The sequence below is a fragment of the Humulus lupulus genome, chromosome 2 (genome assembly GCF_963169125.1).
Source record: "Humulus lupulus chromosome 2, drHumLupu1.1, whole genome shotgun sequence".
Taxonomy (NCBI): domain Eukaryota; kingdom Viridiplantae; phylum Streptophyta; class Magnoliopsida; order Rosales; family Cannabaceae; genus Humulus; species Humulus lupulus.
In genome coordinates, this window is record NC_084794.1 from 245,756,198 (window position 1) to 245,828,286 (window position 72,089).

Consider the following 72,089-nt stretch of genomic DNA (forward strand, 5'->3'; position numbering starts at 1 on the left):
AATTTATTAGAGCTTAATGTTATAGGTCCATGGTCCCTGAAATGGCTCAAACAATCACTGTCAAAGGCAAATACAAAAAATAGGCAAAAAGGACTTATGTGATAAGTAAAATATTTTTCTATGTATCAAACATAATTATTGTTTAATTAATTAATTATTTGATTTAACAAAAATATAATTAATTTTGAATTAATTTATTTTTGGGATTTTTGGTATTTAAATAATAATAAAAATTGGGAAAAATCACATGCCTGCACAGGCATGTGGTACACGTGTGGCACAGGGCACAGGCACTGTGCTACACGCATAAGAGATGGACTTAGTCTCTTGGTTCCACAATTTTAGTTATTTAAATATTAAATAAATAATGAGATATTTTAATATGATTAAAATATTATTATTTAAACAAAAATCTGATAACTGATCAGTTATTTTGAATTTATGTAAAATAACAAATATTTTAATATATTGGATATTATTAAATATTGGATATCAGTTTTCACAGAACGTAATTTTTCAGGGATAGAAAAATATCTAGGATTCTCTCAAAGAAAAGAGAACAGTGACAAAAACAAATGTCATTGTTCTTCACAAAACCTAGGTCCAAACTTTATCAGATTTCATGTGTTGAGAACGTCTGATAAATAGTTATTGCCTATTATTTGTATAGCGAGCCCACACTCGTTCTTTGTGTGCCTGAGAACATTTTGGAAGATCTTGGTGTGAGATCTCAAGGATTCAGCCATACGAAAAGATAGCAGCAAGGAAGGACCTGAGGTAATTTTTCTATTATTGTCCTTGATTCAATATATATATGAGTGTGAAGAAGTAGATCTAGAAATCTTATGGGATTAATCTGACAATTTGATTGTTGTTCCGCTGCGCATAATCTCTGATTTGATCAATAAAAACCAACATATAGTACATGTTTGGATATTATGGGGTAACAAGTAGTGATTTAATGTTTGTTTAAGTGTGTTCAGGATTAAATGGAGATTTATAAGAATACTCGAGGAATTAGCGGGATATGACAAATGACGGAATTACCCTTGGAGGCATTAAAGGATTTAGAATGGACTTAAGGGTATTTTGTGGACTTAGGTGGCTGAGGATAAGCTTAAGCTAATCAAATGGGACATACTTCTGGAACTAAGGCAAGACAGAAAATAGAAACTCTCTCTCACGGTTCCCTCTTCCTCTCTTTGGTGCTTAGAAGCTGATGGAACTTTGAGGATTCTAGACTAAAGAATTGAAGGATTATACTTGCTGTGCTTGGGGGAATCAATTCAAGGGAGGAGATATCACAGAGGTAAGGGTTGAAATTGATTTGTTTTTATTGAATTCTGCTGTGAATTGGAAGTATGCATGAGAGTTGAATTTTTGGTTTGATTTTGAGTGTTTGATGAGGATAAGGAATTGTTTCTGAATTGTTATGATGCCTAGGCTGATGTATAGGAAATCTAGGCTCAATTCTGGGTTTAATTGATGTTTAGGGTATGAATTAATGGTTTAGGCTCGGGGAAAAATGCAGAAAAGTGATGGGATTTCTAGGTTTGGGGGCTCGGGCCGCAGCCCTGTTCTTCAGGCGCCGTGGCCTGTGTGTTCGAAGAGGCTGGAGAAGCCTCTGAGTTTCCCAGGCGTCACGGTGCAGGCATGGTGCATCGCGATCTATGTCCTTCAGCAGAGAGAGCTTTACTCACTAACCTGTAGGCGCGCCGTGACTCAAAATAGAGAAAAAGGGCAATTGAAGGTTTTTAGCCCGAGAACCCAAATGTTAAGGCTTGGGAAGGATCCTACTACCCAATTTAGTAGAATTCAAGGTTCCGGAAGCTAATATAATATTTCAAAGTCATTATTTTGTTCAAGGCTTGATGGATTTTTATTATTGGATGCGTTGTGACTAGGTTTACGTCAAAGCTCAGATTAGGGGACTGTGCTCGGGATCACATTGACTTATCAGCTTGAGACACAGGTAAGAAAAGTGTTGTACCTGTAGAGTAGGGCATGGCCCTATTGTTTGTGTTTCAGGGCGTGGCCTTATTGTTTATGCTTAATATATGTGTGAATATCTATGAATGTTATGTATGTTTATGAATGAACGGCGAGGGCCGGGAACGGTGAAGGTCGAGAATTGTGAAGGCCGGGAATGGTGAAGGCTGAGAATGGCAAGAAGCCTGGTACGGCAAGGGGCCGGGGTCTGTGTTGAGCACGCTGAGTGCAGGACCCTAGGGTGAGACCCTCCAAGGGTGTTGTATCCACCCGCTCGGTGAAGAATACGAACCTAGAGCCTGGTAAATCACTTGGGTTGGTGTAGGCCGATACATGTTTAGTCTATTGACTGTTTTGCTGTATATTGTGGACTTATATATGTGAATTGTTAGCTGGGCTTCGGCTCACGGGTGCTCTATGGTGCAGGTAAGGGTAAAGAAAATGTCGATCAACCATGAGTATGGGGAGTGTGGAGCGATAGGTACATGTTCAGCCTACTTGGTTGCCATGGCCAGGGTTATCTTGAGAAATGTTGTAATGACCCAACTACTCTAGACTTTTGGACCATTAACGAAAACTATACATAAACACTAATTCTTAATAACACTTACAAGTGATAAGATCATAACTTTATTAAAACTAAAAAAAACAAAGGTCAAACTTACATAAAATTTAAGTTAGGATATGGGATCCCATTGTTTTAAAACCAAAACATGACATAATGATAATTAAAAAGAAATTACATAATAAAATGCGGAAAAATACATATAAAAACCATAAGAACAAAAAACTACATCCTCGAATCGAAACTCTCGGCTCTTTGAATCCATTCCGCCTCAATACACATTCCCCAAGCTGCCAAGAACCTTACCCGCCACTAAAACTATTTTCCTGCACATATAAACAAAAAGGAGTGAGCCTAATGCCCAGCAAGGAAAATCTAACATATAGCCATATACATAAAAATTCATAATGCAACATAAAAAACATACCATAACACTTATGTCACATACATACTATAATGGCCATTATTACTTGGGGTCCCATAAACTAAGCAAGTCATATGCCCATTAGATTAGTGGGGGTCTTGCTAGCTAAGCAGGTCATATGCCCATAATCTATTTGGGGCTTGTTAGTCATATAGGTCATATGCCCAAGTCTACAATCATACTTAACATAACATAAAATCATAAGATAACATATAAAAGCATATAACACATAAATCCTATCCTATTTTCCTTACCAAAATAACCGGGATATGAGAACTGATTTGGGACCTTGGAACACTCCTAAAAACCATTTATAATATGGTGAGTATATTGAAGAAAAGGGATGAAAGTGAAGAAGGAACTATGCTATCAAAATATACTTACCAAAAACCTTGTGCTTAAGAACTTGGATTTCCTAACCAAGAATAAGAATAAGGTTAGAATGAGTAGAAGACTATGAGAATTTTAAAGAACATAATACAGAAATGGACTAGAGTTTGGGATACCTTGAGTACTTCTATGATCAATCTAAACCTTGAACCGAAATGTGAATAAACCTTACTTTCCCAAGTGTTTGATAAGCTTATAGTGATCAAGCTTATAATTCCCAACCCAAGTGTTTACACTCTCACACTCACCTAGCAACTTGCAGCCTCTGAACTTAGAGTAATAGATGAATAAATGGCTGGGTACTAGTTCCTATTTATAGAGTTTAGGAATGAAAAGATCTTCATTTAACTTGAATAACAATAATGGCTTTTTAAGTGAAAATAATTTGAATTATCGTTCAGCAGAGGCTGAAGACTCGTTCAAAAAGATGCTGGACTTATCAAGAGGTTGAAGGTTTGAATGGAGAACGATTTTGAAAACTTTCAAAATATGCTGAGAGAGGCTATATATCGCCCCTGTAGGCGATATATTGCCTGGGCCAGTATGCCCGAGGCAATCGTGCAACGTTTCGTGTTTTTCGTATCTTCGTGCTGCGATATATCGCCCCATATAGCTCCGATATATCGGCATACGCTAAATATTTAAACATGAAATTACACATTTTTAGCTTAATTTAAAATGAGTAAAAAGCCTTGACTAAGCCCTCTAACGTTTTCAAAGCTGCTGACTGACCTTAGAGTATTCAAATTTTAACCTTAATAAATTTAATCATTAATAAACTTATACATAACATGTGCTATTATCTTATTGGTTCTTATCTAAACCTTATAGTATAATAAATATTACCCTCAATATTAGTCATATTAATCAAACCTTAGGTTAAAATTAATATTCTTAAATTATAGGTTAAACTTAGAAAATCTACAAGTACTACTATGAATGTCCAAATAAATCCCGGTCTGAACCAAAAATCCATAGTCATAAAAGATAATACTATTATTACTATAATACTACTATCTAACTAGCTAAGTAAAGTTCTTGGACTCTACAAATGTACTGTAATGGGTTGTTTTGTCACTTATGTCGACCGTATGTATATTTTGAGTTGTAATACATTTTTTAAACAATGTTTTGACATCCCAACTGTATAACTTTTTATGATTTCAATAAATGTCCAAATCTTTATAATTAATGCCATTAAATTAGTTTTATTTCAATTTAGTCACACTTTTAACCTAAAACCTCGATTAGCGAGCTAATGACACATTTTTAACTCACATAGTAACGACTCTAAAGAAGTAGGGCGTGACAATGTCCGATTGACCTATAATTGAATATTTCCTTTACCTTAATTTTTTTTGATTGAATTGCATTGGTTAGAAGTAAAAATGTTAGATTAGATCGGATAATCACCCAACTAGAAATATTAAAGTATTAATGTATGAAAAACGAACCTCAAATATACTAAGATTTTTTAAACTACACTATAGTCACATATAAAAAAGAAGAGTCACCACAATAAATAATATTAGATTCGACCACGTATTCGATTGGCACATTCTTCTACCAAACCTAACTTAATTAGTGTTGATAATTATCTGTTTTTTTTTTTGTTTATTAAGAGCAACTTTCCATATTGAAGAGGATTCTCTCTCCTATAAATAAAAATGATATACCTTTAATAGATGGATTCAAAAGCTTAGGGTCTGATTGGTTCGCGATTAGAAAACTATATTTTCAAAAATTGTGTTTCTGAAATAAAAATTTGAATTTATAGTTGAAAACATGATTTTGAAAATGTGATTGGTTCAGTATTTAAAAACAGTTTTTGAGTTTTAAAAAATTGAATATGTGATTGGTAGGAAATCTGAAAATATAAAAAAGTGATATATTTGTAGTATTTTATGATACAATGATTTGGAATATGAGAAAACATGATTTTCTTGTTTTTTATTTTAGAACACAAAATTATAATATTGATTTTTATTTTCAAAATCATCTTACGAATCAGTTATTTTTGTAGGTTCTACTGTTTTCAAATTTTTAAGATGATAAAATGAGATTATGATAGAATTTTGTAAGAATTTGGATTTATTTTGTTAGAATTTTGATTTTATCAATATTTCAATTCTATTTTATTTATCACCTAATTAGTGACTGGGAAAATGTATCTAATGCTTATTTATTTATTACTAATTAATATATGCTTAATTTTTTTTGTAATAATAATAAAAACAAGCCCCCAACTTATTTATATTTGACCGTGTATATATATATATACTTTAACCACACAGAAGAACAAGGGAAGAAAAAAATGTCGAAGTGCATACTGTAGTAGTGCAGTGCACAATTTTAAGAAAACTAGAAAACTAGAAAACGTGAAATTTGTGTTTTCTATCTCCTAGTATAAAATGTAATTTAGTTTTTGAATTTAGTTTTTCAAAATGAGTAACCAATCAATTATTATTATGGGCCCACAACTTTTATGTTTTTGGATTTATAAAATTGTATCCAAACCTCCTACCAATTAGAGCCTTAGAATCCCAGCAAAATAATGCAGTATTGGATATAGTCAGCATAGCAAATCCCAGATCAGCTTAATTAGAGGAATTTAAAATCAAAGCCATATTTTTTGTATTGTACCTTTAGGATATTTAATTATTTTTGTTCCTATTTTTCTGCTCATTATGAGCGTACGTGAGCTTGTATATATATACTAGATACAAACAACATATAGTATATGCACGTTTACTTAGTTTTATTTATAAAATTTATTAATTATTTTAAATTAAATTTATATTAATATCATATAAATTTTAAATAAATATCATATTTTAATTAAATAATTTATTTATTTTTGTTTAAGTTTATGTTTGTTTTAGTTTTTTAATTTGAGAATGACAACAAGAGATTATATATTATATGTTTAATATAATATTAACTATCATACGTGGATTTTAAATTTAAGTTTCTTGTTAGATTTAAAAAAAAACAATTTTTTGCTAATTGACAGTAGATTATATTATATGTTTAATATAATATTATTCTAATAAGTGAGTTTAAGTTTAAATAAATTTTATTTAAGTTATAAAATGTATGATTTTATTATTTTTAAATAATTATTATTGTAAAATATCTTATTTTAATTTTTTTAATGATTTATTATTTTAAAATAATTATCATTGTAAAATATCTTAAAAGTATCCTATTTTAATTTGTTTAATTATTTATTATTTTTAAATAATTATCATTGTAAAATATCTCAAAAATATCTTATTTTAATTATTTATTTTATTTTATTTAAGTTTAAGTATTTACAAACTACGGTTAAATATAAGAATATTCCGTTAAAGTTAACATTAAAAAAATAAAAAACCGTTAAAACCAAGAATTTCCGTTATCTACACACTTATTAAATAGAAGAGATATATACAATTCATATGAATAAAATATATCAATCATCATTCATATTTTTCACATGGTAACAGAGCTTTGAACGATTTCTTTTCGCTAATTGCCCATCATGTCTGACGATGCCGACACCACCATGATCTCAAACACCACCATCACCTCCAACCCCACCAAAGCAGAACCTTATACAAATCACCACTCTGATAGCCCATCCACTGTTCTCGTCTCTCCTCTCTTAATAGGGGACAACTATGAATCTTGGAGCCATGCTATCACCATGGCACTTTGAGGCAAAAACAAGCTGGGTTTTGTTGATGGATCTTTTTCTATTCCAAAAGAAAAAAGTGATATTCCCCACTGGGAACGCTGCAATGATTTGGTAGGGAGTTGGATTCTCATTTCCATCTCTTCGGACATTCGTCCGAGTATTTTATACACTGATACTGCAGCACAGATTTGGATTGATCTAAAGGAGCATTTTTCTCAATCCAACGCACCTAAAATCTATCAATTAAAAATCTCCACTACTGCCTTGAAGCAAGAAGGCACGTCTCTTGTTGACGGTAAGAACTCGTCAACTAAGTTAGATCAAGAACTTGGTGAATTGTAAAAGAAGAGCACTTAAATCGATTGAACTTCAAGCAAACTTTCTTATGATTTCAAGAACACAAAACGTAAATGCTAGAATTTTAGAACAGAAAATAGAGAGAACGTAGGATATGTGTTTTCATTAGCAATGACTGGTTACAAAACTCTCAGTATTCGACCCCCTTCTCAGATGAAGAGAGGTCATATTTATAGTAGAGCACTATTGGCTCACTGTACATGGTGGTTCTTGGGGAACACGACCCTGCATATGCAGTTTGCAGATGGTAGTGGTGCCAGGAGTGTGGTGGTCGGCTCCAGTACACGCAAAGGGGCTGCGGGAGAACCTCAATTTTAGTACTTGGTTGTACCTCTACTATCCATCTAGTATCAATGTCAGAGGCTGATTGGGAAGGACCACGTCAGGTACCTTGCGCGTACGACCACCACTTGTCTGTCGTGGAGATTAGGGTAAAACATCTGGGGTTTTCAAGGCCGTACCCCCGTACATATTTCGTACCTGTGGTGAACAAGGTTCATTACTTGTCTGCGCATTCCACACATGTACGTGCTCTTTTAGTCATACATGGGTTTTCATCCTCGCAAGGCACCCTATTCCTCTGAGCTTCAAGTATTGAAGTCCCCATATGTTGTTAGGGGGGCACGATCCCAAGACGTCTGGGAGGCAAGACCCTCTCAAGATGCTACATGCGAGGCGAAGAAGGCGGATGTCCTCGCGAGACGCTAGTGCGAGACGGTGTGGGTGAGGGGCCTTACGAGACGATGCATGTGAGGTGCAGTAGGAGGATGCCCTCACGAGACGCTAGAGCAAGGCGGTGTGTGCAAGGGGCCTTGCGAGACGCTGCGTGCAAGGCATAGCAGGAGGATGCCCTCGCGAGACACTAGCACAAGGCGGTGTGTGTGAGGGGCCTCGCGAGACATGCGTGCAAGACGCAGCAAACGGATGCCCTTGCGAGATGCTAGCGTGAGGCGGTGTGCGAGGGGCCTCGTGAGACGCTGCATGCGAGGTGCAGCAGACGGATGCCCTCGTGAGGTGGTGTCGCGAAGTAGAGGCCTGGGGCGCGAGACGGGGTCTGTGGCACGAGGCTATGCCTCTCTTGGTATCGTTGAGGGGCCTTTAGCGCAATGGGAAAGGTCGGGCTTGGCCGTTTCCATCTCGAGTCTACATTTTGGAGGGCACAAGGCTGGGGCCTCGTGCAACTGGAATTTTGGCATCCACACTTGCCCCCCAGTTTACGGGAAGGCCTTTAGGCGCTCTGGTAGACTTCTTAGCATGACCCCTTCAAACCACTTGTGACATTAGTGTGTTTCTTTGCTCTGGTGGTTTGAAGTAACACATTTTGTAGTGGTGATCCTCATGATTTTTTGAGGGTAAATGTGAGCCTATCATTTGGCTTTGTGGATCCCAATGCAGGTGTTTGACTTCATTCTTGACCATAGATCATATATTGGATTCAATGGCTAGGATGAGTTTGAGCCTCCTATAAATAGGTCTTCTTCTTCAAGACAATCACTACACTTACTTCTCTTAGCTTGGTTATGCTTTTGTCTTCAAAGCTTCCAAGAGGTGAGTGGTTCTATCCCTCACAATGGCACTTTGTCTTTCTTATCTTTTCTCTCTTTTTATTTATTTATTTATCTTTTTGTAAATATTTACATATGTACTTGGAGACTAAAAATGGTGTCTTTCTATCTCCTGTATTTTTATAGGTGCGTACTTTTGACCCTTGATACTTTTGTAGCTGTGATGGTGCGCAACTTCATCCACTCAAAGCATGCATTCACCCTTCTCTTGTTTAATGTGTCTAAATTATAGTTATTTGGGAAGGGCTGCCTCGGTTGGAGCTCCTCGTGAGCTGACTTATGTATATGCACCCATTAGCACACATACCCTCCATTGCACCTCGTAGTTGGTCATTTTGAGCGCTTGTGTCTAGAGGTTTTGAGCTTATTCCTTTGTGTCTTGTAGTACACTTTCCACATACACTTGCACCTATATTACCAACAAGGTTCAACTTTATGGCATTTGAGGGGTCGTCTAGTGTTCCTTCGGGGGTCGAGTTTGTAGACTTATCCTCAGACTCGGGCTCCCCCGAAAACAACCCTTACCAAAGATACGACGCCTTAAGAAGGGCCCGTCTACGTCACTTAGTACGCATGGATGAGCTTAGGCAAAATATTTGGGTTGTTGAATGCGAGATGGGCTCGATTTTGAGGGGTGATGGAGCCCAATTTTCCTTTGATTTTGACGCCTACCTTGTCAGCCTTAGAGTGAGCCTTCTTGACCTACAAAAGGAGCTGATGTTCATGGAGGGCAACCTCCCTCCTAAACCCTCACCTCCGCGTCCTCCTAACAGTCCTGAGGTTGCTTCTGGTTCTCCTCAGCCCTTTCTCTTTAGTCCACCCTTGTTTGATGCTCCCACACCCGATGTCTCGATGGAAAACTCCTACAAAAAGAAGAAAATGGAGGGTAAAGTGCTTGGTTTTGTCCTCACCATTTTCCTTTGATTTTGCAGACATGTTCAAGAGAATGAGGCCAAATATTGCTCCCGAGAAGTCAGACTCCGGTCCTCTACTGGCGTCCACCATTGTTTCCAAAGTGTCGGAAAACAGATTGTTGGAGTTGTTCGAGAAATACCATATTAGTAAGGAGAACAAACTGTGTGTATCGTCCAACAAATGCCGGGCTGATAACCCCCCCCTAGGGCTACATCGCTTTGAGCAAACATATTTTGAAGGCAGGTGAGACCATTCCCCTACACCTGTTCTTCATCATGATCTTGAACCACTTTGACCTTGCTCCACTCCAGCTGGCACCCAACAACTGGTTGACCTTGAGCTGCCTGTATATGGCGTTCATGAAGCTTAATGTTCACGCTCCCATGGCCCACGAGGTGCATTTCATGTACAATCTCATGCCCACTCCAAAATTGAAGGGCTTCTACTTTTTACAGAAAGCCAACTTTCAGGTCTCCTTGATCGAAGGATCCGTTTCTAACCCGAGTTCGTGGAAGTAGGACTTTTTCTTTGTTAAAGGTCCCCTTTCTGTCCGTGAACATTTCTGCTCCTTTCCAAGTAAGTACTTCAAGTCTTTTCTTTTACATTGAGCTTGCTATTGTGGACCTTATACTCATATTGATAACTGTGTTGATTTTTCAGAGAGTTTTAGTATCCCCGATGTTCCTGAGCCGGTAGATGTCTTCCTTGATGCATACCCTTCAACGAAAATGGCTGCCCATCTTTTTACTGTGGCCAACCTCAACTATTATGGTCTATCCAGGGTTTCAGAGCCCGACTTGCTATGACACATTTCTGAGCGAAAGAAGAAGGCAACTCCAGCAGAACCATACTCAGACGAGGGTGATGTTGAATGGGTGCTTGAGGAGACTACACTTGAATCAAAATGTCTAGCCCGACTATCTTCAGCTTCCAGGGGATGCCCTTCTTTTGCTCCTATGAACCGCGACACGACTTCTCATTCCCGCAGTCCACAGTCCATGCAAGGGAACTTCATTCTGCCTGCTTACGATGAATATGACAATCTCCCTCATGCCCCCGCTAGTCATGGCGATTCCAGGTACCCTTCGTCTGATGCTCATGTGCCTCCTCCTCGCTCGGTGAGTGGGTCATCAATCTCTGCTCACTCGGGCACTCCTGACTTGGAGGTGACGCCCTTGGTGAGTGATACATATACCCCTTATGTGCGAAGGTATACCCAAGTTGCCGAGGGTATCCCCAAGACCGAGTGGAGAGGTCTCTAGAATTTTACCATGGTAGAGCTTGGGGAGACCCTTATGCACTCCACTACTTGGGTGAGTTCATACGCCTTACATTGGTCTTTCTTGTATTTTGGGTTCCTTGTTTGCTCACTTTTTGCTTCCTTGCAGGCTTCTCTGATGGCTCAGTGCTTTGTAGACTCGGCACAAGACTTATCTTCATCCAATGCTGAAAGGGATCGTCTAGCGGTCAGAGTTTAGGAGCTTGAGGGACAACTTGCTGATGTCAACCTTAAGCTGGAGAAAGCCCTGGCGAAGGCCTCTTCGTCATCCAAAAAGAAGAAGAAGGCAGAAGCTCAGGCTGAGGTGTTGCGGGAGGGGATCACCCTCTTGGAGGCTGATTTGGCAGAGGTTGAGTACAAGTCTGTAGAGCACACCCCTTATGGAATGTGGAGGCAGAATCCTGGGTTAGACTTCTCCTCCTTTGGTGATCATGCTGTGGCGAAGGTGGCCGAATGGAATGCTCGTGGTGGGAGGCCTTGAGATTTAATTTTTACAGCTTTTATCATCCCATTTCGATCTAGTTGTATAATTTATTCAAACCTTATTATGCCATAGAGGTTTCTCTAGGTTCTTTGCTTTTTCCTTCAGAAACTTTTTTATATATATATATGTGATCTTTTGCTGTTGTTTCTTTATGCTTGAGGTCCTTTTGAGCCCGCTCCTGTATCCAGGAGCAAAAAGGGTTCGACATGTGTCTCTTTTTTCTAATAACTTGTTGATGTTTTATTTGGACTGGTAGTAATAGTCTCTTCGGTGCACCTCGATTGTATTTGTAAGGACATGTTTACTCTTTGGGTTCTAGCTATCCTTTTATATATTTTCGCCCACGCTTGTTATTTTTTTGCGAGAAGCATCCTTCTCGTCATTTTTGTATAGTACTATTTTTGCAAGGGTCTCCTTTGGGACAGTTTTTGGCTGGACGGCTTGACTACCGCTCCAAACTTATTGACGAACGTTCCCCTTGAAGCCCAAATCCTCATGGAGGTAATTACCTTTTCTAGGAGGTTGTTTCTGCCTATCTGACAAGTTCTAATCATCCACAAGGGTAGTTTTTCCTCATAAATTTAGGGAATACCTTTGTCTTGTTACCTCTTCATTCAGGGGTGTTAAGCCCTAATTAAAACTCAAATTCTTTGTAATCTCATTTCATTATTAATAAAAGAATAGAAATTATTTTTTGACTTGGTCAATCACTTTACTCACATGTTTTATTTTCATGATTATTTGTTTAATATAAACTTCTATTAAATGCCGAGCATATAGCTAATCTTATTTATAGTGACGTAATCAGAGTTGACTATAAATATGATTATATGTTCAAAATAAGTTAGTCCTAAGATTAGTCAGTGCACAAGATTTACACTGACTTGCCAATCTACGATATGATCTACTTACACATTACAATGTTATGTTCTTTCCAGAACATTAACAAAGTAGATAAGAACAGATGTATTTGTTACATTGGACATGATCGATATTGACAGTTGATAAGATAAGTAAACATACCGTTATTATCTATTCTAGTCATATCATATAATTGACCATAGGTCAATTCAATCTCAATTCTGAGTGGTTAGTGTTCTAATTGATTGTATTATTTGAGTTCTTTGACTTGTTCCTTATCAGCTTACCCTATGGACTAGCCCATACTTAAAAATTGGATTATTTGATGTGTTTGAATAATTGGATAGATTTTCATGTTTTTATGAAGCATATTGATTTTATGTGATTATTAGCAGTTTTAGGTTATTTTGAAGTATTTTGTATGCTATTAATTTTTATATATGCTTTATTTTGTATAAAACATGTTAAAAATTAATTAGAAAATAGTTTTGGTTTGAAAAATTGCTCAATTTTTTTTTTGGAAAAATTTGGCCTAGCTGCCTATGCACGTGCACACGCCCGCGCACCACCCGTGCGCACGCTTGCACGCCACCCGCGCACCAGCGCGGTGAATAGTACCCACATGTACTATTCATCCAATTTTTTTTTAAATTAAAGAAAAAAAAATTTGTGGAAATAAATTATTTATAATCAAAACCAAAAATATCTTTTTTGTTTTATCATTTAAAATTGTTTTTTTAAAATAAGATATTTTTGGTAGTTGATATTTAAATAATTATATATTTTCTACAAAGATTCAAATTCAAATTTAAAAATAGACTAACAACTTAATTTTAAATCTTTTAATATATTAAAATATTAGAATTAAGATATCAGATATTTATGATATTTTCTTTTAAATTCTTGATATTTTTATTAAATCTTTATTTGAAAATATAAATATCTTTTTATTTCATAGTTTTTAATATTTAAATTATTTGAAATTTGAATATTGTTCGTTAGATATTTTTATGGATATTTGAATTTGATTAACTGTTTTAAGATATTTTAGGGTTGCTATTACTATTAATATATATTTTTTAAAATGGTTCAAATATATGCTTATAGTTGTAACAACACAATATATTTTTGAAAAACAATTTAGATATTGATTTTAAAATTGGTTAAATTTTGAAAAATATCATTTTATTTTTCAGCCAATTAATAAAATATTTTTTTTAATAAATGAGATTTAAATTAACTTTGTTTAATTGTTGATAAATCCTGTTATCCCCAAAATTTGAAAACGATGACGTGGCAATAGAAGTGACAAATGACAAGGAATGGCTGGGTGATCTGGCTTAGGAGTGATCCGGTAGACCGGTAAAGATTTTTGACTGACCAGTCAAGTGTCATGACCGACGAGTCATGTGCTTGACCGACCAGTCAAGTGTCATGACCGACCAGTCATGCGCTTGTCCGACCAGTCAAGTGTCATGACCGACCAGTCATGCGCTTGTCCGACCAGTCATGTACTTGTCCGACCAGTCATGTAATTGTCCGACCAGTTAGGTGCTTGTCCGACCAGTCAAGTGTTTGGCCGACCGGACATGTGTTTGGCCGACCAGTCACTTGTCTTGGCCGACCAGTGAGGATGTGGCCGACCAGTGAAGTGTTTTGGCCCTTCAGTTTTCCTTCTAGGTGTGACGTGGACCGACTAAATAGAACATGCTATGCAAAAGATCCCAGTAACAGTTTCACCAAGAATCGGTCATACCTGCGCGGGAATCTCTCATTTTATCCCGAAGAAGTAGTGTATTGTTGTATTTTGAATATTGTTATTAATTAAATATAGTGAGAATAACAAAATTTCCCGATTATGGGGGATTTTATTTGTACGATCCTGAGCCTATAAATACAAGGCTCATGGCATCATAAAAAGGATTCGATTCTAATTTTCTGAGAGAATATTTGTATCTGGAGGGAAATATTGTATTCATTTCATCAGCACTAAAGAAACTCAGTTGACTCAGGTTCATCTGATCTTGAGTGTAGATCTATAATCGTAACTCTAAGTGGAGGGGCTGAACCACTATAAAAATTGTCTGTGTCATATATTTCTCTTGAAGGTTTTTTGTCGTTTTGACGTCTACACGTCGTTGGTCAAAAACACGGTCAACAAATCCTATTTAAATTAAATTAATATATTTTTTCAAATTAATCTAAAACCAAGTTGATTGTTGATAAATGAAATTTAAATTAACTATTGTTAATTGTTGATAAATTTCATTTAAATTGACTTATTTTTTGTAAAAATTTAATTAATTTAATTTTTTTTGATAAATTCTAGATAATTAATTGTGGTATTTTTGCAAATGAAATAAATTGTGGCATTTTTGCATAAATTCATAGAATTGCTCATATAGTAACATGATTAGGCCCATCCAATTATAACATGTATGTTTGCACTATATGTGGTATTTTTGCAATTGGGCTTAGATGCATATGGTGGCCCATATGTTTGTTAGATATATGGATTTTGCTAAATAAAATATTCATAAAATGATAGGTTTTATTTGGGCCCATTAGAAAATGTAAAGTTTAAATTCCTCTCTTGTGGGTGATTTCACTTGTGAAGGCCCATTTACTTTGCATGACTATAGCGGGCCTAATCAATTAATAATAATTAATAAAACGAAGGTTTAAATTCCTGTCTTTTGGACCTTGTATGGAAGATAGGGGGCCTTAGTAGTGGGAACGACATATTGGACCCAACTCTCCTCCATACAAGTCCAATTGTTAAGGCCCATTTACCTAAGTTGGACTTAATTGTATATGTTCATTATATTAGTTAAACCTAAATATTGATTAGCAACAAATTAATTCTAAATTAATTGAATTTGTTTCAATGTGACACTTTAGAATTAATAGGAAATTATAGGACTTTGGTTTTAAAAAATTAATATGTTTAATTTTTTTTTTGAAAACCATAGTCATTAATTTTCTAAAAATAAATAATAATAATACTATTTTTAATTTTATAGTGAGCTTATTTTAAGATTTTATTCAATCTCCACTGTTGGTTTGACATAGTTAATAGCTTAATGGGGCCTCGAGGAGCTTTGATTCGTCCCCCTACGGAAGGTGTTCATTAGTTATTTTGACAAGGTTACATCTCGAAAGATAGATAATTATAGGTCAAATTCGACTAGACTCACCCCTACGGTGACTACTAGGACTAAATCTATAATTATCGAAACTGTGGGTCTAGCTCATAAAATAAGAGATTTTGTTTTCTTATTTTGATCGAATAGTAGGTTGTTAATAATGGTGTTCATTATTAAATGAGTTTACAACTCTATTTAACTAGTGGTATTTTTTGACTCTCGCCAACCGGGACAAGGATATCATAGATTAGTTAAAAACCTAAAGAAATAGAGATATGATTGTTTTTGGTATTTTTTCTCATATCTTACATATTTTGGTATATGTTGTGCTATTTCTTGAAATTTGTGTGAATGGAAGTTTTATTGAGCAAATGTGATTGATTTCTATTTTATTGGTAATTTGTAGTTTTAAGTTAAATAGTGTCTACTCCCATCCTTTCTTAACTTTCAATGGAGAAACTCACTGAGAAAACTTCCTCAAATGGAAGCAGAATATCAACATAGAGTTGATTTATGACAACTCCGAATTCGTCATGATTGAGGAATCCCTAGAACGAGCACCGTGTCCGCACGTTCATGATGGCACCGTCAATGCTCAGATGGCACCGTGTCTTCACGTTCGTGATTAACTCAACTATGATCTGACGCATCTCATGAACGAGCTTCAGATTTTTTATCCTATCATGGGTGGACCTAGTAAAGGAGGAGAAAATAAGACTACTGATGTTGCTGCTGATCTAGCTAAGGCCGAAGCTAACCTAACTTCGTCTTCGAAAGCTGGAAACAAGAGGAAAGAATGGACAAAACAACAACCCCAAGCCTGCAAAGGCTGCAAAGATGAGTGCACAACCACGTGCACAGACGCCTAACGGGAAGAACAAGAAAAACAAGAAAGGTAAAGATAAGTGCTTTCACTTCAAAGAGAAGGGGCATTGGAAACGAGATTGCCCTAAGTTTCTAGCAGCGAAAAACAAAGGTAATGATTATAGTTCATTTATCTTAGAAACGTGTGTTTTAGAGAATGATAAATCTGTTTGGATTATTAATTCTGGATCTACTAACCATGTTTGCAACTCCTTACAACTTCTTGAATCGTGGGAGGAAGTGAACGAAGGTGGCTTAAAGCTTAGAGTTGGGAACAGAGCGTTCGTTAAGGTCCAAATTAGAGGAATAACTCGTCTAAAGTTCGAAAATAAATACTTAATTTTAAAAGATGAATTTTTTATTCCGGATTTTAGCAGATATTTAATTTCAGTTTCCATGTTGCAATTAGAATAATTTGTTATGACTTTCACAAGTTCTAATATATCTATTTTCTTCAATGGATCACAATTGTGTATTGCATGTTTGGAAAACGGGCTTTATAATCTGCGACCTAACGAACCCCTCGCTCTTAACAATGATTTATTCAAAGTAGCTAAACCTAGGACCAATAAACGTCAAAAGACCGATAACGGTAATATGACGTATTTATGGCACTTAAGACTAGGTCACATTGGCTATAATAGGATTCAAAGACTTACAAAGGATGGACCTTTGAGGGAACTCACCTTAGGTGAATTACCTGTCTGTGAATCTTGTCTAGAAGGCAAACTGACCAAGCGTCCATTCTCTGCAAAGGGTGATAGGGCCAATGAACCACTTGGACTTGTTCATTCAGATGTTTGTGCACCTTTGAATGTACAAGCCAGGGGTGGTTTTGAGTATTTTGTCACTTTCATTTATGATTACTCTCGATACTCATGTCTTTACCTAATGCATAGGAAATCAGAAACATTTTCAAAGTTTCAGGAATTCCTAGCAATGGCTTAGAACCAATTAGGTAAAACGTTAAAGATCTTGCGATCTGATAGGGGTGGGGAATATTTGGATATGCAGTTCCAAGATCATTTAACTGAACTTAGGATTTTATCACAACTTACTGCCCTAGGTACTCTGCAAAAAAAAATGGTGTAGCGGAACGCCGGAACATAACTTTATTGGAAATGGTTAGATGCATGCTTAGTTACTCAACTCTACCAACTTCGTTCTGGGGACATGCAATGAAAACTGGGAATGACATTCTTAATGTCATGCTGTCAAAATGAATGCCCAAAACACCTTTAGAACGCTGGAATGGTCATGAACCTAGTTTACGCCATTATAGAATTTGAGGGTGTCCCGTCCACATCCTGAGTAAAAAGGAAGGAAAGCTAGAACCGCGAACTGAAGTTTGCATGTTTGTTGGCAATCCTAATGGTACTTGGGGTGGAATTTTCTATAGTCATTCAGGAAAGAAAGTATTTACTTCTACGAATGCTACTTTTCTGGATAATGACTATGTCCAAAACTTCAAACCTCCCAACAAAGTAGTTTTTGAGGAGATGGTTAAAGAATTGACTCCAACCAGTGTTCCATCGTCATCAACACAAGTTGATGATGAAATTACCACACTTCATGTCCAACCGACACAAGTCGATTTAAATGAAGAAAGTACCACTGTTCCTGAGCAAATAGTCACAGAGCCTCGTCGTAGTGGGAGGGTTTCTAGGAACCCAGTTCACTATGGTTTGGATGGTGAAACCAATATGGTTGTTGGTGACACTAGTGATGATGATCCATTGTCTTTCAAACAGGCAATGGCTAGCCCTGAAAAGGAACTATGGCTCGAAGCAATGAGACAGGAAATGGAGTCCATGTACTCAAATTCCGTCTGGGAACTTGTGGAAGCACCTAGTGACTTTAGGGCCATTGGGTGCAAGTCGATCTTCAAGAAGAAATGAGGTGTTGAAGGAAATATCGAGACTTATAAAGCTCGATTAGTGGCAAAAGGTTATACCCAAATAAAAGGCGTGGACTATGAGGAAACTTTTAGTCCGGTAGCCATGCTCAAGTCCATTCGCATCATCCTATCCATAGCAGCAGCTCTCAACTATTAGATCTGGCAAATGGACGTCAAGATAGCTTTTCTTAATGGAAAGCTTGGCGAAATCATTTATATGGACCAGCCAGATGGATTTAAAGTAGCTGGACAAGAAGGAAAAGTTTGCAAGTTGAATAAGTCCATCTATGGACTGAAGCAAGCTTCTTGTTCCTGGAATCTTAGGTTTGATGAAATAATCAAAACCTATGGCTTTGAACAAAATATTGACGAGCTCTGTGTTTACCAACTGAAGGCAAATCAAATAGTGGTACTCCTAGTTTTTTATGTAGATGATATCTTACTCATTTGAAACAATGTTAAGAAATTATCAGATATGAAGAATTGGCTGAGCACTCAATTCTAGATGAAGGATTTGGGTGAAGCAAGTTAAATTCTAGGTATCTAGATCATCAGGGATAAAAAGAACAGACTCTTAGCTCTATCTCAAGGAGCTTACATTGATAAAGTGCTTGAACGTTTCTCAATGACAAATTCCAAGAAAGGGCGTCTACTGTCCCGCCATGGAATTCATCTTTCAAAGAAGTAGTCTCCCCAGACTCTTGAAGAGGAAGATGCAATGAGAAAAGTTCCTTATGCATCTGCAGTTGGAAGTCTGATGTATGCCATGTTGTGTACTAGACCAGATATCTGCTATGCAGTGGGAGTAGTGAGCAGGTATCAGTTAATCCCAGGACCGGAACATTGGATAGCAGTTAAGCATATCCTGAAGTATTTGAGATGGACTAGGGATTATATGTTAGTCTACAAGGGTGGTGTTCTGAACCCTGTAGGCTACATCGATTCATATTTTCAGACTGATGTCAATGACAGAAAATCTACTTCTGGAATGGTGTTTACTGTTGGGGGTGGAGCTGTGATTTGGAGAAGCGTAAAACAGTCTGCAATCTCAGATTCCACCATGGAGGCTGAGTACATATCCGCGTTAGAAGCAGCTAAGGAAATAGTCTGGCTAAAAAAGTTCTATTCAAATCTTAGTGTTCTTCTAGAAATGGATAAACTGCTTGTGTTCTTTTGTGACAATACATGAGCGATAGCCAACTCGAAAGAACCTCGAAGTCACAAGAGGAGTAAGCATATAGAAAGGAAGTATCGCATTATTTGAGAATATGTGGCCAGGGGAGATGTGAAGGTTATGAAGAGTGCATCTGAAGACAACTTGCAGATCCGTTTACAAAGACACTACCAGAAGCTACATTTGATAAGCATATCAAGGAAATGAGATTAGTAGAATTAAGGCATTAGTTTCAATTAGTAGAACTGGGAGTTTTTTGGGGTTTTATGTCCTAATTAAAAAGAAAATTCTTTGTAATCTCATTTTATTATCAATAAAATAATAGAAATCGTTTTTTTACTTGGTCAATCACTTTGCTCACATGTTTTATTTTCATGATTATTTGTTTAATATAAAATTCTATTAAATCCCGAGCATATAACTAATCTTATTTATAGTGACGTAATCACAGTAGAATATAAATATGATTTTATGTTCAAAATAAGTTAGTCCTAAGATTAGTCAGTGCACATGATTTACACTGACTTGCCAATCTACGATATGATCTACTTACACATTACAGTGTTATGTTCTTTCCAGAACATTAGCAAAGTAGATAAGATCGGATGTATATGTTACATCTGAAAGGACCGATATTGACAGTTGATAAGATAAGTAAACATACCATTATTATCTATTCTAGTCATATCATATAGTTGACCATAGGTCAATTCAATCTCAATTCTGAGTGGTTAGTGTTCTAACTGATTGTATTATTTGAGTTCTTTGACTTGTTTGTTACCAGCTTACCCTATGGACTAGCCCATACTTACATCTTGGGAACTCGGTAGTATAATTGAGTGGGAGTGTCAATCATAGATATGAACATCTATAGCATCTGATGAAGAAGTGAAACGATGGTTTCCTTTTAGTTTGGTTCAAGGTGTTAAATGATAGAGATCTCATTTCAGTAATTAAATTAGTTTACTAAAATATCATTTACAAGGAACTAAGTGTTTTAAGGATAAAATACAATGAGGGGTAAAGTAGTATTTTAGTCATATCTCATTGCAGACCATCTATTGAGGATTGAGTGACAATTATGGTTGTAACAATGGATAATTAATAGCGTATCTATATTTGTTATAGAGCATTCTATGAATTCAAGAGTGCAATTCCGAGTCTATAGTGGAGTCACGAGTAATTAATAAGTTAGCAAATTTATTTGTTAGATTTATGATAACTTATTGGAGCTTGATTTCATAGGCCCATGGTCCCCATTGTACATTGGATAAAATCATCTAGATAGTCTCAATTAATTGATTTAATCATCAATTAGAATTATCAAAGTTGACCAGGTCAATTTTGGATAGTTTCACAGAGTTATGTATTTTTTAGAAGAAAAGATAAATTATGGCAGATTTATTAATTAAGATAAATTGGTATCTAAATTAATAAATAAGTTTAAATCAAGGTTCAAATTATAAATAATTAATTTGATAAGGTATTTAAATAATTATTTAATTAATTAAATCAATAGAAAATAATACAGGCCTTGATTTTAAGTCCAATGGGCTTATAATCAAATGGGAAATTTCACGGGCCTAAAGCCCATGATAATTTCGACCTAGGACTGTTAATTGGCTATTATTTTATTTATTTTTTAATTAATTTAAATGACCTAATTGAGTCTATAAAAGGAGTGCTTAGAGAAAAGTCAAGACAGACGACATATATGTTTAATCATTGGTTTTCTGATAGTTTTAGATTCTCTCTAAACACAAGTCATTTTCTAAGCCTCTTTGTTATTTTCTCTTCTTCTCTCTGTATCTATCTCATGTGTTAAGAATTGCACACACTAGTCTAGGTGATTCTAAGGATACATTGGAAGACTGTGAAGAAATTAGATGAACGGTTAAGTATCTTGATAATACTCTGCGACAGAAAGGATACAAGAGTTAGAGAAACTGAAGGAAGGACTCTTTCATTCCGCTGCGTATACTATAAGTATTCTTATCATTGTTTCTCTTTGAATTCTATTTTAGAAACATGTTCTAGGTTATCTCATATTAATTTGTTTAATATTAGATCTACATAAAAATAAATAAAGATCCTGTAAAAAATATTCTAACAGTTACCCCCGCAGAGCCTCTTGGCTCTCCTGAGATCCATGAGGGTAGCTAATCCTCATGAACCCAAGAGATTCTTTACAAGGCTCCTTTTATATATATATATATATATATATCTCCTTCCTGCCCCCCAAGTGGTCAGTGGGATTTATCTCATTGAACACTTTGGTCGTTTTATCCTTACTATGTGTACATTTCTGTTATATGGGTGCTTTCGTGAAACAAAAAAAAAAGTGATGACTGGGATGAAAAATGATTAGTTCTTGTTAAAGATAGGTAGATTACAAAGGCGCTCATGGCAGCATTGCATCTATTGGGGCTTTTGAGATAATCTCCTTAATTCTTGACTATCTAAGCTGCCATTGCATACATAGACAAAGTAAAGACATTTTTGCCTCGGATACGGAGGTCTTACCCATAGTATTTTTTTAAGTGCTCTGCGTTCCATGCTCTGGGTACCATGGTATCATCCAAAAGAGCTAGCTTGTATGTGTTAGGGGGCACCACCTGGGCAACCTGGTAGGGTCCCTCCCAGTTTTCCTAGTACACCCGCCCCTGGGTCGTGGGAGTTTTACCAGACTTTCCTTAACACGAGGTTTCCGACCCTGAATGTCCTCTCTTGCGCCCTTGAGTTATAGTACCTTGCGGCTTGCTGTTGGTACGTTTCCAACCTCAGATGTGTCATTTCTCTTCTTGCTTCCAATAGGTCCAAATTTTCAGCCAACACTGCGTGGTTAGCTTGGTCATCGTATGCTTTTACACAGAAAGAGTTGACTTTCATTTCTATTGGAAGAATAGCCTCACACCCATAGGCTAAGGCGAAAGGTGTTTCTCCAGTAGTAGAACGGGGAGTGGTCATGTAGGCCCAAAGCACATCGGGCAGTTCTTCGACCTAGGCTCCCTTCAACTTCTCCAATTTTATTTTCAAGTTCTTTTAATGGATCTTGTTGATGGCCTCCACTTGTCCATTGGCTTGTGGGTATACTATAGAGAAAAAATATCCTCTTGATCCCCCTTTCTCTGCAATATTCTTCGAACAACCGTCCTTCAAAATGGGTGCCGTTGTCAGAGATTATCTTGTAGGGCACCCCATACCTGCAAACGATAAACTTGTTATTAAAGGCAGTGATTTGCTTAGCCGTTATATTGACTAGAGGCTCCGCTTCAACCCATTTAGTAAAGTAATCTATTGCTACAACCCCATACTTTGCTCATCCTCTTCCTGTTGGTAACACGCCAATCAAGTTGATCCCCCACATGGCAAAGTGTAGAGTCCAAGAACTTTACTTAGCTAATTGTTTAGTAGTATTATAGTATGTTTAGTGTTATCATTGTTACTTTGGATTTTTGGTTCAGACCGGGAGTTATTTGGACACTCATAGTAGTACTTATAGATTTTCTAAGTTTAACCTATAGTTTAAGAATATTAAGTATAACCTAAGGTTTGATTAATGTGTCTGATATTAAGGAATATATTATTATATTATAAGGTTTAGACATCAACCAATAGGATTTTAAGCACATGTTTTGAATGGTAATTAAGGATTTAGTATTTTTGAGGATTAAATTAAATAAGGGTAAAAGTTTGAATGTATAGGGTCAGTCAGCAGCTTTGAGCACGTTGAGGGCTTAGTCAAGGCTGTTTACTCCATTCAAACTCAGCTAAAAATGTGTAAATTCGTGTTTAAATATTCAGCGTATGCCGATATATCGCAGCTATAGGGGGCGATATGTCGCAGCACGCAGATACGGAAAACACGAATCGATGCACGGTCGCCTCGGGAACAAAGGTCCAGGCGATATATCGCCTATAGGGGGCGATATATCGCCTCCACCAGCATGAATTCAAATACATTTGAATTCTTTTCCCTTCAGCCATTCAAACTCCTTCAACAGTCCAGCATCTTCTGAACGAGTCTTCAGCCTCTGCTGAACGATTATTCAAATGATTTTCACTTAAAAAGCCATTATTTTTATTCAAGTAAAATCAAGATATTTTCATTCCCAAACTCTATAAATAGGACCTAGTACCCAGCCATTATTCACCATTTGCTCTAAGTTCAGAGGCTGCTAGTGTTAAGTGAGTGTGAGAGTGTAAACACTTGGTTTGGGGAAAAACTATAAGCTTAAACATCATAAGCTTATCAAACACTTGGGAAGTAAGTGAGTGCTATAGTATTTCGGTGGATGTTAGATTGATCTTGCAATCTTTGAGGTAAACCCAAAACTCTAGTCCTTTCTGTATTCTATGTTATTTCTTTTCTCAAAACCTTCTACTCAGTCCCCTAACCTTATTCTTATTTTTGGTTAGGGAATCCAAGTTCTTAAGCACTTAAGTGGTGGTAAGCATATTTTCGTTTAATGGTTTAGTCTTCCTATTCTCTTTCATTTCATCTCCTTTCTTTAGACTCACCCTTGTTCATTGTGGTTTTAGGAGTGTTCCAAAAGTCCTAACTCAGTCCATTTTATCCCGGTAACTTTGGTAAGGAAATAGGCTAGAATCAACATGTTATGTGATTATGTTATCTATATGTTTTATGTTATTAAAAGTGTTATGATATATGTGTATGTTTGTAGGCTTGGGCATATGACCCATATGACTAACAAGACCCCAAATGGGTTATGGGCATATGACCTACTTAGCTAGTAGGACCCCACTAATCCCATGGGCATATGCTTGTTTAGTCTATGGGACCCCAAGTAATAATGGCCATTATAATAAGTGTATGTTATATGTATTATGTTAAGTCTTTATGTTTTCTTATGAAATTGTGTATATGACTATGTGTTAGGTTTTTCCTTGCTGGGCATTAGGCTCACTCCTTTCTGTTTATGTGCAGGAAAATAAGCTTAGAGGCGGTAAGATTCGTGATGCTTGGGAGGATGTGTATCGATGATGAATGAGAGTCAAGGGGCCGAGCGTTATTCGATTCGAGGATATAGTCTCCTTTTATGTTTTTTATGTTTTTTATGGTTTTTATGTGTATTTTCCGCATTATTATGTAATGTCTTTTATTTTAAATCTTGTTTTGTTTTAAAGACAATGGGATCCCAAAATCCTTCTTAGTATTCTGTTTCTTTGTAAATAACTCTTATTTTCAAGTTACTCAATAAATTATGGTATTTTCGTAAAATGTAAGTTTTTATGTATAGTTTCGATAATGGTCCAATTAGTCTAGATTAGTGGGTCATTACAGTTGGTATCAGAGAAAACGGTTCCTTCGCATGAAGTTCTCCTCGATACACATGCTCAAAGCTCCGAATCGGACCGCCAAGTAAGTGTTTAAGTTACAAGTTACAAGTTACTTTGTCTATGTGTATAGCTAACAACTTTAGTGTTTATGTTTCAGTTAAAAATGAATGGAGCTTTAACCTACCAAGATATCCGAGCCATTAAGGCCTTAAAAAGAATAAGGGAGCCAAGAAACACCGTAGGAGCCTTAGAAAGGATTACACGAAGGTTGCTTTTGTTTCACCAAGCAATAGGTGGCCTTCAAGAGGCTAAACAAATAATGCTAAGATCAACAGAACAATATGTATTAGTGATTAGGTTGTTTAAAGATTTCCATCCTGTAATAGCAGCCTTAGAAGAAATATGGGAAGAAATGAATGATGAGGATGAATCACCATTAGCAATGAGATACTATTTCCTCTTAGTTAGGTTCACCGCAAAATTTGAATTTCAATTCACCAAGGATCAAAAGAATAGGATTCTCACAAACCTTCCTAGAGGGCATTTTGATGCTCATGATAATGATGACTATGAGGCTATAGATGATGATATGTTAGATGACGGATCGGATGTAGAAGATCCCGATTTTTAGATTAGTAGTTTTTATTTGTTTTATTTACTTTTATGTTATGATTGTAATAAGTGAAATTGTTTTCCAAATGAATAAACATGCTATTTGAATATCATGTGTGAGTTTGAAATTTTTTTCACAATCATAATAAATACTAAATAAAATGAATAATGACTGAGTTCAGTGAGGGTGGATACGAATCAATGAACCTGGTTTCCTTGTTGAGAGTTAGGGGGCCTTAGTAGTGGGAACGATTTTACTGATCCCAGCCCTCCCTCAATATGGTTAACTTTGGAACAAAGATAAGTTTCGAGCCTGAGAATTAAGTCATATAGGATGATTAGAAACACACTTAGAAAATAAATATGACTTGTTTTTCTAAGTATAGAAACCCACTCTAATAATAAATAAAGACCTATATAATTTTTCATAAAAAGTCATAATAAATAGGTCCGAGATATGTTTGTTTTAGAACAAGTTTTTGCCTTAGAGCCTATTAGGAAAAATTTCTAACATGTTTCTTTTAACTGTTAGAACTCTGCTACGATGTCTCTCCGAAGATCTGCTCGCACCAACGGGAACGCTTCCAACGATGTTCCAGCGACCAATGCGGTCCCTACCGTTCGCCGAAGGAGAGTACGTGTTACTGCTCGCCGCAACGCACCGGCACAGCCAGCTGACAACACTGCAGAGATTGCCAGACTACGACAGCAAGTCGAGGAACTTCTGCAGCAACAACGCCAACAGGCTCAATCTCAGCCTCAGCCTCCGCCACAGCCGCAGCCGCAGCCACAGCCAATGGCCCCAGCACCCCAACAAGTTGGTCCGTATGGGGGATGGCCTATGACGAACTACGCTCCTTATCCTGTTCAGCACATGGAGCCAGTGTACGAGAGGTTCCGCAAGCAGCACGCTCCGAACTTCGAAGGGACTACGGACCCCTTTGAAGCAGAAGAATGGCTAAGGAATGTGGAGCCGATCCTAGCCCACATGAACCTTAGTAATGCAGACCGCATATCCTGCGTCTCATCTTTGCTCAAGAAAGATGCCAGGATATGGTGGGACTTGGTCCAGCAATCCCAGGATGCTGCCACCATGACGTGGACCCGATTTGTGGAGCTCTTCCACAAGAAGTACTACAATTCAGCAGTGCTTGCTACGAGAGTTGAGGAGTTCACCAATCTGAAGCAAGGGAATTTAACAGTGGCGGAATATGCTCGTCAGTTCGATCGCTTAGCGAAGTTCGCAGCAGAGTTGGTTCCAACCGACTATCTAAGGGTGAACAAGTTTGTTAGAGGACTTCGCCCGAAGATCGAGATGGGGGTTAAACTAGCAAACCCGGGAAACACTTCATATGCCGACGTTCTTGAGACGGCAATTGAAGTAGAAAGGTTGCAAGCCAACGTGAGCAAAGAAGAAGCCAGCAAGCCGGAACCTAGGCAGCAGAGCCAACCTCAGGCCAGTCGGAACAACAATCAGTCCAGCAACAGTCAGTCCAACAACAACGGTAACGGACAGAAGAGAAGGCATCCTGACAACAAGCAAGCCGACAACAATAAAAGGGCACGACCAAGTAATGGGGGAAATAGGTCGGGCTACGTGGAATACCCGCCATGTGCCAAATGTCAGAAGAAGCACCCCGGAGAATGCCGTGCCAACACCAAGGAGTGTTTCAACTGTGGTCAAGAAGGGCATCGTAAAAGAGACTGTCCTCAGCAAAAGCCGGAAGGAAAGAAGGACGAAAAGATGGTTCCTGCTCGGGTTTTTGCTTTAACCCAAGGAGAGGCGGATGCTAGCAACAAGGTGGTCACAGGTCAGGTTTCCATCCTCAATAAATTATGTCATGTATTATTTGATTCGGGAGCCACCCATTCGTATATTTCGTTAGGAATGATAGATAAACTAGACAAACCTAGTGAAAGATTTAGAACTAGGTTTGCAACCGAGTTGCCTTCGGGCAAAGTAGTTCTATCATCACGAATTGTACGAGGCGTACCAATCAAGATTGAGGACAAGGAACTAGAAGGAGACCTGATAGAGCTGGTGATCAAAGACTTCGACGTCATACTAGGCATGGATTGGCTAGCACGGCATGGCGCAACGATCGACTGCAGACGCAAGAAGGTGACATTCGATACTCCTGACGGCCAGAAACTGTGCTTCATGGGACAAGCTTCAGGACTACGCACACCGTTAGTATCATCTCTCAAAGCTCAGAGAATGATGGAGAAAGGATGTCAAGCATTCTTAGCCAACATCACGAATGTGGAGAAGGAGACATCACTCAAAGTTGGAGATGTTCGAGTCATACAAGAATTTCCAGAAGTTTTCCCCGATGACTTGCCAGGATTGCCGCCAACTAGAGAAATAGACTTCACGATAGAATTAGTACCGGGCACCGAGCCTATCTCTAAGGCACCATACCGGATGGCACCTACGGAACTCAAGGAGTTAAAGACACAGCTACAAGAACTCCTAGACTTGGGTTTCATTAGGCCAAGCCATTCACCATGGGGAGCTCCGGTACTATTCGTGAAAAAGAAGGACGGAAGTATGCGCATGTGCATAGACTACCGTGAGCTGAATAAAGTAACGATTAAGAACAAATACCCGCTACCTCGGATTGATGATTTGTTTGATCAACTCCGAGGCGCGACTGTATTCTCTAAGATCGATTTACGGTCCGGGTATCATCAGCTCAAGGTAAAGGGGGAAGATATTCCTAAGACAGCCTTTAGGACTCGTTATGGACATTACGAGTTCTTGGTTATGTCTTTTGGTCTTACTAACGCGCCAGCCGCGTTTATGGACTTAATGAATAGGGTCTTCAAGGACTACTTGGATAAATTCGTCGTTGTGTTCATCGACGACATTTTAATTTACTCCAAGGATGAAGTGGAGCACGAGGAACACTTGAGGATAATTTTGACGCGATTGAAGGAGCACCAACTCTACGCGAAGTTCAAGAAATGCGAGTTTTGGCTCTCACAAGTGGCGTTCCTCGGGCACATCATATCGAAAGACGGAGTTGCAGTAGATCCATCGAAGGTAGAGGCCGTGAAAGATTGGCCTAGACCAAAGAACGCGTCGGAAGTAAGAAGCTTCTTAGGGCTAGCAGGTTACTATAGAAAGTTTGTAGAGGGCTTTTCTAAAATAGCCACTCCACTCACCAACCTGACCCGGAAGCAACAAAAGTTTAACTGGAATGATAAGTGTGAGGAAAGCTTCCAGTTGCTTAAGGATAAGCTTTGCTCAACACCAGTACTTAGTGTCCCAACACCCAACGACAAGTTCGTTGTCTACTGTGATGCATCAAAGTTAGGATTGGGATGCGTACTGATGCAAAATGACAAGGTGATAGCCTACGCGTCACGTCAGTTAAAGGAGTATGAACAACGCTATCCAACTCACGATATGGAGTTGGCAGCGGTGGTCTTTGCGTTAAAAATCTGGCGCCATTATCTTTACGGAGAACGGTGCGAGATTTATACGGACCACAAAAGTTTAAAATACTTCTTTACTCAGAAGGAGCTTAACATGAGGCAGCGCCGGTGGTTGGAATTAGTAAAGGATTACGACTGCGAAATCCTATACCACCCGGGGAAGGCAAACGTAGTTGCCGATGCACTTAGCCGAAAAAGTTATGGGAACTTAGCAGCCTTATCCGGAATAGAAAAGCCACTACAGCAGGAGCTTATCAGTGCCGGAATAGAAGTGGTTGTAGGCAAGTTGGCTAACTTGTCTATCCAATCGAATATGCTAGAAGACATACGGAATGGTCAGAGACATGATGATTCACTAGCAACGCACATGGATGCAGTCAGAGAAGGCAAGACTACAGATTTCTCAATATCCAGTCAAGGTTTATTGAGATATAAGGATCGGGTATGCGTGCCAGACGATCAAAGTATTAAGAAGACGATCCTAGAAGAAGCGCACAACACCCCATACTCGGTTCATCCAGGGTCTACCAAGATGACTCATGACATCAAGGCAGTCTATTGGTGGCCAGGGATGAAGAAGGACATAGCGGAATATGTATCTAAGTGTCTGGTATGCCAGCAAGTGAAGGTGGAGCATCAGCGGCCTGCAGGATTATTGCAACCGCTTAGCATACCGAAGTGGAAGTGGGACGATATAGCCATGGACTTCGTGACGGGTCTGCCAAAGACAAATAAGCAGCATGATTCTGCTTGGATAGTCATAGATAGACTAACCAAGTCGGCTCATTTTCTGCCTGTTAAGACTTCTTATACGGCAGACCAATATGCAGACATCTACATCCAAGAGATTGTACGATTGCATGGAATCCCCAAGACGATAGTATCAGATAGAGGATCAGTGTTTACGTCAAGATTTTGGAGAAGCTTACAGCAAGCCATGGGTACTAAGTTAAGTCTTAGTACAACTTTCCATCCTCAGACAGATGGGCAGTCAGAGCGTACGATTCAGATTTTAGAGGATATGCTACGCGCATGTGTACTTGACTTCGGAGGATCGTGGAACAAGTACTTACCGCTGATCGAGTTCTCGTACAACAATAGCTACCAGTCGACGATCGAGATGGCACCTTATGAGTTGCTATATGGAAGAAGGTGCCGATCACCGTTGCACTGGGACGAGGTAGGAGAAAGGCAGCTTCTAGGGCCCGAAGCTGTTAGGCAAGCTCAAGAAGTAGTAACGCTTATTAGACAGCGTATGCTTGCTGCTCAAAACCGACAGAAAAGCTATGCAGATACCAAGAGACGCGATGTGGAGTTCCAAGTTGGAGATCAAGTCTTCCTGAAGATATCTCCTATGAAGGGTGTCAAGCGGTTCGGAAAGAAAGGCAAGCTCAGTCCCCGATTCTTAGGTCCTTTTGAGATATTGGACAAAGTGGGACCAGTTGCGTATAGACTAGCCCTACCGCCAGCACTAGCCGATAGTCACAACGTCTTCCACATCTCGATGTTACGCAAGTATGTGTCAGACCCATCTCACGTCCTCAAGTACGATACCATAGCACTCCAGAAAGACTTAAGTTACGAGGAACGACCGGTTAGCATCCTAGATAGGGGGATGAAGCAGTTACGGTCCAAGAGCTTTCCTATAGTTAAAGTCCTATGGAGCAATAGTTCTGAACGCGAGGCAACGTGGGAGTTGGAAGAGGACATGCAGAGCCGGTATCCGGAGTTATTTGGTAAGTAAATTTCGAGGACGAAATTCTTTTTAGTAGGGGAGAATTGTAGAGTCCAAGAACTTTACTTAGCTAATTGTTTAGTAGTATTATAGTATGTTTAGTGTTATCATTGTTACTTTGGATTTTTGGTTCAGACCGGGAGTTATTTGGACACTCATAGTAGTACTTATAGATTTTCTAAGTTTAACCTATAGTTTAAGAATATTAAGTATAACCTAAGGTTTGATTAATGTGTCTGATATTAAGGAATATATTATTATATTATAAGGTTTAGACATCAACCAATAGGATTTTAAGCACATGTTTTGAATGGTAATTAAGGATTTAGTATTTTTGAGGATTAAATTAAATAAGGGTAAAAGTTTGAATGTATAGGGTCAGTCAGCAGCTTTGAGCACGTTGAGGGCTTAGTCAAGGCTGTTTACTCCATTCAAACTCAGCTAAAAATGTGTAAATTCGTGTTTAAATATTCAGCGTATGCCGATATATCGCAGCTATAGGGGGCGATATGTCGCAGCACGCAGATACGGAAAACACGAATCGATGCACGGTCGCCTCGGGAACAAAGGTCCAGGCGATATATCGCCTATAGGGGGCGATATATCGCCTCCACCAGCATGAATTCAAATACATTTGAATTCTTTTCCCTTCAGCCATTCAAACTCCTTCAACAGTCCAGCATCTTCTGAACGAGTCTTCAGCCTCTGCTGAACGATTATTCAAATGATTTTCACTTAAAAAGCCATTATTTTTATTCAAGTAAAATCAAGATATTTTCATTCCCAAACTCTATAAATAGGACCTAGTACCCAGCCATTATTCACCATTTGCTCTAAGTTCAGAGGCTGCTAGTGTTAAGTGAGTGTGAGAGTGTAAACACTTGGTTTGGGGAAAAACTATAAGCTTAAACATCATAAGCTTATCAAACACTTGGGAAGTAAGTGAGTGCTATAGTATTTCGGTGGATGTTAGATTGATCTTGCAATCTTTGAGGTAAACCCAAAACTCTAGTCCTTTCTGTATTCTATGTTATTTCTTTTCTCAAAACCTTCTACTCAGTCCCCTAACCTTATTCTTATTTTTGGTTAGGGAATCCAAGTTCTTAAGCACTTAAGTGGTGGTAAGCATATTTTCGTTTAATGGTTTAGTCTTCCTATTCTCTTTCATTTCATCTCCTTTCTTTAGACTCACCCTTGTTCATTGTGGTTTTAGGAGTGTTCCAAAAGTCCTAACTCAGTCCATTTTATCCCGGTAACTTTGGTAAGGAAATAGGCTAGAATCAACATGTTATGTGATTATGTTATCTATATGTTTTATGTTATTAAAAGTGTTATGATATATGTGTATGTTTGTAGGCTTGGGCATATGACCCATATGACTAACAAGACCCCAAATGGGTTATGGGCATATGACCTACTTAGCTAGTAGGACCCCACTAATCCCATGGGCATATGCTTGTTTAGTCTATGGGACCCCAAGTAATAATGGCCATTATAATAAGTGTATGTTATATGTATTATGTTAAGTCTTTATGTTTTCTTATGAAATTGTGTATATGACTATGTGTTAGGTTTTTCCTTGCTGGGCATTAGGCTCACTCCTTTCTGTTTATGTGCAGGAAAATAAGCTTAGAGGCGGTAAGATTCGTGATGCTTGGGAGGATGTGTATCGATGATGAATGAGAGTCAAGGGGCCGAGCGTTATTCGATTCGAGGATATAGTCTCCTTTTATGTTTTTTATGTTTTTTATGGTTTTTATGTGTATTTTCCGCATTATTATGTAATGTCTTTTATTTTAAATCTTGTTTTGTTTTAAAGACAATGGGATCCCAAAATCCTTCTTAGTATTCTGTTTCTTTGTAAATAACTCTTATTTTCAAGTTACTCAATAAATTATGGTATTTTCGTAAAATGTAAGTTTTTATGTATAGTTTCGATAATGGTCCAATTAGTCTAGATTAGTGGGTCATTACAGTTGGTATCAGAGAAAACGGTTCCTTCGCATGAAGTTCTCCTCGATACACATGCTCAAAGCTCCGAATCGGACCGCCAAGTAAGTGTTTAAGTTACAAGTTACAAGTTACTTTGTCTATGTGTATAGCTAACAACTTTAGTGTTTATGTTTCAGTTAAAAATGAATGGAGCTTTAACCTACCAAGATATCCGAGCCATTAAGGCCTTAAAAAGAATAAGGGAGCCAAGAAACACCGTAGGAGCCTTAGAAAGGATTACACGAAGGTTGCTTTTGTTTCACCAAGCAATAGGTGGCCTTCAAGAGGCTAAACAAATAATGCTAAGATCAACAGAACAATATGTATTAGTGATTAGGTTGTTTAAAGATTTCCATCCTGTAATAGCAGCCTTAGAAGAAATATGGGAAGAAATGAATGATGAGGATGAATCACCATTAGCAATGAGATACTATTTCCTCTTAGTTAGGTTCACCGCAAAATTTGAATTTCAATTCACCAAGGATCAAAAGAATAGGATTCTCACAAACCTTCCTAGAGGGCATTTTGATGCTCATGATAATGATGACTATGAGGCTATAGATGATGATATGTTAGATGACGGATCGGATGTAGAAGATCCCGATTTTTAGATTAGTAGTTTTTATTTGTTTTATTTACTTTTATGTTATGATTGTAATAAGTGAAATTGTTTTCCAAATGAATAAACATGCTATTTGAATATCATGTGTGAGTTTGAAATTTTTTTCACAATCATAATAAATACTAAATAAAATGAATAATGACTGAGTTCAGTGAGGGTGGATACGAATCAATGAACCTGGTTTCCTTGTTGAGAGTTAGGGGGCCTTAGTAGTGGGAACGATTTTACTGATCCCAGCCCTCCCTCAATATGGTTAACTTTGGAACAAAGATAAGTTTCGAGCCTGAGAATTAAGTCATATAGGATGATTAGAAACACACTTAGAAAATAAATATGACTTGTTTTTCTAAGTATAGAAACCCACTCTAATAATAAATAAAGACCTATATAATTTTTCATAAAAAGTCATAATAAATAGGTCCGAGATATGTTTGTTTTAGAATAAGTTTTTGCCTTAGAGCCTATTAGGAAAAAGTTCTAACATGTTTCTTTTAACTGTTAGAACTCTGCTACGATGTCTCTCCGAAGATCTGCTCGCACCAACGGGAACGCTTCCAACGATGTTCCAGCGACCAATGCGGTCCCTACCGTTCGCCGAAGGAGAGTACGTGTTACTGCTCGCCGCAACGCACCGGCACAGCCAGCTGACAACACTGCAGAGATTGCCAGACTACGACAGCAAGTCGAGGAACTTCTGCAGCAACAACGCCAACAGGCTCAATCTCAGCCTCAGCCTCCGCCACAGCCGCAGCCGCAGCCACAGCCAATGGCCCCAGCACCCCAACAAGTTGGTCCGTATGGGGGATGGCCTATGACGAACTACGCTCCTTATCCTGTTCAGCACATGGAGCCAGTGTACGAGAGGTTCCGCAAGCAGCACGCTCCGAACTTCGAAGGGACTACGGACCCCTTTGAAGCAGAAGAATGGCTAAGGAATGTGGAGCCGATCCTAGCCCACATGAACCTTAGTAATGCAGACCGCATATCCTGCGTCTCATCTTTGCTCAAGAAAGATGCCAGGATATGGTGGGACTTGGTCCAGCAATCCCAGGATGCTGCCACCATGACGTGGACCCGATTTGTGGAGCTCTTCCACAAGAAGTACTACAATTCAGCAGTGCTTGCTACGAGAGTTGAGGAGTTCACCAATCTGAAGCAAGGGAATTTAACAGTGGCGGAATATGCTCGTCAGTTCGATCGCTTAGCGAAGTTCGCAGCAGAGTTGGTTCCAACCGACTATCTAAGGGTGAACAAGTTTGTTAGAGGACTTCGCCCGAAGATCGAGATGGGGGTTAAACTAGCAAACCCGGGAAACACTTCATATGCCGACGTTCTTGAGACGGCAATTGAAGTAGAAAGGTTGCAAGCCAACGTGAGCAAAGAAGAAGCCAGCAAGCCGGAACCTAGGCAGCAGAGCCAACCTCAGGCCAGTCGGAACAACAATCAGTCCAGCAACAGTCAGTCCAACAACAACGGTAACGGACAGAAGAGAAGGCATCCTGACAACAAGCAAGCCGACAACAATAAAAGGGCACGACCAAGTAATGGGGGAAATAGGTCGGGCTACGTGGAATACCCGCCATGTGCCAAATGTCAGAAGAAGCACCCCGGAGAATGCCGTGCCAACACCAAGGAGTGTTTCAACTGTGGTCAAGAAGGGCATCGTAAAAGAGACTGTCCTCAGCAAAAGCCGGAAGGAAAGAAGGACGAAAAGATGGTTCCTGCTCGGGTTTTTGCTTTAACCCAAGGAGAGGCGGATGCTAGCAACAAGGTGGTCACAGGTCAGGTTTCCATCCTCAATAAATTATGTCATGTATTATTTGATTCGGGAGCCACCCATTCGTATATTTCGTTAGGAATGATAGATAAACTAGACAAACCTAGTGAAAGATTTAGAACTAGGTTTGCAACCGAGTTGCCTTCGGGCAAAGTAGTTCTATCATCACGAATTGTACGAGGCGTACCAATCAAGATTGAGGACAAGGAACTAGAAGGAGACCTGATAGAGCTGGTGATCAAAGACTTCGACGTCATACTAGGCATGGATTGGCTAGCACGGCATGGCGCAACGATCGACTGCAGACGCAAGAAGGTGACATTCGATACTCCTGACGGCCAGAAACTGTGCTTCATGGGACAAGCTTCAGGACTACGCACACCGTTAGTATCATCTCTCAAAGCTCAGAGAATGATGGAGAAAGGATGTCAAGCATTCTTAGCCAACATCACGAATGTGGAGAAGGAGACATCACTCAAAGTTGGAGATGTTCGAGTCATACAAGAATTTCCAGAAGTTTTCCCCGATGACTTGCCAGGATTGCCGCCAACTAGAGAAATAGACTTCACGATAGAATTAGTACCGGGCACCGAGCCTATCTCTAAGGCACCATACCGGATGGCACCTACGGAACTCAAGGAGTTAAAGACACAGCTACAAGAACTCCTAGACTTGGGTTTCATTAGGCCAAGCCATTCACCATGGGGAGCTCCGGTACTATTCGTGAAAAAGAAGGACGGAAGTATGCGCATGTGCATAGACTACCGTGAGCTGAATAAAGTAACGATTAAGAACAAATACCCGCTACCTCGGATTGATGATTTGTTTGATCAACTCCGAGGCGCGACTGTATTCTCTAAGATCGATTTACGGTCCGGGTATCATCAGCTCAAGGTAAAGGGGGAAGATATTCCTAAGACAGCCTTTAGGACTCGTTATGGACATTACGAGTTCTTGGTTATGTCTTTTGGTCTTACTAACGCGCCAGCCGCGTTTATGGACTTAATGAATAGGGTCTTCAAGGACTACTTGGATAAATTCGTCGTTGTGTTCATCGACGACATTTTAATTTACTCCAAGGATGAAGTGGAGCACGAGGAACACTTGAGGATAATTTTGACGCGATTGAAGGAGCACCAACTCTACGCGAAGTTCAAGAAATGCGAGTTTTGGCTCTCACAAGTGGCGTTCCTCGGGCACATCATATCGAAAGACGGAGTTGCAGTAGATCCATCGAAGGTAGAGGCCGTGAAAGATTGGCCTAGACCAAAGAACGCGTCGGAAGTAAGAAGCTTCTTAGGGCTAGCAGGTTACTATAGAAAGTTTGTAGAGGGCTTTTCTAAAATAGCCACTCCACTCACCAACCTGACCCGGAAGCAACAAAAGTTTAACTGGAATGATAAGTGTGAGGAAAGCTTCCAGTTGCTTAAGGATAAGCTTTGCTCAACACCAGTACTTAGTGTCCCAACACCCAACGACAAGTTCGTTGTCTACTGTGATGCATCAAAGTTAGGATTGGGATGCGTACTGATGCAAAATGACAAGGTGATAGCCTACGCGTCACGTCAGTTAAAGGAGTATGAACAACGCTATCCAACTCACGATATGGAGTTGGCAGCGGTGGTCTTTGCGTTAAAAATCTGGCGCCATTATCTTTACGGAGAACGGTGCGAGATTTATACGGACCACAAAAGTTTAAAATACTTCTTTACTCAGAAGGAGCTTAACATGAGGCAGCGCCGGTGGTTGGAATTAGTAAAGGATTACGACTGCGAAATCCTATACCACCCGGGGAAGGCAAACGTAGTTGCCGATGCACTTAGCCGAAAAAGTTATGGGAACTTAGCAGCCTTATCCGGAATAGAAAAGCCACTACAGCAGGAGCTTATCAGTGCCGGAATAGAAGTGGTTGTAGGCAAGTTGGCTAACTTGTCTATCCAATCGAATATGCTAGAAGACATACGGAATGGTCAGAGACATGATGATTCACTAGCAACGCACATGGATGCAGTCAGAGAAGGCAAGACTACAGATTTCTCAATATCCAGTCAAGGTTTATTGAGATATAAGGATCGGGTATGCGTGCCAGACGATCAAAGTATTAAGAAGACGATCCTAGAAGAAGCGCACAACACCCCATACTCGGTTCATCCAGGGTCTACCAAGATGACTCATGACATCAAGGCAGTCTATTGGTGGCTAGGGATGAAGAAGGACATAGCGGAATATGTATCTAAGTGTCTGGTATGCCAGCAAGTGAAGGCGGAGCATCAGCGGCCTGCAGGATTATTGCAACCGCTTAGCATACCGAAGTGGAAGTGGGACGATATAGCCATGGACTTCGTGACGGGTCTGCCAAAGACAAATAAGCAGCATGATTCTGCTTGGATAGTCATAGATAGACTAACCAAGTCGGCTCATTTTCTGCCTGTTAAGACTTCTTATACGGCAGACCAATATGCAGACATCTACATCCAAGAGATTGTACGATTGCATGGAATCCCCAAGACGATAGTATCAGATAGAGGATCAGTGTTTACGTCAAGATTTTGGAGAAGCTTACAGCAAGCCATGGGTACTAAGTTAAGTCTTAGTACAACTTTCCATCCTCAGACAGATGGGCAGTCAGAGCGTACGATTCAGATTTTAGAGGATATGCTACGCGCATGTGTACTTGACTTCGGAGGATCGTGGAACAAGTACTTACCGCTGATCGAGTTCTCGTACAACAATAGCTACCAGTCGACGATCGAGATGGCACCTTATGAGTTGCTATATGGAAGAAGGTGCCGATCACCGTTGCACTGGGACGAGGTAGGAGAAAGGCAGCTTCTAGGGCCCGAAGCTGTTAGGCAAGCTCAAGAAGTAGTAACGCTTATTAGACAGCGTATGCTTGCTGCTCAAAACCGACAGAAAAGCTATGCAGATACCAAGAGACGCGATGTGGAGTTCCAAGTTGGAGATCAAGTCTTCCTGAAGATATCTCCTATGAAGGGTGTCAAGCGGTTCGGAAAGAAAGGCAAGCTCAGTCCCCGATTCTTAGGTCCTTTTGAGATATTGGACAAAGTGGGACCAGTTGCGTATAGACTAGCCCTACCGCCAGCACTAGCCGATAGTCACAACGTCTTCCACATCTCGATGTTACGCAAGTATGTGTCAGACCCATCTCACGTCCTCAAGTACGATACCATAGCACTCCAGAAAGACTTAAGTTACGAGGAACGACCGGTTAGCATCCTAGATAGGGGGATGAAGCAGTTACGGTCCAAGAGCTTTCCTATAGTTAAAGTCCTATGGAGCAATAGTTCTGAACGCGAGGCAACGTGGGAGTTGGAAGAGGACATGCAGAGCCGGTATCCGGAGTTATTTGGTAAGTAAATTTCGAGGACGAAATTCTTTTTAGTAGGGGAGAATTGTAGAGTCCAAGAACTTTACTTAGCTAATTGTTTAGTAGTATTATAGTATGTTTAGTGTTATCATTGTTACTTTGGATTTTTGGTTCAGACCGGGAGTTATTTGGACACTCATAGTAGTACTTATAGATTTTCTAAGTTTAACCTATAGTTTAAGAATATTAAGTATAACCTAAGGTTTGATTAATGTGTCTGATATTAAGGAATATATTATTATATTATAAGGTTTAGACATCAACCAATAGGATTTTAAGCACATGTTTTGAATGGTAATTAAGGATTTAGTATTTTTGAGGATTAAATTAAATAAGGGTAAAAGTTTGAATGTATAGGGTCAGTCAGCAGCTTTGAGCACGTTGAGGGCTTAGTCAAGGCTGTTTACTCCATTCAAACTCAGCTAAAAATGTGTAAATTCGTGTTTAAATATTCAGCGTATGCCGATATATCGCAGCTATAGGGGGCGATATGTCGCAGCACGCAGATACGGAAAACACGAATCGATGCACGGTCGCCTCGGGAACAAAGGTCCAGGCGATATATCGCCTATAGGGGGCGATATATCGCCTCCACCAGCATGAATTCAAATACATTTGAATTCTTTTCCCTTCAGCCATTCAAACTCCTTCAACAGTCCAGCATCTTCTGAACGAGTCTTCAGCCTCTGCTGAACGATTATTCAAATGATTTTCACTTAAAAAGCCATTATTTTTATTCAAGTAAAATCAAGATATTTTCATTCCCAAACTCTATAAATAGGACCTAGTACCCAGCCATTATTCACCATTTGCTCTAAGTTCAGAGGCTGCTAGTGTTAAGTGAGTGTGAGAGTGTAAACACTTGGTTTGGGGAAAAACTATAAGCTTAAACATCATAAGCTTATCAAACACTTGGGAAGTAAGTGAGTGCTATAGTATTTCGGTGGATGTTAGATTGATCTTGCAATCTTTGAGGTAAACCCAAAACTCTAGTCCTTTCTGTATTCTATGTTATTTCTTTTCTCAAAACCTTCTACTCAGTCCCCTAACCTTATTCTTATTTTTGGTTAGGGAATCCAAGTTCTTAAGCACTTAAGTGGTGGTAAGCATATTTTCGTTTAATGGTTTAGTCTTCCTATTCTCTTTCATTTCATCTCCTTTCTTTAGACTCACCCTTGTTCATTGTGGTTTTAGGAGTGTTCCAAAAGTCCTAACTCAGTCCATTTTATCCCGGTAACTTTGGTAAGGAAATAGGCTAGAATCAACATGTTATGTGATTATGTTATCTATATGTTTTATGTTATTAAAAGTGTTATGATATATGTGTATGTTTGTAGGCTTGGGCATATGACCCATATGACTAACAAGACCCCAAATGGGTTATGGGCATATGACCTACTTAGCTAGTAGGACCCCACTAATCCCATGGGCATATGCTTGTTTAGTCTATGGGACCCCAAGTAATAATGGCCATTATAATAAGTGTATGTTATATGTATTATGTTAAGTCTTTATGTTTTCTTATGAAATTGTGTATATGACTATGTGTTAGGTTTTTCCTTGCTGGGCATTAGGCTCACTCCTTTCTGTTTATGTGCAGGAAAATAAGCTTAGAGGCGGTAAGATTCGTGATGCTTGGGAGGATGTGTATCGATGATGAATGAGAGTCAAGGGGCCGAGCGTTATTCGATTCGAGGATATAGTCTCCTTTTATGTTTTTTATGTTTTTTATGGTTTTTATGTGTATTTTCCGCATTATTATGTAATGTCTTTTATTTTAAATCTTGTTTTGTTTTAAAGACAATGGGATCCCAAAATCCTTCTTAGTATTCTGTTTCTTTGTAAATAACTCTTATTTTCAAGTTACTCAATAAATTATGGTATTTTCGTAAAATGTAAGTTTTTATGTATAGTTTCGATAATGGTCCAATTAGTCTAGATTAGTGGGTCATTACACAAAGGGCCACAGATTGGTCATGCTCACCAGCTCATTAGGTGACTGTCTGGGGTAGTTCGCACGTCGTTGGAACTTTTCGCATCTCCTTGCGAAGTCGCTCGTGTCCTTTTCCATGGTAGGCCAATAATACCCCTATCGCCTGGCCTTTTTTGCCGTGGATTGCCCCCCAGGATGATTTCTACATTCTCCTTCGTGTATCTCTTGTAGAACCTTCAAAGCCTCCTTCTTGTTTATACATCGGAGGAGCGGGGTGGAGAAGCCTATTTTTTACAAGACTCCATCTACCAGGGTGTATCATGTGGCTTTATAAACCAATTTACAGGCATCCATTTTGTCCAAAGGAAATGTTCCATCACTTAAGTACCTCAAGATGGGTACGGACCATGAATCCTCGGGAATGTTGACCATGTGAACTTCCCCCTCTGCTATACTTGGTCTGGAAAGGTACCCCACGGGGATGGACTCAAGCGTATCTTCATCTTGGGTGGAGGCAACCTTTGCGAGAGCATCGACATTCATGTTTTGCTCTATTGGGATTTGTTCTATGGTATACTGTTCCAGCTGGTCCAAATACCCTTTCGCCTTGGCTAGGTATGCAGCCATCTTTGGTCCTCTTGCTTGATATTCACCTTTTACCTGAAATACCACAAATTGTGAATCACTAAAGACATGAAAATATGTTACCTTCAGCTCCTTGGCTAGTCACAGGCCAGCCAGGAGTGCTTCGTATTCTACTTCATTGTTGGAAGCCTCAAATCCAAATCTTATTACACAACACATCTTGTGCCCCCCAGGTCCCGTCATTACCATGCCACCTCCTGCCCCTCGTTCGTTGGATGCTTCGTCTACATGGAGGCTCAATTCTTCAGGTTAATTTTCTCCTCCGTAAGTCGGTTCATTTTCTTCTATTTCTCCTTCTTCGCGGGGCCGGTAGGCAAACTCGACTATAAAGACTGCAAGTGCCTGACCGTTGATTGAGATTCTTATGGTATAAGTGATGTCGAACTGACTTAGTTCAATCGACTATTTTAGCAACCTTCCTGAAGTCTTTGGTTTATGCAAGACTTGAAGGAAAGGGGTGTTGGTGAACACTTCAATAACATGAGCGTGAAAATAGGGCCTTAGTTTTTGCGAGGACACTACCAATGCGTATGCTAATTTTTCTATTTCTGGGTACCGGGTTTCTGCATCTACCAATCGCTTGCTGACATAGGACACGGGCTGTTGGTGCTTCTTTTCCCCTTTGACTAGGGCAGTGCTAATGGATGGCTCCGACACTGCTAAGAATAAGTATAACCTTTTCCTTTTTTCGAGCTTAGCTAGAAGGGGCAGTTTTCCGAGGTGCTCTTTTAGCTTAGCAAAGGCTTCCTGACAATCTATCCGACGCGAAATTTTTGTTCCCTTTTAGGACATTGAATAAAGGGAGACACTTGTCGGTGGATCTGGAAATGAACCTGTTGAGTGTTGCTACTCTTCCTATCAAGCATTATACCTCCTTTTTGTTTCTTGGTGGGCTTATTTCCAATAATGCTCTGATTTTTTCTGGATTGGCCTCAATACCTCGAGAATTTACCATAAAACTGAGGAACTTCCCTGACGAAACTCCAAAGGTGCACTTGAGTGGGTTCAGCTTCAATCTGAATCTTCAGAGGGTGTCAAACATTTCAGCGAGGTCGTTTGTGAGTTCTGCTGCCTTCTTTGTCTTTACCACCATATCATCTACATACACTTCCATATTTCTTCCTATATGATTTGCAAACATTCTGTTTACCAACCTTTGATAAGTAACACCCGCATTCTTTAACCCAAAAGGCATTACCTTATAGCAATAGAGCCCCTTGTCTGTTATAAACGAAGTATGATCTTCATTGGCTAGGTTCAAGGGTATTTTTTTGTACTCGGAATAGGCATCCATGAAGATGAGTAGCTCGTGATCAGCCGTGGCATCAACTATATGATCTATCCTAGGAAGCGGGAAGCTATCCTTGGGGCAGTTTATTGAGGTTAGTAAAATCCACGCAAGTCCTCCACTTCCCATTGGGCTTTGGGACTAGGACTGGGTTGGATACCTATACTGGGTAGAATGCTTCTTGGATGAATCCATTTGTCTTCAACTTGTCAACTTCTTCTTTCAGGGCCGCATATCTCTCCGGATCTAGCGCCCACCTCTTCTACCTCACAAGTCTTGCTTTTGGGTCAATGTTCGAGTGATGGCACATGACTAATGGATATGTCCCCACCATGTCCCCATGACTCCAGGCAAACTCATCAAGGTTATCTTTTAGAAATTCTACCAACTTTTCTTTTATGATATCCTGAAGGTTTCTCCCTACTTTCAGCTTCCTCAGCGACTCATTCAGAACTGTGACTTCTTCCAATTCCTCTACTGGCTCGGCCCTGGGTTCCTCTGCGACCTGGGGGTCCAATTCATGTGGGTTTGTGCTTCCATTTACTACCATCTCCATAGGCACTGACTATTTCATGGCTGTGCGGAGGGACGTATTATAACATTCCCTCATGTCCTTCTGCTTCCCTTTCACGCTCGCTATCCCTCCAGGAGTCGAGAATTTTATGGCCAAGTGATACACTGAGGTTATTGCCTTCAATTCTCTTAGGGAATATCTTCCTAATAACGCATTGAAGGTCGAGGCATAGTCTACCACGACAAAGTTTGTCATTACGGTGGTTTGTCTGGGTTGCTCTCCCATGGTGAGGGCTAACTCGATTGCGCCAGTGGGCTATATCGAGTATCATGTAAACCCATATAGGGAGGTATTGCAGGGCTTCAGGTTCCTAATGCTCAACCCATCTTCTCTAAGGCTGGGAGATATAGGATGTCTACGGAGCTCCCATTGTCCACCATGACTCAATGCACCCTCATGTTAGAAAGTTGTACAGTCAGCACCAAAAGATCATTGATCTGGAAATGCACACCCCGTGCATCTTCTTCAGTGAAGGTTATTGAGTCGTTCTCTCCCATAAAACTCTTTGGGGGTCGTTTATCCAAACTTAAGATGCATGGAGGTGGACTTCACCTGGCTTCCCTGGCGTATCTATCTCGCCTCTTCCTTGATTTGCCTCCGAATCTTGGCCCTTTGAAGATGGTCCTAACCTCTCCTTGCACCTCTGGGCTACATCTCGTGCCCGTGGTGAGGGTAGTCCTTCTTCCAGTCTTTGATTTTCTCTGCGGACATATCTACCCAAGTGTCCCCTGCGTATAATGTAACGACCCAAATTTCCTAATAAGGGTTAGGGCCTTGATTAGGGGGCCAGGACGGCGAATTATGGACTTATATGATTATATGATATTTATGTGTTTCATTATGTGATTATGTGAGTTATATCATAATATGACTCGATATGCATGTTTTTGTGTATTAAATATGCATGTGGAACCATTTCTGTTTAATTGGTCCATTTTCATAATTTGGCCCGTTTTGGGTATATTTGGCATATATGTGGTATGTGTGTGGTGCTTGATTATTATTTGGTTAGGTTTGGGTAACTCGACACGAGATGATCCTTGGAGGCAAGCTAGTAGGAAAGTCACAATGTGATCCATACTTGACTCGGAGTGAGTCAAGAGGTATTTAGCACATTACCGAGATATTAGGTAATGGGAATAAATATTTTATGATAAATTGGGAGTTAGTGAGATCAGGAGGGAATTATGGGAATTTTGACTATTTTACCCTGGTGGGTGTTTTTGGGAACCCGAGCATTAGGATTTGCTTGAGGTTACTTAAGCTTGAAGTAACCTGTCAGAAATAAAAAGAATGTTCAGAACTATCTCTCTCTCTCTCCTGTTCCCTTTTCGACCCCCGTTCGCATTTTCGAAGGAAACTCAAGTTTTAGGAATCATATTCAAGCAAGAATCGAGGCATAGCAATTCTAGGAAAGATTAGGAGCTTATTAGTCGGAGGATTTAGTTGGGAAATGACTCAATCAGAGGTAATCCATCTTTTAAGTTTTAAGTTTTCAAGTTTTTAAGCTTGAATTGGATTTTATGTGTTGATGAGTTTTTGAGTTGTTTGCGCCTCAGGTTTTGATGGTTTTGGATAATTAGGATGTCTGGGAACTTTAATTTTGTGATTTGGATATGTTTGAGTAGGTTTTTGGAATGATTTAAAAGGGGGAAAATGAAGGATTTTGGCTGAGTTCTAGGTGGGGCTGCGACCCTGTTCTTGGGTGCCACGACCTGAGCTTAGTGAAGATGAGAGAAGAGGCTAAAGTGAGATGGGGCCATGGCACCTGGGAGGAAGATCGCAGCGCGTGGTGCAGGCATCTTGAGGCTGACGTCTCTGTTTGGTGGTGGGCTGTGACTTAGTGCTAGGGGCCCGTGGCGCTAAAGGACAGTTTGGCCTTTTTGGGTTTTTAGTCATGGAAACTTAACTTTAAGGGCCTGGGATCGATCCTACTACCTAGTTGAGTAGGATTTGACGTCCCAAAGGCTAGGATTGGGTCTGGAAGTATTTATTTCCTCATTTTGATGGGGTTTTATATTATGATTGTGACTAGGTTATCGCTAGGGGGCTTGGAAACAAGATCATGCTTGAGGGTTGGTAACCTATGCTTGGACCAAAGGTAAGAAAACTACACCCAATATGTGATGCATGTGATACATGTGATTAGGGCATGACATGAATATTGAATATGGAATTGATCAGAGCTTGAGTCTCTGTAAATGTGCATGATCATAATTATGCTAGTGATTGTTGAGTAAGCATGTTGAATGCCCTATATTTGGATGTTTTACATATGATATATGATGGTTGCATTGCTTACTTGTGAGCGGCACTGACTCATTAGTCAGAAACGACAATGGTGTTAGCACTGGTCGTATGGTATTGACTTATGAGTCAAGAGTGGTATTAGCGCGTTTAACGCAAACTGAAATGATTAAATATAATCAACATGAGGATTAAATGCTGGATCGAACCTAAGGTCGAAGAAAACTAAAGCGCTTGTCTAGTCTAAAGGCTAGTTATTTAGAGCTAGGGCCGAAGGCTCAGGTGACTGAAATGTCACATGGCTTAGGGTGCAGAGCCCCAGAGAGTGACTCATTAGTCACCTATACAGAGTGTGACTCTTTAGTCACCTATTCAGAGTGTGACCCATTAGTCACCTATCCAGAGTGTGACTCATTAGTCATCTATTCAAAGTTAGGGTGTAGAGCCTCAGAGTGTGACTCATTAGTCACCTATCAAGAGAGTGACTCTTTAGTCACCTACCCAGAAATTGACTCATTAGTTATCTATTCAGGGGGTAGATCCCCAGAGATTGACTCAATAGTCACCTATTCAGGGAGCGCATCCCCAGAGATTGACTTAATAATAATCTATTCAAGAACCAGGTCCCCAGAGATAGACTCATTAGTCATCTATTAAGACGTAGGACCCCATAATCATTTATTAGGACTTGCCTGCAGGCATGAATAAGATTATTACTGCTAGGTATTCTTATTATGATTTAGTAACATGTTATTACCTATTTATGAGCATGTTTAAGTTTTCTTGCTGAGCCTCGGCTCATGGGTGCTATGTGGTGCAGGTAAAGGAAAAAAAAAGCTGGACCATCCTTGAGTTGGAGAGCTTAGGTGACGATGTGTACATATGCTGCTGCTCGACCACCACTACTGACCAAGGGTTTAAACAGGAACTAGGGTTAAACCTTATTTTGCTGCTTAGTTCGGCTGGTTGTAAATCTTTTATTGTAATTAACCTTTAAAATATATTTTGGGATCCCAATGTATACAGTAAACGTTTTAGTGAAACGTTGTATCTTTGACCAAATTTTTTAACCCTAAACCGTTAATCAAACTTAGATACACGATTATGGCCAAATGACTCGTTTAGCAAGTTTAGCACTATTTGAAATACACATCGTAACGGTCCCTGGGTAGTAAGGCGTTACAACTTGGTATTAGAGTGAGCCAAGGTTAAGGGTTCCTGTAGACAAGCTGGGCATGTACACTCGTCACTAAAAACAAGCTTCACTCAAGGTATGGTTACTATTTATGTGGTTATGTGCTTAACTGCTTAAATAGAATGTAAATGCTTTACATGCATATTGTATTAAGGAGCATGAGATTCTGATAGAGCCTGGCTCTTGACTATTGATGTGATTGTATGTTTACCTGCTCAATGAATATATATAAATGTGTTATTTGCATGCTAGAGTTGAGAGCATGGTATGAATGTTGGAAGAGCAGGGATTATGATTGATGTATAAATGCCATGGGCATGTTTTTAGCACTGCAGTGGTTTGTGAATGTAGTGTGGTATGATTGTTCCCGTGGGAAAGGCTTTTGAATGTGCTCATCATGTTTAATGGGTTAAGTTATTGAGTGCAGATTCAATTAGCAAGTATGTATCCAAGGCAGATAATGAGATCTGGTGGTGGTTATACCAAGGCTGGGAATTACAGCCAGGGTTTGAATTCTTCACCTGCCCCTCAGAATTTCCAGCAGGTGTTTATAGATGTGCAATTAAGATTGCAGAGGCAAGAGGAAGAGATTAGGTGTTTGACACAACAGCAGAATCTGTCAGGGAACACCTCTTCCTTTGTTATGCCAAGAGTGGCACCAGTATTGGCTCAACCTAGGGTTGAGAACAGGTGGGAATTTCTTTGTGGAAGATTCCAGGAGTATTACCCTCCAATCTTTAAGGGAAGCCTAGATCCATTCAGAGCTGAGCAGTGGATGGGCATGATTAGTTCCATCCTCAATAGTATAAGGATGGTAGGTCACGATAGGGTGATCTATGCCACATTTGTATTACGGGATGATGCCCGGACATGGTGGGAAGTAGTATCCTAGACATGAGATTCAGCTGTGATGGACTGGAAAAAATTTAGGCAGCTGTTTAATGAAAGATATTACTGTGTTGCAGTCAAGATTGCTAAAATGAATGAGTTTCTAAATCTGGTTGAGGGAAATGCAACAGTAACCAATTATGTTAATAGATTCGATGGATTGGCCAAGTTTACTTTTGATATGGTACCCACAGATGTAGCTGAGAAGGAAAGGTTTATCCAGGGATTGAATCCCGGAGTAGCTCAGGGCATTAGAGTCACCCTAATGCATGAAATCTCTATCTACGTTCAGGTGTTAGGGTAGGCTCTTTCTGTTGAGAGCACATGGAATGAGATTATAAAGGAGAGTGCTAGAGAGCACAGAGCTCCGACAGTGACACCTCTGTTTATTGGATAAGGCAAGAACAAAAATTGGGAACTTTACCCAAAATGCGCTCGGTGTAAGAGGTGTCATCTGGGAGAATGCCAAGCAAAGACATGTTTCTTTTGTGGAATATTTGGGCATCTCAAGAGGGATTGCCCAAGGCAAAGGAAGGATGAGCCAAATGGGGTGGACAGCTCGACTCCAGCTCGAGTGTTCGCTCCGATGCAGTCAGAGTCGAAGACTGAGACTGAGACTGAGGCTGGTTCCTCAGGGGTGGCAGGTCAGGTTTCTAGTTTTGATTTTTTTATTGCGCTGAATGATTTTGGTGCCATGTTTTTCTTTTCTTGTTGCATCTAGAGAGGTGTAAATTTGATATGCAGATCACATGGTTATGTTGTGATGAGAATTTGATACTCTATTGGTAATTTTAAGAGATGGATTAGGTTATAGTGAGAAATGACTCATCAGTTGGTTTGATGGGGTTAGTTATGACTGACTTCAATATAATTATGGATATGGATTGGTTAGCCAAGTATGGGGAAATGATAAATTGCAAGGAAAGGATGGTAACCCTTGGTCTTAAGGGTGGGAAACCCTTGTGGTAGTTGGCACTATGCTGATGACATCTGTATTTAGAGTTGAGACCTATTGCAGGAGGATGCATAGGAATTTTAGCTAGTGTGGTGGATACCACTTAGATCATTCCAGTGAGACCAAGACAAACTGGATTAGTCTGTGAGTTTCTGGATGTATTTCCAGGGGATTTGCCAAGATTACTTTTATGCAAAGAGATAAATGGTGATTAGATTGGTGCCAGAGACAGAATCAGATCTAGGGTACTGTGTTGTATGACTTCAGTAGAGTTGTAAGAACTAAAGGCTCAGTTATTGGGTAAGATGATATTCTCCGAGGTGGATCTTTGATCTGGTTAGTACCAGCTGAAGATCAGGGAGAAGGATAAGCAAAAGACTGACTGTTATATAAAATAAGGGCACTAGGAGTGTTGAGTTATGTTTTGATGGATTAGATGAATAGGGTATTCAAAGATTATCTGAATTGGATTTGTGATCATCTTGATTTATGATATTGTGGTATACTCTCAGTTGGAGATTTGCCGAGGTCAAGAAACACCGTAGAGGTCAGAAGTTTCCTTGGATGGGCAGGATACTACATGTGTTTTTGGGAAGAGTTCTGAGTCTTCTTACATATCAGAACCAATTTGTAGGTTATTATGATACCTCATTGACAGAAAAGGTGATTGCCCAAGCAACACGTTAGTCAAATGATATGATTAGAACTATAACAGAGTTACTGGTGGGCTAGGTGGCCAATATTACACTTAAGGTTACTATTTCAGAGAGAATCAAAGGAAAAATACCTGAGTGACCCACAGATGGGAAGAACTGAGGGGAAAGTCTTAGCTAGATTAGCTAAGGACTATACAGTGTCAAATATGAGTTTATTGTGGTAAAAGGATCAAACTTGAGATCTGATGGACACTGAGATTACATGGAAGATTCTGGATGAATCTCATACCACCTTCTTATTCTCTTCATATAGGCATCATGAAGATGTATTAGTATTTCAAAGCTTTTTATTGGTGGTCTGGGATGGAGAGGGACATGATAGAATATGTGGCAAAGTTCTTAACCTGTTAGCAGGTCAAGACATAGTATCAGGAATCAGTAATATCACTACAACCTTTGTGTATTCCATAGTGGAAGGACATCACAATGGGTTTCGGGATGAGGCTGCCTAGGGTAGTGGGCCAGCATGTTTTTGTGCGAGTCATTATGGATCAGTATTTAAAGTCAGCTGACTTCTATTAGTAAGGACAAGTAATACAATTGATCAGCATACAAACCTCTATGTGAGAGAGGTAGTACGCCTTCATGGAATTCGAGGTTTACCTTATTAGATGAGGATCTTGTTATTACTTCCAAGTCTTGGGAAAGGTTATAGAAGGCGATGAATATACAGTTGGAATTTAGTACAGTTGATTATCCTCAGATTGGTGGTAAATCAGAGAGAAAGTTATCCAGTTATTGGAAGGGCACCTTATGAGATGTTGTATGGTGGGGAATGTATATCTCCCATTCACTGGGATGAGATGTTATATTTGTATCTTGAGGTAGCTTAAGGGCCATTGATGTTATTGAAAAGATTAGAGCATGGATAATCGCTTCTCAGAGTAAATGGAATAGTTGTGTTAATTTGAAATGCAAGAACATAGAGTTCCAAGTGGAAGACTGTATCCTCCTTAGAGTATCACCATGGAAAGGGGTGAGGAAATAAGGGCAAGTTGAACCCTAGATTAATAAGGACTGTTTGAAATCCTGGATAGGATCAGTCAGGTTGCCTTTGGGTTGGCCTCAGTTTGGCACTGTCGGCTGTATACAGTGTATCTCATATTTCCATGTTGAGGAAATATGTGTTAGATGAGACTCATGTGTTGAGTTATGAGAATCTGGAATTTGAGGCTAAGTTATCCTGTGAGGAATAACCAATTCAGATTTTAACAGAAAGAACAAGGTTTTGAGAAGCAAAGCTATACCTTTAGTTAAGTTATGATTCAGAAATAGTGAGGTCGAGGGAACGACCTGGGAAATGGAATTAGATATGCGGGATTGATATTCCGGGCTATATAGATTAAAATTTTGAGGACGAAATTTCTATAAGGAGGGGATAGTTGTAACGACCCAAATTTCCTAATAAGGCTTAAGGCTTTGATTAAGGGGCCAAGATGGCGAATTATGGAATTATATGATTATATGATATTTATGTGTATCATTATGTGATTATGTGAGTTATATCATAATATGACTTGATATGCATGTTTAGGTGTATTAAATATGCATGTGGACCCATTTCTGTTTAATTGGTCAATTTTCATAATTTAGCCCGTTTTGGGTATATTTGGCATATATGTGGTATGTGTGTGGTGCTTCATTATTATTTGGTTATGCTTGGTTTACTCGGCACGAGATGATCCTTGGAGGTAAGCTAGTGGGGAACTCACAACTAGATCCATACTTGACTCGGAGTGAGTTAAGGGATATTTAGTGTACGCCCAAAATATCCACGGGATATTAGCGAGCTGAGAAAGGGCATAATTATATGAGCCACGTGGATTCCACATACCCGGAGTTGCTATTACCAGGTCCTACCTCTCTAGCTCGAGGTAACCAAAGGCTTAATGAGATTACTAAGGAGTCGCGTCAAGAGTATGGACACCGCGGGCTAAGAATACATCAAGCTCGAGGTATGAGCTTGAGTTGTCACCCCTGACCCCTTATAAAGTCAACCACGCAATGTAAACATGCATATATCAGACATCACGTGTCTGATCCATCCCTGAATTCTCGGACACGCAGCATAAACGTGCGTGTTCAGGCACCCACGACTGGGTTGGGTCGTGCGGCCCATTATCCCCCTTACCTATTGATTAGACCACACTTCATTGTCAGGTTTTAGAAATTAATCATGAATGTCACAGAAGTGACGTGATGGGTAAGAAGGTCACGGGATGACCTCCCTTGCCAACCCCCAGGTGCCCTCTCCCTATAAATATGGAGACCCTGGGAGTTGCAAGGGGTTGAATTCTATTTTGTAAAGAAATACCCTGTAAAGAATATCAGAAAGATAGCAATAATATTGGCTGGTGGACTAGAAGGATTTTAACGTTTGAACCACCTAAAAAAGTAGTTGTGTTATCATTTTTACTTTGAGATCATCCATCTATTACTGTTCATTATTTAGCACTAGTCCCACTCTTTATTCTATTAATTATCTGTTGCCGAAGAACCGCGTCAACAATTTGGTGCTTTCATTGAAAGCCTGTTAGATTGGTGCTATCGTAAATACCCAACCATGGTAGTCACTCGCTCAAGACATGGTAACGAGGCGGACCAACGTGATGGGTAGGAGGCCCATCATGCCGCCATTTCCGATGATCAGATGCCTGAGGTTCAACAGCGGCCGAGCAAGCAGCCAATAGGCCAAGATGACACTGGAAGTTTGGCTCCCCGGCCACCCAATCCGAACCCAAATTTTTACACGGCGGTGGAAATGGAAAATGCTCAGTTGAGGAGTCAGCTGGCGAAAGATAACCAGCAGATTCAAGAGGTTTTGGCCCGATTACCCCCTCTTACAACCAACGCTAATGTCGGAAAGAGGCAAGGTGAGACTCACAAGTCCTGCCGGGGTAATCGGTCAAGGCCCAGTCGGTCGGTCAGACCCCAGACATCAAACTCTACTCCCACATCGCATCACCGGGAAACCGCTTTTGAGGAACTACCTAGGGCCGAGCAACAGTACAACCGATCGGTCCGGACCTCAACTCCTAGCTCACTTCCGCCCTCGATCGTGTCCAGGAGGGCTAGAGGGAGCTCACGAAGGAGATCTGGGGAGGGCTCATAGAGACAACCCGCCCCGGTCAGCCATCCTGCGCCCCGCTCAGACCGCCGAGCACATGACGCTGAGAATGGTAGAGCGGAGCGGCCGCGACCTAACTTGATCCACCCTGACGGGACTAGGATCACATCACCGGTCAGGCATCCTCCTTCACCAATACGATACCCGTCTCCTCCTCGGCTAGTCCGAGACATTCCGGCTCATGGGAGCAGTGGGAGAGACCCTCCTTCCGCCGAACCTTCCCATTGTAGCCGGGCGCCCAGAGAAGCCCCGGATCCTCGTCCCCAGAGGTGGGCTCCAAGCTTCTCAAATGGGAGCTATTGGACTGGAAGCCGTAAAAGTGACCTCTCCGGCGGAGACCTGTGCCAACGCTTGATCTCGGCGTAAATTCCTCCGGCTGCCCCGAGGGGCAACCTCCGAGATCGTCTAAACTCTCAAAGGGGAGACCCGGTGGGAAACGGCAGCCGTGCTCGCCAAAGGGAAGACCTGTTTGAAGTACGCGACAGCGGGAACGTCCCATATAACCTATCTCAAGATAGGAGAGACAATAACCTGCCAAACGTGTTTGGCTCAGATGGAGGAGCTGATGAGGAAGCTCCTATCAGAAAAAGAAAAAGATGAATATGATTCAGGGGACGAACTTGAGCTCTTCGCCCCCAGCATAGCAGCAACGACGTATCCACCTGGTTTTCGTATGCCGCACTTGCCCAAATTCAACGGAGACGAGGATCCGTCAGATCATCTGGGTATGTTCAATACCTTGATGATGGCCCACAACATTGGCCCCGAGCTGAGGTGTTTAATATTTCCCTCCACCTTGACTGGGCCGGCCAGACAATGGTTCAAATAGAGTAAGAAGCAGTCAATCGGCTCGTGGAAAACTTTCTCTGCTGACTTCAAGAGAGCATTTCGAGCTTCCCAGGCTGTTCGCATCAAGGCCGATACCCTGGCAAACGTAAGGCAGCAACCCGATGAGCCTCTAAAGGCTTACCTGAGCAGATTTGCGAACGTCGCTGCTCGGGCCAGAGACGCAAATGACAGCTCCAAGCTCATGGCTTTGAGAACGGTAATCCTCGCCGGAGGAGGACTCTGGAAAGAGATACAAAGGAAGGGAGTCAGCACCAAAAATGAATTCCTAAATAGGGCCCATGGGTGGATCAACTTGGAGGAGGCGCAAGCCTCAGCCGCGGGAACCAGCCAGGTCCCTGAACAACCTGCTGGAGTGGGAACGGAGGTTGTGACAGCGACCCAAACCGTTACACAGAATAACCAGTTTGGTGGGGGCAAGAGAAAGGGGAGTAGCGAGGGAAACCAGCACGGCCCAAAGAAGAACAAGTCCGTAGAAAAATTTAAGCCGGCCTACGCGACTTATACTGAGCTCACCCACTCTAGGGAGAACATCTTCCTAGCCAATTCTTCTTACCTCCCCTGGAAGAAGCCAGAATCGTTAAAGCACCAGAAGGGTAAGCGATACCCTTCCAAGTTTTGTCGGTTCCACAACGACATTGGCCACAATACTGATGACTGCAGACACCTGAAGGATGAGATCGAAACTCTCATCAGAGCTGGACCCTTGGCTCAGTATGCGCGGAACAGAGTTCCCGCAGGCCATCGAGCTCCGGAAGTCCCGGTCAGTCAGCCCGGATTTTGGGTAGACTAGGACGTCCCTCCTCCCGTGATAAGAGGAGAGATTTCCACGATCTCTGGGGGTCCCCATCTGGCTGGCACGAGCAGAGGTGCCCAAAAGAGATACGTCAACGAACTTAAGGCTCATAATGGAGTGGAGTTCGTCCCTTAACAACATCTACCTAAGCAGCAACGATTGGAGAGGCAATTGATCATATTTACTGAAGAAGATGCCAGCCACGTCCAATTCCCTCATAATGACCCTCTGGTTGTAGCTGTACAACTCGCTAATCGAAGGGTTTGGAGAGTGCTGGTCGATAATGGGAGCTAGGTAAACCTACTATTCCGGTCCACGCTGGAAAAGATGGGTTTGTCTGTCACCGAGATGAAAGCCACCTCCATGATGCTTTACGGATTCTCTGGAGAAGGATCAGTGGCAATAGGAATGATCGAGCTGGTGATCACCTTGGGAGAGGGACCTCGGACAGTCTTGAAACTCCTCGAGTTTATGGTCATCGATTGTCCCGCCGCGTACAATGCCATTTTGGGTCGACCTACACTTATAGCGTTTGAAGCCGTTACCTCCATCCACAACCTCGAGCTAAAATTCCCCTCTTCCACGGGGATATGCACAGTCCGTGGCGATCAACTTGCTGCCAGGGAATGCTACAACATTTTTATGAAGGGAAAATTAAAACCCGGGCAGTTAACGATGACCGTCCAAGGTGGAAATGAGGAATCTCAGGAACTCGTGCCTAATCTTGAGATTGAAAAACCTCAGAATGCCGAAGGGGAAAATATCATCTTAAGTGATGATATTGACCCCAGAATAGGCGAGGATAAATCCGAGCTCCAAGCTATCGAAGAGCTCGAGGAGGTAAATATCGATCCACAGAATCCCTCACGGATGGTAAAGCTCGGGAATAATCTATGTGGCGAGAGGAAGGCGGAGCTGATTAAGTTCCTGCAGGAGAACCTGGACATGTTCACATGGTCTCATGAGGACATGGTAGGGATCAGTCCGAGCATCATCATGCACACCCTCCATTTGGATAAAAGCGTGCCTGCGAAATCCCAGAAACAGAGGCGCCTAGGAACAACCCGAGCTGAAGCCCTAGAAGAAGAAGTAGCCCGGCTATGAAAGTGCGGCTTTATCCGCGAAGCTAAGTTCCCGGTCTGGGTTTCCAATCCTGTGTTGGTCCCGAAGCCCAACGGGAAATGGCGGACCTGCATCGACTTGTCTGATCTGAACAAAGCTTGCCCCAAAGACTGTTTCCTCTTGCAAAGGATCGACCAATTGGTAGACGCCATGGCGGGGCACGAGCTCATGTCCTTTATGGATGCATATTCGAGCTATAATCAGATCGCCATGAATCCAGCGGACCAGGAGCACACTAGCTTCATGACCCCAACTAACGTTTATTGTTACAAGGTCATGCCATTCGGGGTGAAGAACGCCGGAGCTACATACCAGAGGTTGGTCAGGATGTTTACCAACCAGATCGGGAAGAACATGGAAGTGTACGTTGATGACATGCTGGTCAAGTAAAAAACTGCTGATAACCATGTTTTCGACATGAAGGAATGCTTTAAGATACTGAGAGAATACGACATGAGGCTTAACCCGCAGAAGTGCACTTTTGGGGTCGCATCAGGGAAATTCCTGGGTTTCATTGTCAATACCAGAGGAATCGAGGCAAACCCCGACAAGATCAGGTCGTTGCTTGAGCTGCCCTCTCCTCGGTTGCGAAAAGACATTCAAGGCCTGACAGGAAGGGTGGCAGCCCTTAATCGGTTTATCTCTAAATCTACCGACAAGTGTCTGCCATTCTACAACCTGCTTCGGGGAATAAGAAGTTCGAATGGACCAAGGAGTGCGAGCGTGCCTTCCTCAACCTGAAAGCACATTTAGTCGAGCCACCCGTATTGTCCAAACCAACTGCAGGAGAGCCTCTTTTCCTTTACCTAGCCGTCACAGAAGATGCAGCTAGCGCCGTATTAGTCCGAGAAGAAGACCGGTCTCAGAAGCTAGTCTATTACATCAGCAAGAGGCTTCTTGGAGTTGAGTCCCGGTATCCGTTGATGGAAAAGATGGCTTTCTGTCTCATTACGGCCTCCTGAAAGCTCAGGCCGTATTTCCAGTCCCACTCAATACATGTCATAACCGATCAACCTTTAAGGCAGGTTTTGCAAAAACCTGAAGCATTGGGAAAACTGTTGAAGTGGGCTATTGAGCTCAGCCAGTTCGAGATTTTGTACACTCCACGAACTGTAATAAAAAGCCAGGCCCTGGCTAATTTTGTGGCAGAATGCACAGGATTATGAGAAGATCCTGTGGAAGATTCACCCCAGGCCTCCTTAGTCCAGGCCTCATGGAAGGTCTTCGTAGATGGCTCATCTAACGAGAATGGCTTCGGGGATGGAATCATTTTGATATCCCCAGAAGGACATAGATTCCACTCGGCGTTGAGATTCAGATTCAAGGCATCCAACAACGAGGCTGAATATGAAGCTTTACTGGTTGGGCTACGGGTGGCCCAGGAGCTGAAGGCCAGCTCTGTTCAGTGTTACAGCGATTCCCAGCTCGTGGTAAAACAGGTGCTAGGCGAATACCAAGAACGGGGAACCAAGATGGCTGCTTACCTGGCAAAGGTAAAGAGCGAGCTGTCTGCATTCGAGCGGGGCTCAATCGAGCAGATACCTCGGGAGCAGAATGCCAACGTAGATGCCCTGGCAAAGCTCGCTACCTCCGGGGAGACGGAGACTTTGGGGTTAGTACCGGTAGAGTTCTTGGAGAAACCAAGCATAGAAGAAGTTGGGGCGGAGGTTGAGATGGTCGATGCCAGATCGACCTGGATGACCCCCATCCTCGAATATCTCACAGCAGGAAAGTTACCTGAAGAGCGTAATAATGCAAGGCGGGTACTTTACCAGGCTCCAAGGTATACACTGGTGGATGGGATATTATACCGGCGTGGGCACTCTTTACCTCTCCTGCGATGTGTTATGCCTGGCGAAGCGAAGACCATTTTGCAGGAGGTGCACGAGGGATTTTGCGGAGATCACACTGGGGGGCAAAGCTTGGCCCTCAAGATCTTAAGGTAAGGATATTACTGGCCCACTCTGTCAAAGGACTCAATCTCCTACGTTAAAATATGTGACAAGTGCCAGCGATTCGCCACAGTTGCCCAAGCTCCCCCAGTCGAGCGGAAGACGATCTCGTCCCCGTGGCCATTCACGGTCTAGGGAATCGACTTGGTTGGCGCCCTCCCTACTGGAAATGGGGGAGTCCGTTATGTGGTGGTGGCTATCGACTACTTCACCAAGTGGGCAGAAGCAGAGCCCTTGGCAACAATCACTTCAAAAAGAGTCCTCGACTTCGTGGTCAAAAGCATTATCTGCCGGTTCGGGCTGCCAAAGAAAATTGTGTCGGATAATGGAACGCAGTTCAACAGCGACCTCTTCACCAAATTCTATGAAAGGCACGACATTGTAAAAAACTTCTCCTCCGTGGCCTATCCCTAGGAAAATGGGCAGGTCGAGGCCATCAATAAGACGCTAAAGGTGAGCCTTAAGAAAAGACTGGATGAAGCCAAGGGAGTCTGGCCAGAATAGCTCCCCCAGGTATTGTGGGCATACCAGACCTCACATCGAACGCGGATGGGTCATACTCCATTCTCCCTGGCTTTCGGGAGTGAGGCAGTCCTTCCTGTCGAAGTAAAGGTAGCCTCGCATAGAGTCCAGGCATTTGACCAGGACCGCAATCACGAATTTCTCTGCGCGTCCCTTGACCTGATTGATGAAAGACGAGAAGATTCACAGCTACAGCTCGCGCATTATCAGCAAAAGATCACTCATTATTTCAACTCAAAGGTCAGAAAACATGCCTTTGGCATTGGCGACCTGGTCCTCAGAAGAGTCTTCTTAGCCAGTAAGGATCCCAAAGACGGAGTATTGGGGCCGAACTGGGAAGGGCCCTACCAAATAACCGAGGTCATAAAAGAAGGAACCTACAAGTTAGCTCGGCTTAATGGAGAAGCAGTCCCACGAACTTGGAACGCTATCCATTTGAAGAAATATTATCAATGATACATTTGTAAGGCTTAATCAGAAAAGCCATCTTTTGTTTATTAAGTAATGAGAATTAAATCTTTCTTCATTATTGTATATGTATGTGGGAGTAATGTCACTTAACCACGAAAGACCCTTTCCTAATTACTTGGGGGGCATGTATCCTGGATATAACCAGGTCGTCCTAAGAAACTTAGAAGTTAATTCAAATCGATTGATCGATGTTTTTCTTAAAAAGCACGAGATATCAATAAAGAATTAACGCGAACTAAGTTGTATCCTGGATATAACCAGGTCGTCCTAAAAAACTTAGAAATTAATTCAAATCGATTGATCTATGTTTTTCTTAAAAAGCACGAGATATCGATAAAGGATTAACGCGAACTAAGTTGTATCTGGATATAACCAGGTCGTCCTAAAACTTAGAAGTTAATTCAAATTGATTGAGCGATGTTTTTCTTAAAAAGCACGAGATATTAATAAAGGATTAACGTGAACTAAGTTTTCAAATTAACGTCCTGGATGTAACCAGGTCCTAAAACTTAGAAGTTAATTCAAATTGATTGATCGATGTTTTTTCTTAAAAAGCACGAGATATTAATAAAGGATTAACGCGAACTAAGTTTTCAAACTAACGTCCTGGATGTAACCAGGTTCTAAAACTTAGAAGTTAACTCAAATTGATTGATCGATGTTTTTCTTAAAAAGCACGAGATATTAATAAAGGATTAACGCGAACTAAGTTTTCAAACTAACGTCCTGGATGCAACCAGGACTTAACTCTTAGAAGTTGGTTAACAGGTGTTTTTTTTAGAAAAGGGTAAGATGTCAATCACAACACCAACAGAAACTAAGATTATTACCAAATGCGTAGAAGAGAAATGAGATAGAGGCAAAAATATGTAAATCAATTAAAAATAAAGTTGAAGAAACCAATTGTCTCGAGGTTAAAAAACCTCATAATATAAAGTTACAAAAAAATTATTTTTGCAAATCAACAAAAGAAAAGAAAGCAGGTCTCAAGTATGTATTGAAATGGGTCCTACCCTCTGAGCTAGAGGAGGAATCAATGGTCACGACCTCCGGCCCCGGAACTTCAGCAGGGGAGTTTAAGATAACGACTTTGTGAGCTAGAATAGGCTATGGGTCCGGATCTGCCTTGAGACTGGACTCTTCTACGTACTGCCTAAGACCTGGGGCTACTACACCCTCCAAGAGGGAGGGCCACGACCTAAGATTTGTCCCATACTCCTCAAAGAAGGCTGACCTAAAGGCTAGGGTGTTGTCTACTAGTACTGTTCCCCTAGGGCGACCCATTTCATTACGCAGCACGAGCTGGTCAACACACTGGAGTAAAGTGATGTTGCAGTCTGGGTCTGTTCGGTGGCGGTGAACGATTTGGCCGGGATTAAACCTAGCAAGCCTTAAGTCTGTGGTGGCCTCACAAAATCCCTAAATAAATAAGGATTACCTTGGCCGGAGGGGCCGGTTGCTGCCCCAGACTGGCCCCTCTCCACATTTACTTCTTGCCCCTCTCCACATTTACTTCTTGGGCGACCTCGAGGGCTTGTTTCTGCTGCACGAGGGGCACCTCATCCTCATCCTCGCCCGCGGCCTCCTCCTCGGGGATGGGCGCCATCTCGCGAGTAGCGGGGATGGTCCGCGGTCTCCTCAAGGCCAGAGTTTGGCCCGGAGAAATTATCTTACACGCCAGCATCGTCTTGTTGGACACGAGCTGGCGATAATCCTTTTCACTTGGGGGGAGCCCCGCCAAGGTCTTATGTTGACCCCCAAGGGTTGCATGATAGTTTCTAAGTCAGGAACAAATAAAATGAGCAAATCAGCAATCAACTTACGAGCTGAGAGTAGAAGGTACTTACGAGGACAGTTGAAGTAATGGTGTTCGCAGTTGCGAAACCCCTTGGACATAAAGAACTGGTCCTTAAAGACGTTGGGGTGGTTGGGCAGCTCGATGACCGCAGTCGAATTTGGAAAATGGGTCAGATAGTAGAACCCGTCGCCTCGCCCTCGCTGCTCTGGACTGGCCTTGAGGCAGAAGAAGTAGAGGATGTCCTCCGGCATGGGAACCTCCCATTCCTGCTTCAGGAATAGATACTTCAACCCCGCTAACAGGTGGTATGAGTTAGGGGGGAGCTGGAAGGGAGCCAGCTTCACGTAATTTAAAAAATCCATGAAATACTGGTCCAATGGGAGGAAGGCCCCAGCCTTGAGATGCTCATCGCTCCAGGTAGCGTATTCCTCGTCAAGCGGCGCGCAGCTCCGCTCACCTTCGAGGGGAGGTCGGGCGTCCAGGCGCCCCTCCCAATCTCAATGTTGTGGGAAAGTAAGATTTTGTTGACTTTCCCTTGGGTGGTGACCTTCGAGGAGATCCTCTCGGCCTCGAAAAAGGCGTCGGGCCCCACCTCGACTTCCTTCTCCACGATTGGACCGAAGATGAGGATCGAGGAGTCCATGACCACCTCTTTTCCTTTTTGCTGGGAAGACGAGCTGCCCGCATTCTTCTTGGGTGCGTTCTTCTTAGGTCCCATCTGATCGCCTAACGAACAAAAGAAGGAAATTTAGAAAGGGCAACCTAAGCATAAGAAAGAATCTAGCGCGAAGTGTTTCCTTTACACGGGCTGAGGTAATCTCAGCTCGTGGAGAGTGAGACCACACGGTTCTATTAACACGCTCCTGTGCTCCCAACGGGTCCCCGATTACTTGGAATCCGTGTGTCAGGAAGGTCAGAGTAAAAGTTTACCTTGGTAGGAAAATATCAGTAGGAAATAGTGCAAAACCGCCTGTGAAGCGTGTCCCCTAAGCTACTCGAATTTTGCACCCTAAGAACTGGTTATTCCAAAGAGGCATACAAAATGTTTACCCATAAAATCTCCCCAGAAAGTGTACCCTATGAGTCATGCTCCTAAATGGATTTTCATGCGGTCGATGCCCCTAGGATAAAAACCTACGCGTATCAAACCAACAAAAAACTAGCAACATACTGCATGCGATTACAGAGACAATTTACCTAAGCAACAGTGAAGAAAAAAATTTAAAACATGTACAAACGAAGGACTTACAGAAATGTTTTGCTGTGATGAGACTGAAAGGGTCGTCTGGGTTGGAATCCTGCTGGGATTGCTGGTACCGAAGTCTCGAAGGAGCTCTCGTGCCTGAATTCCTGGAACGTTGGGAACAGTGACCGGAAGAAAGAGAGGGTTTTGAGACTGAGAAGAAAGAAGAAGATGAGAAAATGATAAAATTTTCAAATAAGCGGGTAGCCCATGCGAAAGGTGGCCAGCCCTTTTATACACGTAAAAGGCCAAAGGAGGAGGGCCGTTGGATCGCCTTGATGTAGGATACGAGGATCACTAGTCGAAAGACGAAACGACAGCCGAATATAGGCTAGGCCATTTAATTCGGTTCTCGGAAGACGTACCGTCACCAACCACGATGCTCCACGTATTCGATACCAACGTAATGGGCGGAATGTGAAGAGTCCACAAAGAAGCCTAAAAGCCCCCACTGTGGCCCCAGGTGACGTCATATGCCACGAGCAGGGGCCTGGGGGGCAAATGTACGCCCAAAATATCCACGGGCTATTAGCGAGCTGAGAAAGGGCATAATTATATGAGCCACGTGGATTCCACATACCCGGAGTTGCTATTACCAGGTCCTACCTCTCTAGCTCGAGGTAACCAAAGGCTTAATGAGATTACTAAGGAGTTGGGTCAGAAGTATGGACACCGCGAGCTAAGAATACATCAAGCTCGAGGTACGAGCTTGAGTTGGCACCCCTGACCCCTTATAAAGTCAACCACGCAATGTAAACGTGCATATATCAGACATCATGTGTCTGATCCATCCCTGAATTCTCGGACACGCAGCATAAACGTGCGTGTTCAGGCACCACACTTCATTGTCAGGTTTTAGGAATTAATCATGAATGTCACAGAAGTGACGTGATGGGTAAGAAGGTCACGGGATGACCTCCCTTGCCAACCCCCAGGTTCCCTCTCCCTATAAATATGGAGACCCTGGGAGTTGCAAGGGGTTGGATTCTATTTTGTAAAGAAATACCCTGTAAAGAATATCAGATAGATAGCAATAATATTGGCTGGTGGACTAGAAGGATTTTAACCTTTAAACCACCTAATAAAGTAGTCTTGTTATCATTTTTACTTTGAGATCATCCATTTATTACGGTTCATTATTTAGCACTAGTCCCACTCTTTATTCTATTAATTATCTGTTGCTGAAGAACCGCATCAACATTTAGCACATTACAAGGATTTTAGGTTATGGGAATACAATTTTTATGATAAATTGGGAGTTAGTGAGATCAGGAGGGAATTGTAGGAATTTTGACTATTTTTACCTCGGGGGGCGTTTTTGGGACCCTGATCATTAGGATTTGCTTGAGGTTACTAGCTTGAAGTAACCTGTCAGAAATAAAAAGAACATTCAAAACGTTTTCTCTCTCTTTTTCCCTTTCCGACACCCGTTTGTATTTTCGAAGGAAACTCAAATTTTAGGACTCAGATTCAAGCAAGGATCAAGGCATAGAAATTCTAGGAAATATTAGAATCTTATTAGCCGGAGGATTTAGTTGGGAAACGACTTAATCAGAGGTAATCTAAGTTTTAAGTTTTATGTTTTCGAGTTTTTAAGCTCGAATATCATTTTATGTGTTGATGAGTTTTTGAGTTGTTTGCGCCTCGGGTTTTGATGGTTTTGGATAATTAGGATGTTTGGGAAATTTAATTTTGGGATTTGGATTTGTTTGAGTAGGTTCTTGGAATGATTTAAAAGGGGGAAAATGAAGGTTTTTGGCTGAGTTCCAGGTGGGGCCGCGACCTTGTTCTTGGGCACTGCGACCCGAGCTTTAGTGAAGATGAGAGAAGAGGCTAAAGGGCGATGGGGCCGCGACACGTGGTGCAGGCATCTTGAGGCTGGCCTCTCCTTTTGGAGGTGGGTCGTGACTTAGTGCTGGGTGGTCGCGACACTTAAGGGTAGTTTTGGCCATTTTGGGTTTTTAGTCATGGAAACTTAACTCTAAGGGCTTGAGATCGATCCTACTACCCAGTTGAGTAGGATTCGACGTCCCGGAGGCTAGGATTGGGTCTGGAAGTATTTATTTACTCATTTTTATGGGGTTTGATAATATGATTATGACTAGGTTATCGCTAGGGGGCTTGCAAACAAGATTGTGCTTGAGGGTTGGTAACCTGTGCTTGGACCAAAGGTAAGAAAACTGTACCCAATATGTGATGTATGCGATACATGTGATTAGGGCATGACATGAATATTGAATATGGAGTTGATCAGAGCTTGAGTCTCTGTAAATGTGCATGATCATAATTATTCTAGTGATTGTTGAGTAAGCATGTTGAATGCCCTATTTTTTTATATTTGACATATGATATATGCCTGGTTGCATTGCTTACTTGTGAGTGGCATTGACTCATTATTGAGAAACGACAATGGTGTTAGCACTGGTCGTATTGTATTGGCTTATGAGTCAAGAGAGGTATTAGCATGTTTAACGCAAACTGAAATTATAAGATCAAATCAACATGAGCATTAAATGATGGACGGACCCCAAGGTTGAAGAAAACTAAAGCGCTTGTCTAGTCTAAAGGCTAGTTATTTAGAGCTAGGGCCAAAGGCTCAAGTGACTGAAACGTCACATGGCTTAGGGTGCAGAGCCCCAGAGAGTGACTCATTACTCACCTATTTAGAGTTAGGGTGTAGAGCCCCAGAGTGTGACTCATTAGTCGCCTATCCAGAGAGTGACTCATTAGTCCCCTACCCAGAGATTGACTCATTAGTCATCTATTCAGGCAGCAAATCCCCAGAGATTGACTCAATAGTCACCTATTCAGGGAGCAGATCCCCAGAGATTGACTCAATAGTCATCTATTCAAGAACCAGGTCCCCAGAGATAGACTCATTAGTCATCTATTCAGACGTAGGTCTCCGTAATCATTTATTTGGACTTACCTGCATGCATAAATAAGATTATTACTGCTGGGCATGCTTATTATGATTTAGTAACATGTTATTACCTTTTTATGAGCATGTTTAAGTTTTCTTGCTGAGCCTTGGCTCAAGGGTGCTATGTGGTGCAGGTAAAGGAAAAAGATAGCTGGACCATCATTGAGTTGGAGAGCTTAGCTGACGATGTGTACATATGCGGTTGCTCGACCCCCACGGCTGAGGGTTTATAGAGGAACTAGGGTTAAACCCTATTCTACCACTTAGGTCGGCTGGTTGTAAATCTTTTATTGTAATTAACCTTTAAAATATATTTTGGGATCCCAATGTATACGGTAAACGTTTTAGTGAAACGTTGTATCTTTGACCAAAAATGTTAGCCCTAAACTGTTAATCACACTTAGTTACACGATTATGGGCAAATGACTCGTTTAGCGAGTTTAGCATTATTTGAAATACACAGCGTAACGATCCCTGGGTAGTAGGGCGTTACATATAAGCTCTTCGATTTCTACCTTCAAATGAGTGCATTCTGCTGTGGTGTGGCCAATGTCTTGATGATACTGGCTATACTTATTGTGGTCTCATTTTGATCGATCTTTCTTCATTGGTGGGGATCTCCTGAAGGGGACTTGATTCTCATTCATGACGAAGATATGTTCCCTAGTATGTGTTAGTTTAGTATAAAAGTTGTATAGAGTCTGTCTGTGTTCACCCACGCGTTGGGGCTTCCGAGGACGATCATCTCTCGACCCTTCATAGGCTCTCTTTTTCTTTGCACTATTTAGGTCTTCACGGATTGAGGGTTTTAGGGATGACTCGCCCTTCCCAGCCTTAAGACTCTAGTGACCATCCTCAACACAGATGCATTTCTGTCCCCGTTCGTAGAAATCGTCGAAGTCAGTGACCTCCCTCTTTAGCCTGTTATCCCACAGCTTACTACTCGGGGGCACTCTGGCTGTAATGGCCATTTTTAACTCCCCTTGTCTCAGGCTTCCTACTTTGGCTGCCTCCATATTGAACCTGTGGATATAGCTCTTTAGGCTCTCATCTTCTCCTTGTTTTACGTTAGCGAGGCTGGTGCCTGTCATAGTGTAATCACGCACAGCATGATGTTGCTAGAGAAATTCGTCAGAAAATTGTTGCCAAGACCTGACGGACCCTGGCCAGAGTCTCTTGAACCACTTGTATGCATGACCCCTTAATGTGAACAAAGCAGTGGCATTTGGCTCTGCTATTAATTTCCCTTTTCTTCATTAGGTCATTGAACGCGTCAAGATGGTACTTTGGTTTCGTTTTCCCTCGTAAGGGGTCATGTGAGGCTCTTTGAAGTTGGCTGGGAGCCAAACGGCGTGGATTTCCCGAATGAAGGGTGATTCGTAATCAAACTCGTCGTTCACAGTGTGTCCCCTAGACGCGGTGATTATCTTTCTCGTAGGCTCCTCATCTCGGTGTCTAAGTCTTGTCTCCTTTTGTTCAAGGAGTCTCTCAAATTGGATGGGTTGGCCTTTCCTTTCTTTTTGTCTTTCGGGGGGCCACAGGAGGTGTGGTCCTCTCATTTGTCCTTTTCATGTTGAGTTCTTCCCTCAAGTATGGGGGGTTTCCCTTGAAGTGACCTCAACTTCGTTTTGAGGGTTAGCGTCGTTCCTCCGCTCTGGCCTCTTAGGCTACTTTGCCTGCCCGGGACGTTCATGTTGCTTTGGTCGTGGGGTATTTCTAGTGGAGAGTCGAGTCCTCCCATCATCTACAGGGACTGTGGTTTCTCCTCCCTCATATCCTTTCTCCTTTCACCTAGGAAGATGGATGCTTGACTTTCCCTGTAGTAGGCCATTCAACACCTCTTGCATATTTTCTAAGGTGGTTTCTAACCTTTGGTTCTTTCGGTGTAACTCGTGCATCTCCTCTTTGTAAAATCGAGTCCTAGAGCTCGAGCTTATGGAATGTACTCGGGGACTCTTGTTGGGCCTGTGCATTGACAGACCCGGATCTTTCCGGCTAGAGTTCGGCATCTGCGGTGGCCTTGGGGGAGGAAATGCTCCTGTGCCTTCCATAGGGGCAGCCGCTGGTCCTGGATGGTTTTCATTAGGTTGGACAGCTGAGGATGAAGCCTCCCTTTCATCTTCAGGTGCCCTAGGCTCCTTTGGTGCATCCACATTCTTGGGTGGTGGAGGCTTTCAGCTGATCTCTGTCCAGGTGGACCTCAACCTCTCATGGTTCTCTTAGATGCTTAGAATGTCTTGAAATCTTTCTTTGCTAGAATCAATAGAAGAACAGTGGCTTGAGACTTATCCCTCCCACAGATGGCACCAAACTGTTGATGCTACGAACTCTTCAACTAAGTTAGATCAAGGACTTGGTGAATTGTAAAATAAGTGCACTTAAATCGACTGAACTTCAAGCAAACTTTTTTATGATTTCAAGAAAAAAAACGTAAATGCTAGAATTTTAGAATAGAAAATAGAGAGAACATAGGATGTGTATTTTCATTAGCAATGAATGGTTATAAAACTCTCAGAATTCGACCCCCTTCTCAGATGAAGGGAGGTCATATTTATAGCAAAGCACTATTGGCTCACTGTACATTGTGGTCCCTGGGGAACACGACCTTGCATATGCAGTCTGTAGATGGTAGTGGTGCCAGGAGCGTGGTGGTCATCTCCAGTACACACCAAGGGTCTGTGGGAGCACCTCAATTTTAGTACCAGATTGTACCTCCACTATCCATTTTGTACCAATGTCAGAGGCTGGCTGGGAAGGACCACGTCAGGTACCTTTCGTGTACGACCACCACTTGTTTGGTGTGGAGATTAGGGTCAGACATCTAGCATTTTAGGGTCGTACCCCCGTTCATATTTCGTACCTATGGTGGACAAGGTTCACTACTTGTCTGCGCATTCCACACATGTACGTGCTCTTATGGCCATGTGTGGGTTTTCATCCTCGCAAGGCACCCTATTCCTATGAGCTTCAAGTATTGAAGTCCCCATATATCGTTAGGGGGGCACGATCCCAAGATGCCTGGGAGGCAAGAACCTCGCGAGATGTTGCATGCGAGGCAAAGAAGGCAGATGTCCTCGCAAGACGCTAGTGCGAGACGGTGTGGGCGAAGGGCCTTACGAGACACTGCATGCAAGGGGCCTCGCGAGATGCTGCGTGCAAGGTACAGCAGGCGGATGCCCTCGCGAGACGCTAGCATGAGGCGGTGTGTGCGAGGGGTCTTGTGAGACGCTGCGTACAAGACGTTGCGAGACGTTGCGTACAAGACGCAGGAAGGGGTTTCCCTCGCGAGAAGCTAGCGTAAGGTGGTGTGTGTGAGGGGCCTCCCGAGATATGGCATGCGAGAGGCCTCGCGAGATGCTGCGTGCGAGGTGCAGTAGGCAGATGCCCTCGCGAGATGCTAGCACGAGGCGGTGTCACTAAGTAGAGGCCTGGGGCGCGAGGCGGGTCCTTGGCGTGAGGCCTTGCCTTTCTTGGTGCTATCGTGGGGCCTTTAGCGCAAGGGGCAAGGTCAGGCTTGGCCGTTTCCATCTCGAGTCTACATTTTGGAGGGCACAAGGTCGGGGCCTCGTGTAACTGGAATGTTGGCATTATGAGCTGTACACTATACCTGAGCTTGTATATATATATACGATTCATATTATGAATAAAATATATCAATCATCATTCATATTTTTCACATGGTAACAAAGCTTTGAACGATTTCTTTTCTCTAATTTCCCATCATATCTGACGATGTCGACACCACCATACGTCAAACACCACCATCACCTCCAACCCGACCAAACCAGAACCTTATACCATTCACCACTCTGATAGCCCATCCACTATTCTCGTCTCTCCTCTCTTAACAGGGGACAACTACAGATCTTGGAGTCGTGCTATCACCATGGAACTTCGAGCCAAAAACAAGCTGGGTTTTGTTGATGGCTCTTTTTTGATTCCAAAAGAAAAAGGTGATATTCCCCACTGGGAATGCTGCAATGATTTGGTAGGTAGTTGGATTCTCAATTCCTTCTCTTCGGACATTCGTCCGAGTATTTTATACGCTAACACTGCAGCACAAATTTGGAATTATCTAAAGGAGCGTTTTTCTCTTTCCAACGCACCTAATTTGGTGTTCAGTGCATCTATAATTTGGTGTCAAGAAGAAAAACAGCAAGAAATTAATATTCGGCTAACTCTCGATGTTGACTCCGCTGCTCTTCAAGCCTTTAAACCACCAAATTGACAACTGGGAAAATGACATCGACCTTTTTGTGACCATTGCAACAAGAACGGGCACACTCCGCAACATGCTACTGGATTCATGGATATCCCGACAAAGGCAAAATATTCATCCCGCATTCAACCACACCTGTCATCCCTCCGCTGCCATCGTTGATGTCTGACCAGTACAACAAAATCATGGCACTTTTGGCTAAAGGAGAATCTGATGGACCATCGTCTCATCTAGCAAGTACACTTTTTACTTGCTCTTTCCCTTGTTGGATCGTTGATTCTAGAGCATCAAATCACATATGCACATCCTTATCTCTATTTTCTTCATATACTTCTGTTCAAAAGAATTTATCAGTTCAATTACCTGATGGATCTCAAGCGCTTGTGACTCACATAGGCACTATCCATTATTCTCCAACACTAACACTTCAAAATGTTTTCTATATTCCCTCATTTAAATTCAACTTGCTCTCCATCTCACAATTAACAAAGTCTAGTAATTTTGATGTTATTTCTTCTTCCTCTGATTGTGTTTTCCAAGACCGAGCAACGAAGAGGATGATTGTCGGGCTAATGTTCGTCATGGACTCTTTTATCTTCCTGCCACTTCAGTTTTAAATTCTGCTTTTTCATTCTAGAGTTGTGATAAATTTGATGTATGGCATTCTAGACTTGGCCACCCATCAACATCTCGTTTTCAATTTATTCTTAAGAACTTTCTCAATGTTACTGCTTCTCAAAATTTCTTTTGCAATGTATGCCCGCTAACAAAACAATCACACCTATCATTTCCTCAAAGTACTACAAGTTCTTCTTATTGTTTTGAATTAATTCATGTTGATATTTGGGGTGCATTTTCCATACCATCACATAATGGTTCACGTTATTTCTTAACTATTGTCGATGATTATTCCCGCTGCACTTGGATATACTTAATGAAAAATAAATTTGAAACTTTTCATATGTTAACTCATTTTTTCAACCAAATAAATCGGCAATTCAACAAAAGCTTATCACAAATCTATTTTGGAAGTGGAGGAGTCTTTCTTCCTCAATTACAAACAATTCGTTTTGACAATGGGAGCAAATTTCTTTCCAAACAAATGCAAACTTGGTTCCATGATCATGGAATTATTCACCAACGCAGTTGTATTGCAACTCCCCAACAAAATGGGATAGTTGAAAGGAAACATCGTCATCTCTTCATTGTTGCTCGAGCTTTACGTTTTTAGGCCAATTTACCACTCTCTTTTTGGGGAGAGTGTATCCTCACTGCAGCTTTTCTCAATAACAAACTTCCTACACTGGTGCTTCAGTACCAATCACCTCATTAAATTTTACTTGGTACCATTCCATCTTACTCCTTCTTACGAGTATTTGGTTGCCTGTGTTTTGCTAAAAATATGCACATTCATCATAAATTTGATGAACGAGATAAACCTGGAACTTTTGTTGGCTATCCTTTTGGCCAAAAAGGGCATCGAATCTATGACATGACCGCTCATGTATATATGTTTCCCGTGATGTCATCTTTCATGAATCTTTCCCATATCGTTATATACCTTCGCCATCACCTACACAATCAATTTCTATCACGTCTCTTAATGATGATGACATTTCCTTTCCCATAGTTAACCGCTCTTCTCTTGACACTGTGACTCCCAACATGGACAATCTGTCCAAAATTGTTCCATCCCTTTCGGAGCATAATATCACTTCTCCATCTCCCTCAAATGAAGCTCTTCCAATTGATGATAATCTACCCTTACCTAATCCCACATCTCCATGTCGTGTTCGTCGTCCACCTTCTCATCTCAAGGATTACATCTGTAATCATGTCTCCTCTTCGGCTGCTTTTCATTTTATGGATTATTTCTCTTTGTTGTGTTTTCAAAATTCCCATCGTGCTTTTCTCTCCAATATCATTCACAATGACAAACCACGATCTTATTCCCTTGCCATGAAATCTGTCAAATGGCGTGTGGCTATGGCAAGTGAAATCCATGCTCTTGAAACCAACAATACTCGGTCTCTGTGCTCGCTTCCCGCTAACAAAACTCCTATCAGATGTAAATGGGTGTACAAAATTAAATATCATTCTGATGGTACAATTGAATGCTACAAAGCGCACCTCATTGCAAAAGGATACACTCAAAATGAAGGCATCGACTATCATGATACCTTTGCGCTCGTGGCTAAACTTGTCACTGTGCGTCTGCTTCTTTCTATTGCTACAATAAAAAATTGGCCTCTTCATCAAATTGACTTCAATAATGCATTTCTCCAAGGTGATCTTGATGACGAAGTTTACATGAAACTTCCCCTAGATTTTCCTCTAACGGTGACACTAGAGTCTGCAAATTAAAAAAAATCTATTTACCGCCTTAAATAAGCTTCTCGTCAATGGTTTTCGAAATTTTCATCGACACTCATCAACTGTGGCTTTCACCAGTATGTTTATGGTTATAGTCTTTTCACATATCATCGTGCCAAGACTTCTGTTTTTATCCTTGTTTACGTCGATGATATCATCATTACTGGCAACAATGACATTGTTATCTCTCAAGTCAAATCTTTTCTTGCTCAATCTTTCTCCATCAAGGATCTTGGCATTCTTCACTACTTCTTAGGAATTGTGGTTTCACGATCCAACAAAGAAATTTTTCTGTCAACGCAAATATGTCCTTGATATCTTATCTGATTTTAGTATGAATGGTTCTCGACCATCTGCTTTTCCTATGGAACAACTTCTCCACTTACGACCAACAGATGGGACACCTCTTTTTGATCCCACTGTTTATTGTCGTCTCGTGGGACACCTTCTTTACGTCATGGTAACTCGGCTTGATATTCAATATGTTGTTAATACTTAACCAATTCATGCAAAATCCTCATCGTGCTCATCTTGACGTAGCCCATCGAGTACTGCGCTATCTAAAAGGATCAATTGGTAAGGGTCTTTTCCTTCCTACATCTAGTTCTCTCTCTTTAGTTGGGTATGTCGACTCTGATTGGGCTGGATGCCCCACTACTCATCTCTCCACCATGGGTTACTTCATCATGCTTGACTCTAGTCCTGTTTCATGGAAAACCAAGAAACAATCCACTATTTCTTGTTCATCAGTTGAAGCTGAATATTGCTCGCTTGCTGCACTCATGTCGGAATTACAATGGTTGTGTTATCATCTCAATGATCTTGGTTTTCCGATCTCCCAACCTATTCTCGTACATTGTGATAGTTAGGCTGCCATTCACATTGCTTCAAACCCTATTGTAACATCCTGGATACCCAAGACCATTGCACCGTGTGTCTGTAAAGGTGAAGGACTTGCTAATCAAGTCATTTAATTAAATTGGGTTGCTAATCATAGGTGTGCTAGTGTTAAAAGAAGTTTTGGTCAGAAAAGATACATTTTATAAAATTAAACAGTTTCACATATGGGATCCCAAAAAGAAAATAGCGTTTAAAAGTTGGTTTACAAAATCTCAAAAGTTAAAGACAATCATCTGCCATACTAAGGCAAAGTAAACATTTTCGGTCCTCTCGTCCCTGCCTTCCCCTCAACCGTGGCGGTTGAGCAGCCGGTCATGTACATTCAGTTTGCAGAGCTCTCTAAATCAGGGCTGATCGAGCTTGCCCTTGCCTTTACCTGCACCATGCAGCACCCGTGAGCCGAGGCCCAGCAAGAAAACACCATACACATCATATACAGTAGTAGAAAACAAGTAACCTTTTAAGCATGTTCAATCACTCAAGATTCATATCAACTCTATAACATGTAATCATAATCCAAGATACAAGTAAACACCATTAATAATTAGATTACACAATAGTCACAATAATAATCTCTAATAGCCAAAATACACAATAATCAGGGCCGACGACTTTGGCCGCACCCTCTGTTTAACCCACTGAATCCGGCCCGCTTAAAACGAGCTCAGTGCATAATAAGCTGTCCTCGGCTACCAGTGGCCGAGCCGCACCCTGTGCGTTAGTTTAACCTTGGCACGCTTAGGCCATTGGCTTACTATTTACATGGCATAATACCACTCTTTCAAATATACATATTAGGGAGCCCTTAGTCCCGTTTCAAATATACAACCGGGTGTAGTTTTCTTACCTTTAACTTCTTCGCTTATTAGTTATGAGCGACGTCCCTCGAGCACGATCCT

At 41.2% G+C, this 72,089-nt stretch overlaps 1 long non-coding RNA gene across 1 annotated transcript; it reads left to right on the forward strand.

Annotated features, from left to right (window-relative positions):
• The first annotated feature begins 24,224 nt into the window (after positions 1-24,224).
• On the forward strand, positions 24,225-39,993 carry LOC133816620 (uncharacterized). Its single transcript, XR_009885380.1, has 3 exons — positions 24,225-24,489; positions 31,945-32,249; positions 39,705-39,993. It is a non-coding gene; the product is annotated as an uncharacterized LOC133816620 (long non-coding RNA).
• Positions 39,994-72,089: the final 32,096 nt, after the last annotated feature.